Source organism: Anastrepha ludens, chromosome 2, assembly GCF_028408465.1.
Source record: "Anastrepha ludens isolate Willacy chromosome 2, idAnaLude1.1, whole genome shotgun sequence".
Lineage (NCBI taxonomy): Eukaryota > Metazoa > Arthropoda > Insecta > Diptera > Tephritidae > Anastrepha > Anastrepha ludens.
Genome location: NC_071498.1, coordinates 134,425,603 through 134,479,146, shown reverse-complemented (window position 1 = coordinate 134,479,146; position 53,544 = coordinate 134,425,603). Strand labels below are relative to the sequence as shown.

General features: G+C 35.9%; 2 protein-coding genes across 2 annotated transcripts; both read right to left on the bottom strand.

The window, feature by feature from the left end:
* Nucleotides 1-16,284: 16,284 nt before the first annotated feature.
* Nucleotides 16,285-16,705, bottom strand: LOC128855004 (pro-corazonin). The gene is made up of 2 exons (XM_054089548.1): nucleotides 16,530-16,705; nucleotides 16,285-16,459 (listed from the first exon to the last, which is right to left on the bottom strand). Exons 1-2 carry the CDS (start codon nucleotides 16,703-16,705, stop codon nucleotides 16,285-16,287), a joined length of 351 nt encoding a protein of 116 aa, XP_053945523.1.
* LOC128855383 (uncharacterized) lies at nucleotides 16,626-53,079 on the bottom strand. The gene is made up of 12 exons (XM_054090243.1): nucleotides 52,667-53,079; nucleotides 52,369-52,600; nucleotides 44,934-45,047; nucleotides 44,597-44,756; nucleotides 44,429-44,517; nucleotides 43,926-44,366; nucleotides 43,672-43,773; nucleotides 37,261-37,364; nucleotides 37,076-37,193; nucleotides 36,854-37,010; nucleotides 25,620-25,765; nucleotides 16,626-16,715 (listed from the first exon to the last, which is right to left on the bottom strand). Exons 1-11 carry the CDS (start codon nucleotides 52,841-52,843, stop codon nucleotides 25,651-25,653), a joined length of 1,809 nt encoding a protein of 602 aa, XP_053946218.1. The 5' UTR covers nucleotides 52,844-53,079; the 3' UTR covers nucleotides 16,626-16,715; nucleotides 25,620-25,650.
* Between the last annotated feature and the right edge of the window lie 465 nt (nucleotides 53,080-53,544).

Here is a 53,544-nt window from a genome sequence, read left to right as displayed (position 1 = left end):
AGTGCACCTTCCAAAATTTCAGCCATTACTGATGGGAAGGAACCTGAGACCATTAGGATCATTTTCTCGTTCTTAAAAAAAATAGAAAAATTGATTATAAAATTATAATTCTGCTACCCGTGAGAAATTACCAACGCCAACTCGAAAAAAATAGTTGCAAGAAAAACACGGTTAACGCGCTAATACCTGGGCGTCGTATTCCAAACCGGTCTCGTTTTAAAGGACTGTAACGTCTAAACTAGAACAAATTTCAATATAAAAATTCGCAAGTATATTTTTGAAAGTATAAACCATCATAACATGAAAAAAAATCGATTTTCTCGAAATTATAGACCCGGAAGGTGCCTTAAGCAAACAAACTGGGGTAAAAAAGGCAACTTCTCTTAGTATTTGGCTGATAGGTGGCTTCTTTTCTGTGTAATTATGTATGGCTCCTGCATTCAAGAAAAGTCCTTTGCACAGGATAGAATACTTTATTCTATGTTTTTTTATTAGAGTCAAACCACGTCAAGTGGGCCCTGAATTTTCCATCAAATTCCCGATTTTAAAAACAAATGCATTTTTGGATAGAGAATTTGTCACATAATAATTGCTGTGCATAGTTTTATTTTATTTCGCTTTATGTTTATGGTATTAACAATTGAATTTTTTTGCATGATATTCTTGTAAAATCAATATCTCAAAAACTACAATTGATAATTTGATGAAATTTATTTCGGTTCCCGAAAAATGTTTACTCTATCGATTTACATATTCTACACGATCCAAGTTTTTTTAAGTAAATTTTTTCCAAATTTTTTTAAGTAAAAGGTTTCATATCAACTTACGAAATGTATCGGGAGTTTTTGTTTTTAACTGCTTGAGAACTATCGATAACTATGTTTCGACAGCTAAAATGCCAAATTTCTGATCAGTAAGGTTTGACAAGTCATCATGATTTGTTTAACGCCAGAGCAAAGCTTCCAAATTGTGGAAATTTATGTTGAAAAAAATGAATCTATTCGCGAAGTTTATAGAGCACTGGTGGTATCATCGGTTCTTATTTCTTTCGAAATGAGGAAGGAGCTGCCAATGGTGAATGGCGAGCGCTATCATAACATGCTGACTGAATTTTTATTTCCAAAAATTAATCAGCTAAACAACAATGACAAAACGGAATAACTTGACACACAGCGCGCCAATTTATTGCAATATTCAAGCCACCATTGACGCCACACGGTCATATTTATTGAAAAAAGTAGTAAAAATTGAGCTGATCGAATGAACCATGTAACTCGTAGCCGCGGCGGAAATGCGTGCAGCGTAGTACACATAACAGAAATGGAATTTTCAAGGCAGACAAAGAAAGGTGAGAGATGGAAAGAGAGAGAGAGAGAGAGAGAGAGAGAGAGAGGGAGAGAGAGAAAGAATATATATCTAAATAAATTCACAACATTTGCAGAGAATACAAATAGACAAAATTTACAAAAAACGGAGAAGGGTCGACCGGTGTAGGTAAACGTCGGACACACACCATGGCAACAGCGCGCACTACTCCGAGTGTTTATCACCCGCACAAATACACGAATACCCGCAAGGCAATACCAATAAATCCGACGCCGGAATGGATAGCACTTTATAGTACGCACAAGCACCAGCCAGGAAACGGAAATAAGAGCCAAAAAGTAGGCACCAAAAAAATTGGGACCAAAACGCCCAAAACAGCAGACACCAATGAAATATAACGCCAAAACGTAGACACCAAAAATATATTTCCTACAAGTTTGCACCAACTAACCAGCGCCAAAAAGTAGGCAGTGTCATTTCTCACTAGAAATTAGCATCCACAAGGAAAACCTCAGGAAAAATAGCCTAAAGTGTACCTAAGATATAATATATATAAGGTATAGCTCTCTCTCTCCTTTTCCTCTAAATTATATCTTTTTTCTCTCTCGCGGAACGAAAATGCCCAAAACGTTGCATGGCCTTAAAATTTTACTCTTCATTCTCGCTCGTCCATCGACGCCGAATAAGGTTCACTTCAATAAATGCCTAGAAATTATCTGCTAAATTATAGTAAAAAAAGTAAAACAAATCAATTCAACAATATAACTGCAGCATTTTAAGATATCGGGCTCTTAAAAAAAAACCTGCTACTATAAAAGTGAACAAGGAAAAATAACGACAAATTCAAATATACATTACATCCTTTGACATGATGGAATGAATTTATGATTAATGATTTTCATAGCTTTGACTAATAGCAAATACTGCCGAAAAGTATCGAATTCAAATTCCGAGCTCTAAAAAAGCATCGTCTCAGGAAACTACTTCGGAGAAAAGATATGGAATATTTATTTGCGAGGAATCAGCAAACGTGCCTGCAAATAAATGGCAAATATTAAACACCAGGAAAATAAGGAATAGTCAAAAAAAAAAACAACAACAATTCATAAGAATTTCCTTTCACTACTTCAGTCTACAAAGGCATCCAATACGATGATGCGTAACATCTCAATTGCAATGGAATGCAATGCGTCGTTGGTGACATATCTGCTGTCAACAGCATATTGCATACAAGAGTGCGTCTGTATGTGTGTATGTACAAATGTGTGACAGTCGAAAAGTGACAAAACATGCAACAACGTCGATAAAATTTTGCTAAAATGAAGATCGAAACCACCTGAATGCAAAAGGTATGACAACGCAAATTTAATTTCCATAAAAGTCAGCTCGCAATTTTGAAGAGAGTGACGCTCATGCTTAACCACCAACCACCCTACAGCAGAGGACAAGAGAATGCACTTTACCTACATACATACACATAAAGGACTCAAACGAAGTACTTAGCTTGGGTGTGAGAACAGGTTGTGATGCATTGAATCATCACTGTAGGAAATTTTATGCCTCGGTAATGTAGTTGGCGGCCGTCGTAGGCGAATGAGTTGGTGCGTGACTACCATGCAGAAACACCTATTAATGGAATACGCTCATTCGGTCACGCCTCGTCTGGCTCCTCAGAACCTGAAAGCTCCTTATAAAAAACCATCTGCCGTTCGGAGACGACATAAAACTGTAGGACCATTTGTGGAAAAACATAAAGTCACACGCCACAAATAGGAGGAAAAGCATGACCAAATACCCAATAAAGTGTGTTAGCGCCAATTATTAGTATTATTCTTGTGAATATAGGTACATATTACAGGGTCCAGCACTCGAAGTGTAACCAATTAAAAAGGCTATAAATTTCGTTTGGAAAATTACTTTTGTTAATTTCAAAGCAAAAAATGTGTGAAAGTAATACAAAATTAAGAATCAATTTATTTTTGCTCCACCTTTTGCCTTGACTATAGCCCTGAGACGGTTCAGAAACGAATTGCAAGCTGCCCAAATGTAACTTGCAGGTATTTTGGCCCCCTCCCAAACAATGGCTTTTTTCAGCGCCTCGAGACTGGTGATTCTTCTAGTTTGGACTTTGCGCTCCAGAATGGTAAAAAGAGAATAATACATCGGATTCGCGTCCGGTGAATTTGAGACGACGTTATGAAGTTCGAAACGTTGGTTTTTAGCCATTCTTGATTCACTCGAGCTTTGTGAGAAGGTGCCGAGTTCTGTTGAAACGTCCATGGTCTGCCACCGAAATGTTTGTTTGCCCTCGGCTTGAAAGCAACCTCCAGAATACTTTCCTGATAATTTTTCGCATTTACCTTGACGCCAGGCTCGATCAAAACGATAGGTGAGCGCCCATCTGTGGTTACAGCGGCCTAAACTATTACCTGTGGCGGGTGCTGCCTGTCTCCTGGTGGCCAATCGATGACTCAAATTCTCGTATGAACGGTCAGTCAAATAAACCCTATCGTTTTGGAAGCTCACGAATTGCTCAATTTGAAAAATTGTCTCGTTAGAAAACACAATATTCGAATTTGACCTCTTTCGGCCAAGCGAAGCAACTCCTTCGCTCTCTGCTTTGGTGTGAGATCAAACGCCTTTTGGATAAGGCTTGACTTTGAGATCATTTTCCAGTATGCGGCGGATGCTACGGTCAGAGCTTTTGGCCATAAAAAATAGAATAAATCAGAAGTACCTGGAAGACTAGAAAAAGGACTGGCCTAAGCATTTTATAGCAAAGGGGATCACTTTAAAGAGCACAAAATAGATATTGATCGATAAATTGCAACAAAAAAAAAAAAAAAATAAAAACAAAAAACTCGTACGTTGCGTCGTCCGAGAATGAGGAGCGAAGCTTATGACAAGTTTTGAAATTGAAGGAATACAAGTGCGTGTTAGGGTGTCGGCCCAATGATGGCTTGTTTTACTGGGTTTGTTAAAATTGCTTTGCCTGGTTTTACTTTGAAAGCTTCTATGGCCATTTGGCTACTTTGAACGTTGCCAAAATAATAGTAAAAAAACGAAACGACGCATGAATTTTAAATATCAAAGGCCGAAAAAGCGTGGTCTAATAGAATATTTCGCTAATCGAAACTTTAAAGCGCTTCAAGCGAGTGGAGCGAAGCTGTCATTTGGGCTTCTTTCATAAAAAAATTACATTTCTATTCGTTTTCGATAGTTGTTGAAGCAAAGCGTGCATTGGACCAGCACCTGCATCATATTTTAGGTTTCAATTTACATTTCCTCGGACTGACTCTAAAGCAATAAGTAAGAAAATTTGAATAGTCGCCCAACAAGTAAGTTGATTACGAGGTCCAATTAGGACCTGGAAGAGAACATCGCAAACAGAAACAGCTAACCTGTGATTAGCCGGACCAAAATGTACTCAAAATAACAGAGTACAGGTAAAATTGCATTTTTTACTGGGGGTGTTAAATATTTGAAGCATACGCTAATAGCGGGTGTTTTGTTTGAAAGCATGAAATGATAACACACTGTTGGAATAAATTTTTTTTTAATATCTGGTGTAGTAGATAATTGCATAGCATTTATTTTTTGAATAAGATATCCGGCATATGTCCGCCGCGACTATGAGTTACATGGCCTAGTCGATCAGCCCAATTTTTGGCTACTTTTTTTATCTCAGTTAGCCCAATCAGCAAAAATACGATGCATGCGATGGTCTTTTGACTTCATTTCTTACACGATCTGTATTTTATAGGCACGTAAGCCAAGATTCTTGCGTAAAATTTTCCACGTCGTCAAAGAACAAAGGCCAACAAGTTATGAACGACAACGAGTCAACAGTCCGCTATCATATTCGAACCTTTGCTCTATGAACTTTGTGAAAATTTTTTTTATTAAAAAAAAAAAATTCCACAATTTGGAAGCGTTGTTCTGGCTTTAAGCAAATCATGATGGCTTGCCAAACCTTGCTGAACTGATATGTCAATACTGTTTGCCATTCTCAGCTGTCAAACCATAGTTATAGATATCGATAGTTGACATGAAGCTAAAACAAAAACACCCGATATAACCTTATATCCAAGCATCAGGTATCTGAGTATACTGAGTGTGCTCGCTGTGGCCATACCTTTCGCTACACTAGTTAAAACGCTGCAAAAACACGGTTGGGCATCACTGTGGCTAAACTCTAAAGAGTCGCAGATATTCTCTTCTCATTCTAAATATTTTCATTTCTTATACAATACAATCATAGATGACTATGTAGATGCGAAACTCTTTTTCTCGTGAGAGCGGTGTAAAATGTGCATTTTTTATAACATTCGTCAGTAATGCCACACCGGAAGAAACATTGAATGGGTATTTTTTAAACATAAATTGGGAATTTTGAGTTTCCACACCACCATTGAGGTGAGTATTTAGTGAGCGGTTGCCCAATAACTTTATATCAGTCGTATACATCTATATATACTTAAAATAAGCACAGTCCGTATGAAATATGTACATAAATAAGCAAACAATTTAAAAATTGATATGTAAATGAAATTATTTAAAACCGAAATACAAAAGTAATATAATAATAATAAAATAATGAGCACGAAAAACATAAGTTATAAATAAATACATAACATATTGCAATTTTTAGTATAACACAAAAAGTGCGTAACAAAAAAAAAACAGAATAAGTTAAAGCAGATTACCTTCAATCTTTGTAAAATGTCTCAAACTCAAATTCAACTCCCTTAACTACGCTTTTCAACCATAGAATATTTACGTATATATTGTACAAATTTACATGTATGTAAGAGTAAAACAGTAAAACGTATTCACAAGACTAGTTAAAAGTAGAAGTCGAAAAGGATATAAGAGTCTTTGGAAAACTCTAAAATTCCCTTCAATTTAAATGATTCCGTTTCAATTGAATTAATTTCAAGACACATACTTATAAATATTTAATCTCGTCATTTTTCCATTAAGCAAAAACGAACTGTTTTCGTTAGTTTTTTTCAGCGCCTTTTTCTGGCAGCCCGCCATTTCGCCTATCAACTGTTCAAAGTCTTATAATGTGTGAATGCTGCCAAGTTTTGAAACAAACTCATGGGCGCGCTCTCTCTCATGATGAAAGAGTTTCGCATCTTATTATCTATGTGTGCAATAACAACTTCGTAAAAATTCCTACAGGGCTTTTGAACAACAGTAGCCTGGGAATTTTTCAATACATATTAACTTTTTTTGGGGAAGGAAACAACAATTGTAATTGCATTTTAATGCAATTTACGCTTCCGTCTACAACTCTTCCACCCCTGTTCGACTTTTGGACAGCTCATAGCGATTTACGATGTATCTTTGTTCGCTCCCTCGCCCAACTATTCTACCAACCATAAACGGTATCAGTTAAAGCACCGACGTATACGCGTACACTGATGTATATGCAGCCTCATTCGTTGTGAAATATGTCCTATGTCCTTAATTTTACTTTTGCTTTTTTTGTCAGATTAAAAGATAAAAATTCATATTCCCCAATTCCCAAAGCATACGCTCACTGCCACTGCCAAGCATACATACAGACACAGCTACATACATATACGGCATGTGGCAACTTGTGCATCAGTCAACATTCAGCATCGGGCAGCAACAGCAGCAACAGCAGCAATACTTGTATACCGTTGAATGACTACTGCGAATGAAAAAATTAAACACGAATGACAGAGATATTCGGACTTTGTTGCAATCACCACTCCTCAACCTCTCAATCAATCCCTGAGGATCAATTACCTTGTTAGCTGGAAATTCAATTTGAGAACATATTTCGATTGCCACCGGGCTAACACCCCACTGCGCTAACACCCTCTCGACAGCATACAAATGCGCATTCATTTAGCACTTGAGTGTTGTATTTGTTTGTAGGGCGTCTACGTGTATGCACACCTATGTATGTGTGCGCTTACGTAGCCGACCTTATTTGTTTGATGTCGTTAGAATCAAAATTGTTTGCAAATATGTTTATTGTTGCGGGATTTCATACAAATTAGTCTGTATTACTATTTACAATATTTACTATTTAGTATAAACAAGTTAAGAAGTGCTGATTTCGATCCGGACCGTGAACGAAAAGATATGTGCGCACATTTTAGTAAAATTTAATTTGGGCTGGCTCTTCTTTTTCGGAATCAAAAAATCTCATGGACAATGGGAGTTATTGCTTGTAAGTCGTTATCGAGATATACATACGCATTTACACAGATATACGCCTTGTCAAAATTTTTCTTTCATCGTATTTTACTAAATTTGAATAATTTTGCTTCATTTATAACAGAGATATTTATTTATTATTTTTTAAAAACTACCGTTATTTACCGATTCAAATGTCCCTTTGCAAATTATATTCTTTCGTCAACAAGCTTCGATAAAAGGAGACTCTCGCTCTCAACTTGTTTTCAATTAGTCGACGATGAATTATTGTGGCACAGATCGACAAGTTTCTTCTTCTTCTCTTAATTGGCACGATAACCGCTTACGCGATTTTGGCCAAGTTTAACAAAGCGCGCCAGTCGTTTCTTTCTCGTGCTAACCGGCGCCAATTGGACACACCAAGTGCAGTCAAGTCCTTCTCCACCTGATCTTTCCAACGCAGAGGATACCTTCCTCTTCCTCTGCTACAACCAGAAGGTACCGCATCGAATACTTTCAAAGCCGGAGCGTTTGTATCCATTCGGACGACATGAGCCAGTCAACGAAGCCTCTGGATCTTTATTCGCTGCGTTATGTCTACGTCATCGTAAAGCTCATACAGCTCATCGTTCCACCGCCTGCGATATTCGCCGTTGGCAATGTGCAAAGGTCTAAAAATCTTGCGCAGAATCTTTCTCTCAAACACTCCAAGCGTCGCTTCATCGGATGTTCTCATTGTCCACGTTTCTGCGCTATACGTTAGGACGGGCAAGTTTAGGTATTTTTTAATAATTTTAGATTAATCGTTTAGATGTTGAGGGTTTGGCCCTTATATTTCCTATGCTATGTCCTCTAAGGATGAAGTTTTTCATTTTCCACCACGATTTTAGCATTATACTATATTTGCATAGAGGTGGCAGTGCGTCCGACCATTTTCTAATTTCATTTTAAGTCACGCTCTAATTCATAACTCAACTATCAACTCACGTTTCTCGATTGAATAATGCTTTCCGCTACCCACTAGGTAGGTGAAATGGTTGAAGTACCAGTCTGGCACTCCCCAGTGCTGCTTGGAACCCTTTTGATACCATTATGAGACCTCCAACAGAAAAATATCTGCAGCCAGCCAGAGCTGTTAATATAGAGGAGAAGATTGATGGGACTTAGAATAGCGTACTGCCAACTGCCACAGACTGTCGAAGAAAGGAGTACTCAGCGACCTTAATCGTCTAGCTGCCAAACCCGGACATTTACAGAAAAAGTGCTCAACAGTCTTCCTCTTTGAAAGGTGCCCGCAGCTTCGGCAATGGGGGCTAAGAGGTAATCCTAGTTTTTCGGCGTATATGCCGATCGTTCAATGACCGGTAAACACAGCTATGAGCTTAGAAATTGAATGGCGTGGAGTCTCTAGAACTTTCTGAGTCCTCCGTCTATTGAACTGCGGCCGAAGGGTTTTCGAAATAGCACACGAAGATATGGAGCTCCATATTTCCTGCGCTGAGATAAGTCGTGCAATTCTCCTTTAACAACAGTCAAGGGGATGGCGATGACCGGGTAGGAGATCTCTGAGAGCAATTCCGTCGAACCCTTTCTGGCAAGCTCATAAGCAATTCCATTTCCCTCTATGTGCTTATGTCCTGTAACCCAGATCAGGGAAATGTTACCTGCGCTCCTAAGATATTTGATCTCCTCCTTAGAAGAGTTGACTAATTTGCACCTGCCTTGATCCCGGCATCACTGTCGGAAAAAATGTGAATATCTCTGCACTGGCTTTCATTACCCGATTTCAATGTGTGGCTGACACCCACTAAAAAATAAAAAGTATCTCAATTGCAATAAATTTATATTAGGTGCGCAACTAAGTTCTCGCTGGTTTTCTGATGAAAATATAATTTTATATGGTTTCGCTTGGTTTTAAAAGTTCATAATAAATAACACCAACTTGGCCCCACCAAATACATAGTATAACCTTCGCAGCGTAAATATTCGGCCGAGAAGCATGACCGGGCAGTCCCAATGACTTTATTTTCTTTGGATAGCTGTAATGAATCCATTTTTCATCACCCGTCACGACGCGACGAAGAAACCCCTTCCTTTTTCGCCGCTAGAGCAGTTGTTTACAGGCGAAAAAATGACTTTCAACATCCCTTGGTTTTAACTCATAAGGAACCGAAGTCCCCTGTTTCTGAATCATTCCCAAAGAATGCAATCGCTTGGAAATGGATGGGCGGGTAACTCCTAATACTGAAGCAAGCTCTTCTTGCGTTTGACACGGATCCTCATAGAGCAATGCCTCCAATTCAGCGTCTTTGAAGGTTTTTGGCCTTCCTTCAGGCGGACGGTCGTCAATATTAAAATCACCGTCTTTGAAGCGTCGGAACCAATCTCGGTCCGTTGTTTCACTTGAATCAGCATCTCCATAAACTTTTTGTAGCTGAAGCACATCGATCATTCGCCGTTTTTTGCGAATGAAAGAGGAAAATCGACACTTCCCGCAAATGACGATTATTCGGCACGAAATCAGACATTTTCACAAAACCAAAAGTATATGATACCAAAACAAAATCTCTAATGTGTCGAAGTAGTTTGTTTACCATATGTTTAAGCTTGGTTAATGACGTTTGGGTTATGTTAGAATCGACTAGCACACACTGCTGGCGACATCTATTCATGATGCAAAGAATAATGAGATGGCGCCCATCGTGGTCCCGTTACTTTGCGCTCAGCGAATTTGACAACTAGTTACGTGATTTTAGCTCCAGTATGGCCAGATTACCATTTTCATAACTCGATTTATCATTTTTTTTTTGTTATTTTTATTATTTTGTGTCTCGGAGTTTTAGTTCTTTCTTCATGACATTTTTCTAGTTGTTCTAATTAAAATGTCATGTTTATAATTTTGTAAAATATACATTTTTTAATAATTATTTAAACAATTCACACAGTTTTATTTAGCTTTACTTTTTTTTAACATCTGGTGGCATTGCCCGCGAGTGCAGGTGTTGTTGGTGTTCTTCTGCTTTCGGCAGTCAAATCTCTCTCTCGCTACTGCAGTGTTGCCTAGCTTTGGATATAAAAACGCATTAAAATGCCTATTCAAAGAAAATAAACCAACAAATTTTTATTGAATCACTTAAAGAACTTTGTATGCGTGACAAATTGTCTTTAAAATGTGCGTTTTTTTAAATAAATGTGTCAAGCTTATGTACAAATTAATTTATGAGGTTTTTTTTAAGCGAGACTCTTTTGTTAAGGGAACGACTTTTTTGCTATATTTGAAGTTATGTAACTAGATAAGGTACTCTCTTTGTAAAAATGTCAGTATGGTTTCTTTAGTATTTTCTGGTATTTTGTTGTTTATTTTTACAATGAATATAACTCTTAATGCCCTATGTCTCACTAAGGATTGATGACCGGAAGAAACGATTACACCTCTATGGTTTTAATTCGCATTCAATAAATATTCAAAGGCTTTTTAAAATGTGTAAAAAGGCTTTCAATCTTAAGAAAAGTTGAGAGAGGGGCATTTAATATTTTTGCATAACCTTAAATGGAGCCAAAAATTAAATTTGCACTTTCAAATTATCAAATTTTATAAGAGTAAACAAATTTTCATTAGCACTAAAGTCTTCTCAGAGATCTGGTCACATTGCCAATGATTGCGGTTATTGTTGATGTTTATGAATATTCGTTTCTTCTTTGAAATGTGCGTTAATAAGAAGAAACGGTAACAAACGTTTTAGTGAATATTTACGCAAAAATAAGATAATTCGTGAAAGTGTACTCGTATAAGTGAAAAATAAGAAAACATGAAATGTGCAGTGAAAAATTGTGCTAGTAAGAACCTCAATAAAGCATACATACATATGTTTATAATATTTCATTAAATTAAAGTTAAATGTTTTAAAATATCTATAGGAATAGTAACTGAGCACCGATCCACGGACTGAGTACACTGCCTCCGCCATCCATCCAGTGGCACCATCCGTTCAAGGCACTTCTCCTGGCGCAACTCCATCAGCACTATTAAAATCCACATTCACACATTGTTCAATCTTATCAGCGGCTGTGCAACAATATTAGACACTATAAAATGTGCAGATCCACGACTTGGTTGAACAATTTAATATGATTTGCAAAATATTTAAGATTTTCCCCACCATTTTTTCAAAATACTAAATTTTATAAGAATCAACTAATTTTCATTAGCACTAAAACCTTCTCAGAGTGACCTTTTATAACATTCTTTCTTTAATAATACAGTTTTTTTTAACTTACAGTTTCGGTAGCTTTAAATTAAACGCAAAAAGAAACAAACACGAAACTTCAAAATTTTCGCATTTTCGGTATAAAAAAGCACTAAATTTATTGCGAAGAGCAAATGGTTGGCAATACTGCACAACTCAGCAAACGTGACGTCACGTACGCTCTGATGGGCGCAATCTTGTTTCTATCATTCTTGACATCTATTGACAAACAGCGGGAACTTAGTTGCGCACCTAATAACAGTTTTCTGTTTTTGACTTTTAATCATTCAACCACTTACGGTCAGCACTACTACTTGCATACATTTATTACATTTATTTATTATACTTTATTGTCTGAATTTTTATTTTATTATTTATTATAGTAAGTAAGTACGAGTATGTACGAAAAGATATTCTAAAAAGGACAATGCCAAGTTATACTGGAGGAATTTTTTACTATTTCGTCCTTTACAAAATATTCTATGAACTGTTCTGTTCTTATGAACTTCTACACTACTATTTTCATGAACACAGCTGTATGTTTGTTTTGGGATTGCATCTACTTACATATGTATAAATATATGTATGTATTGTATGTATTTACAGCCACTTACTTTAAACATTTACACATATTTACACACCTACAAAATAAATACATACATCACCCAGCGTGAGTTAAGAACGAAAAGCTGAGGAACACCAAATACACCCCTGATAATTTTTTGATGTAACCAAAGTTGGTGTTTATAAATATTTGATGAGGGCTGAAGCTTGTTATGGAATAGGCTATTTACATAACGACACTATTGGGAAGGGAAGTGGGCATAGCAAGGAAGGGAAAGCAAAGACTTCGGCTTTGACCGAATTAAAAAAGTGGAAAACTCCATTTAAGGTATTCATAGCAGTTAAAAAGAAATACATGCATACATATTTTTCCTAGTAAATAATATTGTTTGCAGTTTAAAGAAAACTTAATCATTACGCTTTGCTGGTTAGCAGCAAGGTTTGGATGGAAAAAATCAAAGCCTAACAGATCTTTTAACTACTAATTTCTGCATTGCGAACAGTTCCCACAAAAATTGATATTTGGTCTATGCAATTCGGCAAACGTTGTAGCCTTTTCCGACGGCGGCGTCAATCGGGATTACCGACGTCGTTAATTCTGATTAAAATTGTAGTGTGACAGACGTTTCTTACCAGAGTTAGTGAACAGCTGATTTGCTTATTGACGATTTTTTTCAGTAAAAGATGGATCACAGGCGCCAAATAAGGGTGATAGCTGCGCTGATACTAAGAATTAATAATTTAATTTAAATATAAAATAAATATAAATGAAAATGAAATATAAAATATAAAATAAATATAAATGAAAATAAAAAAAAATTCAATTTCTCAAACTGCTCCGAAATGTCAAAACAATTAATGTAATTTCGAACGAGTTAGTGCAAACTATCATTGCATTCAGTCTTTTTTGTTCTTCATACAAAGTTTTCGTCAAGTGCGCCGAGCAGAGATATGACGAATCATTTTATAGAATGAACTTGAAAGTTTTATTCACTCTCATTTTTGAATAAATCCTTCTAACTTCCTTTATGAAGTTTTGAGTGCTGAAATCAAATAAAGTCGATCAATTAATTTGTTTCGAAAGAAAGATTCTCAGAAAGATATATGGCGACTGTACGACTTGAAGATGATACTTACTGCATTCGGTACAGTGACGATTAGACACACTTGACAGAGGGGCAAATGTTATCAAATACGTTGAAGCACAAAGAATTCGATGGTACGGTCACATTCTGCTAATGAATAATGATAAAACTGTAAAAAGGATATTTGAAAAAAAAAAATCACAAGGCGTTAGAAGAAGAGGTCAGCCGAGAAAAATATGGAGCGATGACATAAAAGAAGACATATGAACGTGGAGGCGAATTGTAAGGGAAGTAATATATGATGATGATGAAATGAAGGAAACCATAAATAGAGGAATACAATAGGTCTTTCCATGAAGCAAATAATTTGTAAGAATTATTACAAACTCTCAAGTTTTGGTGTTCATGTATCGCAAAAACTTCCAAAGTAGCAGAAAAAGAGAGAGCAAAATGGCATTTATTTTTGAGGGAAAGTTGCAAGTTTGCGTTGGATAAATTTTTACTTGTTAGAATTTGCAATAGGGAAAAACAGTGATCGTGATTAAAATGGAGATTGTAAGTAAATATATTTTAGATAAAATTTATAGTTTATTTGTGCTGTGCTGGATAATTTTTACATGAACAGACCTATTTTCAATCAATGATTTCTACTTAAAGGATTAAAAGATTTTTTAGTTTGAAACATTTTTCAATCAAACCTCTATCAATGAACTCATAGTGTGCAGAACCTAATAAAATCAAAATTTTGTAAATTCTTCCTCACAAAACTTACGAAAAATATATCTAAGGGTAGGTAGGGTGGCTGTCGCAATGGCACACTTAGACCTTTCGTAGCTCCATTGTGATACCACTGAAACTTATCCTTACACTATGGGTTCCTTTTCAAAACATCCGGTAATTTTAATAAACGAGCAAAGCTTGTTGTGTTAGCGCATCTATGTCCGCTACATCAGTTAAAAATGCCATGTCAAAGGGCGGAGCCTCCTTGTCGCTAAGCTTTGTCTGACTGTTTCCTCTTCTTCTGCATTAAGACAGCTTCTGCAGAAATCGAAGCACGGGAGTCCTAACCTTCTAGCGTGGCTGCCTATTATACAATGACCAGTTAATACCCCTATCTATCATTTTTCTTATAGCTTCTCTGTTGAATCTTAACAAGCCTTTAGACCAACCGCTGTACCATTTCGGCCATATCTGTCTGCTTAGTTCGCATGTTGAGAGGTTTTGCCAACTTGGATTTACCTTAGTTTCCCTATCTATAAGTAGTTTGCAAGTGGCTATAGGTACGGGTATCAGCGTCTTCTCCACTTGGAGGTCGAGCGTTGTACCGGTTCGAGCAAGTTCATCTGCCTTGCAGTTCCCTGCTATATTCCTGTGGTCTGGCACCCAAATAAGGTGTACTTTATAGTATTTAGATACGTCATTTAGAAGTTTAAAACATTCTATGACTGTGTGACGAGTGTGTTTTAGATTCTAGCGCTTTTATTGCTGCTTGACTGTCCGAGTATATGAAGACTTCATTTGTGGATAATACTCTCACTTTTATTACCGTAAGTCCCTCTTTTATGGCAATGACTTCCGCCTGATATTCACTGCAATGATGGTAGGCGAAATGATTGGCTAACTCCGAGTTTATCGGAGTAAATCCCTCCACCTACTCTGTTGTCTAGTTTTGAGCCATCTGTATACATGTTTATATCATTTTCTCTAATAATAAGCCCGCTATCCCATCCCTCTTTGGATGGAAATACTGTGACGAAGGATTTATTTAAGTTGATATCCTTGGTCTTACAGAAATCTGTTGTACCAGGAATGCAGGGGACTTTTTCTAAAATTGAAGAGTGTCCTCTCTGGTTCGTTCTGAGTAGACCGATTTCTCTTAACCTGAGAGCTGCCTTGGCAGCTGTTTGCTTGCTGAATTGCTCTATTGCTAAGAGGTTAAGCCTAATGCTTAGTGCCTCTGTGGGTATGGTCCTTAGGGCCCCGCAGATGCAAAGATTGGCCATTCTTTGTACATGTACCATAGTCTTTTTAATATTGTATATATCTTATCTAGCCACCATACTAGTATACCGTATGTTAGGATTGGTATATGATAGATGGGGAAAGACCTGAACTTAATCCTGCTAGCTGTTTGCAAGAGTAGAGTGCTATTGTCGCTCTTCTTACTCTATCTTCGACATTTGATTTCCACCTTAGTTTTCTGTCTAGTATTAGACTTAAGTAGCGGACCTCATCACTAAATGACAGTGCCGTACCACCTAGAGTTAGAGTAGTAATTTTTGGAATGAATGTTTTTTCTCGAATTCGTTACTCCGAAATACTTAAGGAATTTATTTGCCACCTCATATGAGAGATTTGAAGCTTCAAGTAGGCTATAAGAATGGTTTTAGGATCGTAATAATTTAATTTAATTACAAAATTTGGAAAAGGCGTTTGCTTTTTTAATTCCAATACTACAATTTTTTCGAGTGTAGAAAGTTTTCAACCATTTCATTGCATGAACCATAACATTTCATATTCTTCCCATGAACGAAGCGGGGAATTGGCTAAAATATGAGTCTTCATCGACGTATAGTACTTTTTGTGTGTTTCCGTGTAAGTATATCATAGAAGAATTTTATTTTTTGGTAGCTGTTTGCTATATTTGCAAGGCTTTAAGTTATGATTTTATAAACATTCATACTTATTTTAGAAAATTTTCAAATTAAATTAGCTCTATAATTTTAATTAATATTATATTATATTTTTGTTGTTGACCTACATACATATATACAATAAATAACTGAGCAAGGTAAATGTAACATCTTATGTGGCGTTGAATGTACTGATAATTCTGAAGCGAGCCATTTATTTTATTTTATAAATAATTTGGCTATAATCACGATTTAATGCTTTCCATAATCATTCGTTTCAGCAGCGTTCAGCTCTTCGTACAGTTCGTTTGATTGATGATGACTTCCAAATGGGTTGTTGTTGCCGTTGTTTGTCGGAGTCAATGATTGGACAGCCGCACGAATTCGCAGAGGATTGCGAAGTAATTGTTGCAGCTGCATTAGACACCTAAATAATAGTATAACATAACAAAAATAAAGAATGTATTAAAGTAATTTAATTGAACAACTTGTTATACCTTTCCAACTTGCGATCACCATCTTGTTGAATGCCGAAAATTTCTGGAGTGTCGTCATCTCTGTGCGCATTAAATGCTCGCTTGCCATTGGTCCATCCGTGGGAGTATTGAAATGTCTGACCGAAGCATGCTGTCGCGAAGCAGAGGACGGCCAATGAAAGAAACAATTTGAACATCGTGTTTATGCTGCAAAAAATGTATTAGTTTAAAGATTTTATTATATTAAAAGAATTATTTTAATTTTTGTTTAAAAGTGGCACTGCAAGGTTTTGATAAACTGAATATCTTCGGTCAGAAAACCCACATTGGAGTTACTAAGCACGAAATGCTAGGGAATTAGGTAGGAAAGGGGAAACCCCCCCATTTATAGGATTTTTTGGCCTGGGGAAGGGTAACTTTTCCGCTCTTATTCAAGAAGTACAGGAAAGACAAAGAAGATTGCGCGCTCTACCTCGTTTATCGCAATCAAAATCAATAAGAGTAAACCGCTTTAAATATAGTAAGAAATTAAATAAGAATAATTACACTGTGCGACAGTGATTTTATACTTTTATGGAGACCTAGTACAACTTGTAGGTATAGTAAAACTAAGAAAAATGGTATAGGAGAAATTTCCAATACACCCCCAAAATCTCGTTTTATGGCCATAAAACCGTTTTTCAGTAGGTTGATGTGAAGAATCACTCCTAACTTCGCCAATTTCCATCCGATTTCAAATTTGTTTTTTTAGTTCGAAAGAACAAAAACAAGCCTTTTTGACAGTGTGTTGACAATTTTTCTGAAATGACAACTGACGAGACTGTAGGCGGAAGTATTTGGAATCTTTTTATTTTTTCTCTATTTTTTCAACTTTAACATAATTTTTACGATATTATCCGATATTGAGGATTTTTTTTAGTACCCTACTGTTGTAGTAAATTTAATTTTGCGTCAAATGAGCTATATTTGACTGTAATTGAATTAAAATTAATAGAGTTGTGTGGGTTTTAAGATTTTTTCTCTTTTTCTACTACAAGATTTGGTATGCGTTTCGAAGCATGAAAATGATAACAAGTGTCATTATAAACACATAATATTTATTGGAGTATTGTGCAGTGCAGCACTGTACGGTATGGTACGGTGCGGTACGGGGCAGTACACAACGGAACTGGTTCCAAACTTAAAAATGCATTGGAAACGGCCCTTTAGAGTTTAGTATGGCACGGTACATTTGTTATTCTCTTCATCAGTTTTGAATACTTCTCTGTAAGAAATTCGATCATCATCATTCATCTGAAGTCAGCATCAACTAAATTCCATTGTTTAAATCGAGAAGCGAGCGTTTCTGATTGTCTTCCCGTAAATCACGAGAAAGATCCTCAAAATCTGAATTTCATACAATGTGTCGTTCTGAAGACTTAGAACCAGACGGAAAGTACTCTTCATCATCAGGTTTATTGTTATCAGTTTGATCATCATCAGCAATGAGTTGAACTTCCTTCAGTTCATGACCTGCAGTTGAGTCAATCATATCGTCCAAGACTACGGGGTTCTTAACAGTTGCAACATCAGCATACTTTATGGGCTTTCGAGCTTTATAATGATGACCGTTTATGTCCGTTTTATAAAAATAACAATCTGGTTTATGATAAGTCTGATGATGCCACATCATCGGAGAATATTGAGAAATTCGACTTTTCTGGCAACGTTTTGATTTATATCTCTTGAATATCAATGAAACAAACAATAAAACTTTAACGTTTTAATAAGATTAAATTATACTAACAAACTTCTTTTGTTAATGAATGTACAGTGTGAACTTTGGTACACTTGGGAGCTTTTTTATATTTCCATTGAAAAAAAAATGTGCTATAATATGTCAGATATTTTCGTAAGTTCTAACCAGTTCTGTTATATGCAGTACAGTGTACTCTTATGTATACATATATACTCCAATAAATATTACGTATCTATAATAACGCATCAAAACACGTCCTTATTCCCATTTAGCGTAAGCTATACCTACATACCAAATTAGTCAAAAAAAAAAAAAAAAAAATCTTAAAACTCACACAACTCTATTAATTTTAATTCAATTACAGTCAAATATAGCTCATTCAACGCAAAATTAAATTTACTATAACAGTAGTGTACTAAAAAAATCCTCAATATCGGATAATATCGTAAAAATTATGTCAAAGTTGAAAAAATTGAGAAAAAATAAAAAAATTCCAAATACTTCCGCCTACAGTCTCGTCAGTTGTCATTTCAGAAAAATTGTCAACACACTGTCAAAAAGGCTTGTTTTTGTTCTTTCGAACTAAAAAAACAAATTTGAAATCGGATGGAAATTGGCGAAGTTAGGAGTGATTCTTCACATCAACCTACTGAAAAACGGTTTTATGGCCATAAAATGTGATTTTGGGGGTGTATTGGAAATTTCTCCTATACCATTTTGTTTAGTTTTTCTATAGCCACAAGTTGTGCTGGGTCTCCATAAAAGTATATTTAATTTTTTTTTTTTTGTCACACAGTGTTATAGAATCAGCAATTAGATGAATTATTTATTTAAAGTGGATATTTTGCTTCATTTAAGTCATTGCGTGAGAGATAAAAAACAACTACAATTTTGTTGAATTTACTAGAAAAGAAATTAAATGTTAAAAGTAAATTAAATGTTGACAAAGCGTTAGCTTTCAAGAACGAAACATGTCATGGTGGAGACAAAAATAGCAAATTGCGAGTTACATGGATGAAAAAATAAAACAAAAAATAAATAATTGGCGCGTACACTTCAGTTAATGCCCTATGTTTCATCTAGGAACTATGGGAAAATAAATATATGTATGTACACTTTAGTTAGGTGTTTTGGCCGGGCTCCTCTTATTTGTGGTGTGCGTCTTGATGTTGTTCCACAAATAGCAGGACCTACAGATTTAAGCCGACTCCGAACGGCAGATATTATTTATGAGGATCTTTTTCATAGCAGAAATGCCCTCGGATATTTGCCATTGCCTGCCACTATTTAGGTGGTAGTAGTAGTAGTAGTAGGTAATTCTTTATTTATAAAAAATTATGGTTAACAATTGATTTGATTCATACATTAATACATTTAATATCTTAAAGTAAATAAAGAAATAAATAAAAATGTTTGTGACAATAACGATGTTGTCTGTCACAGCTCTTAAATTAATTAATAATTGAAGTCTGCTATAAGAAAATCTCTATAGTGTCAGGCTGAGTATATGAAACCAGTTAGTGTTCTCCAATTTTAGCCATTTAAATAAATATTGTTGATATGTCAGCTAACCGCATATCTTCTCTAAAATATGATTCTACTTCTGAGTGATCTAAGTGTTTATATATTCGTGTGATGCTTGATAGTGCTTTTTGTTTTGCCGTGTTTAAATTTTGTAGTTTAATGTTTGATAAACCACTAATAGAAACAACTTTTTGATTGTAGTATTTCGCGCACGGAGAATTGAACCTATGGTAGTCACGCACCAACCGATTCGGCTACGGCGGTCGAGTTACATGAATGGTGGCGACAAATATGGACCGCTCAAAAGGCTTAAAATTCTTTTGATTGGAAGAAGTAACAAACATCAAAGCTTTCGTGGTATTAAGCTGATTAAAAAGCGAATTCCATAGCATGGTAACTTTTCGAAGAATGCATTTTGAAACTGGATAAGCATTTTCAACATGAAAAACGAAAGGTATTAATGTTCGTCAGGTGTTCGTTTGTCCGGCACACCCAAAAACCGTAAAAAATAAACTGAAATCCATTGAATTGGTTTTCTTTCCACCGAATATGACCTTCGAATTGCAACCACTTGACAAAGTTGTCATTCAAAATGTGAAGTGTCACTATCGTAGCAAGATCGTAAAAGAGGCCCAGCTTTCCACTGGCGATGTCAGAGATCGCTTCAGAACTTTATATGTATATATATAAATTTATTATTTCTTATTATTTAGAAATTTGAATTTATAATATATTTGCAATCAAAGAAACCACCACTGACGTTCACTATAAGGTTTAACCAAGTTAAAATATCTTTTTACTGAAAACTCCAAAAGAAAAGGCACTAATTTCTGATTACTTTAATTCATTCAAACCGAAGCTTATGTACTTCGAATTAAAAAAAATTTTATTATTTAAGATGTATCTTACATAATTGTAGTTTCTTGAAAAAATAGGAATATTCAATAACTCGATATCCCCATAAGTCGAACATTTTCATTGGATATTGCTGATTCGAGTGATAGAAGTTTGACTGTGTATTAATTTTTGCTGAGGTTATCGCGCTAAAACGGCTTCTCCTTATTCTGACCATTTTGGTATACGTACATATTTACATATGCGAACAAAATTGTAATACCATTGGGCATAAGTGTGTGTGTGTGGGTATCACAATTGTTTATAAAAATGACACTGCTTAATCGACTCGACTGGAAATGAATCAAATGCTATAAGCATAGTGTGCAGCGCGCCATCTATGTGTGAATTATGTGTCGTAGCGTAAATTTTATGGTTCTCACACTCAGCAACGTAAACATACGCCCTTATAAGCTGACGTGATGAAACTAATAGAGCCCCATGTAAATGGATTCTCACCACCGTTCATCGCTGAGGTTATCGCGCTAAAACGGCTTCTCCTTATTCTGACCATTTTGGTATACGTACATATTTACATATGCGAACAAAATTGTAATACCATTGGGCATAAGTGTGTGTGTGTGGGTATCACAATTGTTTATAAAAATGGCACTGCTTAATCGACTCGACTGGAAATGAATCAAATGCTATAAGCATAGTGTGCAGCGCGCCATCTATGTGTGAATTATGTGTCGTAGCGTAAATTTTATGGTTCTCACACTCAGCAACGTAAACATACGCCCTTATAAGCTGACGTGATGAAACTAATGAGTGCCCCATGTAAATGGATTCTCACCACCGTTCATCGTGTCAGCTGAAACGGACGTACGCCCGTTTACGTTGGTGAGTGTGAGCAACATTGCTGTTAATATTTTTAACACAATGGAGTTTTGAAAGGTTTGCTATTGATTTGAATTTTAGAACATCGACGATATACGCCTTTTTCCGAGAATAAGACATCCTCCGAAAATAAGCCCTATCGTGATTTTCGGAACTTTTTGTAAAATAAGACATTCCCGAGGAGCTCAAACAACAGTTCACCACAAGGCTTCTTCGTCAATTTACGTTCCTTCTACCGGTTACGATAGTGCACGTGTTACCTGTGTTTTGGCGGTTCGTCCAGATGGCAAGAAAGTACGCCATTTTTAATCACTAAAGGTAAAAAATACCAGATTTAACGTGTTTCCAGAATTTATGTCATTGAAAGTAAAAAAGCCTGGGTGCACCCAACAGTTATAAAAAAGTGGGTTGATTTTATGCTGCCACCACTGTTGAGGAGTCCAGAATAGAGGTTTACTAGTTTGGGATTCAGCCAGTACTCACCGCGCTACAGATGTGAAAAACTTTCTTGACTTCTTGACTGGACATTTGACATTTCAATAAACATGCCATTCAGGGATTATTTGCCGATGGAAATCAATTACTATATTTAAAACAGAATGGTGACAAATCATCCAGGTAATTTTGTAAAACCAGGCTTACAAGGAGTTGTGAATTGTGTAAAAAATGCATGGGACAAAATGCACTACGAACAGGCTACTTAGACAAGAAGTATTCATTTAACGGTAACTAAATCGCAAGGCACAAGAAATTCGGACCATTGATTCAACATGAAATGAATTCGGAAGAAAATCAGAATATAGTTCAGAATTTTATTTATGACGATGAATTTAAATTTCTGTATTCTGTGTAAAATAAATACTAAATAAAAATATATAATATAAATATACTTTTATTTTTGCCTTCCCCCGAAAATAAGCCCTGGCGGGTATTTTAGACCGAAAAGGAAAGTAAGACAGTGTCTAATTTTAGGAAAATGACGGTAGACACCACACTGAGTTTTGCACCACATAAAAACTGAAAACAGTACACAGCTTCGTAAGTATCCCGTTGCATAATTATAAAAGCAAGTCCACTTTACAAGCAATAAAAACAAAATCATTTGTAATAGGCAGGAAGAGAGTAGACAAATATAACTACAATATGATTTTGATTTTATAATTTTATAAAAGCGTTGTACGGTTATTAAAAATGTAGAAAGTTGAAAGTGTTTTACCATCTTATATCAAAATGCCCCGTAGTACACAACTTGCAGAAATGGAAAAGGGCCAGATTTTAGTTTGCCTTTCGAAAAAAGTCATTCATGAGACGGAAAACCTTCGCTAGTTAAAATAAGGAACGTTTCGGAATCTGGTACATAGTTTAATTAGAAAAAAAAAAAAAAAACCAACAGGTTTTTATAAGTTTTCTAAATTGTACCTTTTTTTTAAGATTAACTTTTCCAATGAAAACAAATTTAATTTAAATGAACCTGTTGGATTTAGTAAGTATTGGAGTAATTTGCGTTCAGAGTCAACATATTTTACAAAAATAATTTTTGGCGATGGATCTCTTATGGTGTGGAGAGCTGTGAGTATACTTGGAAAGCTCAATATCTACTTCCCATCAACAAGCGTGAATTCCGAAGCATACGCAAACTTACTTTCGTATAAATTACTGCCATTTTTCAATGTGAATTCTGGCGAACATCTCGTTTTCCAGCAAGATAATGCAGCCTGTCATTCATCTCATGGCACTTTGAATTGGTCTCCCCTCTCTAGAATGACCAATTTCTCCACATCTCAACATTAAGGAGAACGTTCACCGCACACGTTGGTTTGAGCAGTTTCTGGAGGGAGTAAGCAATACTGTACAGAAGAAGTGTTGAAAGAAAGCATTCTTCATTCATGGGACTTCCTTTGCATGCACCTGTGCAAAAGTTATTTGATTTAATGCCGAACAGGATGTTTGAAGTCATTGAGAAGAATGGAAATATCACACATTACTGGGGACTATTAATTCAATTGAAAAAAAGAAATAGAATTAGTTAAAATTTGTCAGCATGTGGTGTACACTTTCTTTTGACGCTGCTGGATATACCTGTTCTAAGTTAAAGTGGAAATTTAAAAGGATTAACATTGCTACCAAAATTTAATCGCAATTGCTTGACATTTGTAAAAGTTAAGCCGTTTTGAGTAAATCCACCTCAGCACGTGTTTTCGGCTTTTTAAAGTTTTAAAAATTGATTTGAATTTGCAACAACAAGTTTGTATTAAATTTGGCGCTAAAAATGGATTCAATGGTGCGAAACCGTGAGCATCGCTTTTGCACACCACAAATGTTTGCCTGAAAGTCAGACAGTTAATTAGGATTATTATTTAGGCGTTATGTGACGTTTACATGAAGCAATTCGCCAAAAATAAAGGATTTGTGAGAAAAGAACTAGTGGATTTTGCACCATGATAACGCACCGTCGCACAGTGTCTTTATTATCCGTGAATTTTTGACCAATAACGCAACGAATATCATCCAACAGCCAACGAATTCATCTGATATTTTGATTTGATTTACTTTCGCTAAACCTCCAGATTTTTTCAGCCATCTTATAGTATTGCTAATACTCGTACTTTACTTGAATCTGTTCATGAATTCAAAGATTTAGATGTGATCTTTGACTCCCATTTCCCATTTAGTTTGAGTTTATCGCTTTTTAATACCTTTGAATGCGCGACCGGAAATGAGTGAGGCTAAATAACTGGCATTAATGGCGCAGTAATCTTCATTCCATTTGCATTGTTCACACACTTGAAAGCATATGTTTTTCATTCACTTAGGATTTCTATTTGCTTTTTTGGTTGTAACGACAAAGAATAGTTTAATGTCATTAAACAGCAGCATAAGATAATTTCCTTGGCAACACTGAAGGAACTTTAAAAGATATTTCGGCACAAAGGGATGACGGTACTCTTCTTTTCTCAACAGCGCCTCTCTTATAAACATCCGGCTTTCATAAATTCAGAAATTTAGCTGTACTAGTATATACATATGTTTATATGTATCTATATGTGCACATGTACATGTGACTACTGAGTGCGTTTATATTAGATACAAATATATATTAGTAAATCGTGTAGTAAGTTTAACCTGTTGGAATGTACTTTTAAACTTAGTTTATGTGGAAAACAGGATTCAACTTGCACTGAAAAAATATCCACAGACGGCTTACAAATAATCACATTCTAAATGAATTTCACTACAATTCCTGGAAAAGCTGCGTTCTTCCGTTCTTCAAAAACATAGTCAAATATCAAAAATGTGTACTACTATCTTACTTTGATTTGAATCCGTTCGCTTCTACCAACTTTTTACTCAACTGGAGTAATGCACTGATTGAACTGCGTCTGCTGTTATTAGAACATCGGTTTTTATACCCAAACGGTTTGCTATCTGCTGGCAGCTTGCCGATTAACAATATTGGCCTACAGTCTCAATCTGTCGAACACACACACATGAACGCCCTCATGAATGGCAATCCTTTGCTTCAACAAAGATTAACAACGATTATTTAAGCAACTATTGTTTCACGAGAAAGTTGCCCCAAAAGTAGTATTTAAATGGGAGTTGCGCGCGAAACCCACGCAAACGTATAACGGTACACATATGTCTACGCAGGTTTACGCATACATAAAGCAGCAAATGATCCAGGTTTATGGGCGAAGGAATAAATTGAATGAATTTGCTGATTAAAATTACCACTTACGGGTTTTATGTGTGAGCAACAAGTGTTAAAGGATGCTGCAGGCCTAATTAAAGGGGTTAAGGCTGCATGGCATAAAAACATACATACATACACAGTTAAATACATGCAACGTATGTATGTATATGCACTTACATAAGTATTCAACTGAGCAGTAATCATGATTTCATACGCACAAAAGTCCTCAAGTGAAGTATTCACCGAACAGAAGGAAATTTTGTCTTTTATGCTTAAATATAAAAAATAGTTGCAAGCAAATAAAATGAAAGTAAAAATTGAGTGTAGCAAAAAATGAAAACGTCGAATATATATACATATAATACATGCACAAATGCACACACATATGTAAATGTATTTTTCAATGAAAATACTCACTCACCTTTCGTTCGCCTTGCTCAGTACATTTTCATTTATAGACTAGTTATCTCACAATCGGGATTGGTGTAATCAGTACTCCCATTCGTAGTGCCTGCAGGCGCCTGCTTAGTTTTATTTTTGTTACGTCGCAAAATTATGTAGCAAAGCCTGAAAAAAGACATCAAAGATTAGTTCAAACATTTTATTGTAGATTTGTGTTTAAGAAAATGGCATTTGTATGGATAAGTACGTAAATATTTTTTAGAAGATTCATGAGGCCTTCTATCTGATCGCATTTGGTAAAATTTACGACGGTTTATTTTGGACTAAGTAGGCCAATTGAGTAGTAAAGTCCTCTCTCGACGAACAAACAAACCATCCACAAGGCCCTCATCACGCCCGTCCTAACGTATGGCGCAGAAGCGTGGACGATGACAATATCCGATAAAGCGGCAGTTGGAGTGTTTGAAAGAAAGATTCTGCGTAAGATTTTTGGACTTTTGCACGTTTGCAACACAGGCGATGGAACGATGAGCTGTATGAGCTTTACGACGACAGACATAGCGCAGCGAATAAAGATCCAGCGGCTACGTTGGCTGGGTCATGCCGTCCGAATGGATACAAAATATTCGGCTCTGAAAGTATTCGGTGCGATACCAGCTGGTTGTAGCAGAGGAAGAGGAAGGCCTCCTCTGCGTTGGAAAGATCAGGTGGAGGAGGACTTGGCTTCATTTGGTGTATCCAACTGGCACCGGTTAGCAAGAGAAAGAAACAACTGGCGCGCTTTGTAACTCGGCCAGAATCGCGTAAGCGGTTATCGCGCCAATTAATAAGAAGAAGAAGATCGCCCTGAATACTAGCTCCATTCCGATTCCTCATATTTGTACTTATTATATGTATAGGCAACAGAGAGCTTGAAAAATCTAAGAGGTTTTCTCCGGGTAATATTTAATATAATAATAATAATGATTCGGCCATCCGTAAGCACCAATTTTGAATGACTCGCTGGAGGACTTCGATCAGTATCTCGTGAATAACTTTATTAATGTTAGTTCCCACTGTCTCAAACGAAGTTGGTTTATCCACATATCATCATCATTTTTCCTCTAACTTCTGGGAGGACATAGGACCGAGGTGAAACATCTGAACCGAGTTCGATTTTTTGCTAACTCCTATATCTCCAGCCATGATTTTCCAGCATTCTCTGCCTCCTTCGAAACAGTGGAGTATCCCCTTCCCTGGGGATACCAGTCAAGTGTTTTGGGACAGATGTTCCCGGGAGGTTTCTGTGTTCCCGATCCAATTTACGCCTTTTTATTATTGTAGCGACTGGCTCGATGTTACAGCGTTGGTATAATGGCGAGTTGAGAATGCGACGCAGTCCTCTATTTATAAAGACTTGTAACTTGCTTGTAAGTTTGTCGCTGACTAGCCATGTCTCACAACCATATAAAAGAACTGTGAGGTCATTGGATTAGTATAAGTTCAATTTTGTCTTCAGAGATAAACTGGTTGAGGTCCAGATTTTTTGTAAGCAAGCGAAAGCTCCTGCGTTTTTTGCTAATCTGGATTCTATGTCTACTTCCAAGGGATTAAAAGGAGTCAAGAAGTTCAATTTTCTCTCTTTCAATAACAAAATTTGAGAATGTACGAGTATTTTTTATTGCCTTTGTCTTTTGAATATTTATTTTCAACCCATATAGGCCGGCTTCGCTTGCTAGGTCACATATCCGGCATCAAAAAGTTGTTTATCATGGTGCGACAGCATTCATTGAGGCATAAGTCTTTCCATGATGAAATGTCAATGAATAATGTAAAAAATTATTATATGATTAGTTTGACTGTAATGCCCCGTGATCTGTCAAAAAACCCCTATTGGAAAAAGTACCTCCAATCTGATCACCTTTTATATATTTTCGTTTATTTCTAGTCTAAAGTAGAATTATAGTTTTTACAGACCGCTTAGATCTAATATGACCTTATATTACTATAATACAGATAATTGAATAAATAAATTAAAGAAAAGAGTTTAGAAATGTAAAAAATGCATTCTTTGACACCGAAAAGTCATGCGGAATAGAACTCGCGATGTCATTGAATTCTTTTTGAGCGCTGGCAATAGGAGCATTTCGCTCATAATTCGTGTTAATTTAAGATGAAAGGGGTAAGTTTGGGGTTGAGTTCCAGTAGGGATATGAAAATGAATGATCCGTAATAGCGATGAACAATCAATTTTTCCTTTAATTATACTAAAAACAAAAGACGGTGAGGGTATAGACTTTCTACTCTCTAAAGCCTTTAAGTTAACTAAAATCAAACAAGAATTACGGGAAGGATGGATTTGAGAATTTTAACGACCTGAGAATTATCTTCATTGTAAATTGGTGACAACACCTCCAGATAAATGTTGCATACTCCAATCTAGAGCGAACAAAGGAAGTAAAAACTTATTTGAGAGTGTAAGGATCCGAGAACTTCGAGCTATTACGTCGTATAAAACCTAAGATTGAGTAAGAAGTGGATACAACAACGTTAATGTGACTTTTAAATGGTAAATGGGAGTCAAAGATCACATCTAAATCATTAAAATCATGACCAGATTCAAGTAAAGCATTCGCAATACTATAAGATGACTGAAAACATTTGGAAGTTTAGCGAAAATAACACGAAAACATTTCTTGATCTTTAGAAAGATGCCAGAATTACTGTACTGGGTATATTATATAGTATATAGTACCTCGATCAAAAATTTCCCGGAATATATTCAGAAAATTCAAAAACCGAGTTTATTCCGCAAAACTGATATTATCGCATTATCGCCTTCAAAGTACGCCCCATTTGCGGAACTCTATTTTCGGTATCAGAATCGTCTACGATTTTTCTTTTACTTCCTTTCGGTTTTTTGACTCGATCAAACAGAAAAAAATCTCAGGGAGCCATATCAAGTGGATTCGATGGCCATTGGATGATATTTGTTTCGTTCTTGGCCAAAAATTCACGTACAATGATGGCACTGTGCGACGATGCATTATCATGGTGCAAAATCCACGAGTTCTTTTCCCACAAATTCTTTCTTTTTCGGTGAATCGCTTTACCTAAACGTTACGTAACGTCCAAATAATAATCCTTATTAACTGTCTGAGTTCTTGCAAAAATAAAAAATTCATAAAAACTTTGAGCATCGCTTTTTTTTGGCTGAAAACGCGCGAGGTTTTTTTCTTATTCTTGGTTTATTCGGAGCTCTCCACTCACTCGCCTGAAGTCTGGATTGCGTGTCGTACTTAAAAGCCCACGCTTGATGATCGTTAGGTCGGATTCAGGTTTGGAAATCGTGCCTCTGGGGATATCTACGCGGTCCTTTTTTACATGAAATTCAGTTTCTTTGGCATGCACTTTGCAGCAACACGGCGCAAACACAATTAATTAACTACAATAGGGCGTTGTACGGATCCATAAGCAATGTTCAAGTCCTCTGCCGAAAATCACGAATTTTGCGATATGTTTTTTTTTTAAGATTGACTATTTTCAAATAATAAGTTTCAATCATTTTGACGCGTCGTTCTATCGTGTAAAATTGTACATCTGGACAAATGTCAAAGATGACATAGAAAAAGGTACCGTCTAGGATTTTTTCACTACTGACATACAAAAGTCCCTTTTGAAAAACCCTTATTTATATTCGGCAGCGTATCTTTTCGAACAATTCAATAATTTTAAATTTTTTTTTTTTTGGCTTTTCCTCGGACTTCATATTGGCAATTATTTTACTACTATAATCTTTTGCAAAAATTGAACTCCATCTGAACTTCCTCGATTTCTCTTTCAAAGTCATTACCACAAAAAATATTTTTTTTTAATTTACCATAGCATTATCGTCAAGTTATTATCGGGGAAAAGTACATATTTAAATATATTCTAAAAGTCTATATTTGAACGCCAACCCCTTCTCACCCTTGACCACGCGCATGTTTTTAAGTTGCCCATTAAAACTAGATATTTTTGTCAGAATTGCGGTGAGTTTTTTCATTGCATAAAGCCAGTCACACATGTTTGTAAATATGTATGCATATTATTGCATCATAAAATACTCTCCGAAAAACCTTTCGAGAAATGCTGCTGGAGTAATTGTGGTTATTCGGATACACTCAGAAATCTCACTCGTTGCGGTAGCACCGACCGTCGTGGGAAAATAATATCGCATTATATTTTAATTTCGCATGCAACATTTCGACAACGATCTTAGAGCTAAGATAAATACGTCAAATGAAAAACATGTAATTAAAGGCTTCATGAATACCCCAACCGTATTATTAGTATTATTATGAGCGGATTTAAAATTCTGAGCCCAATTAACCCCATAAATTTTAGTACAGGGTGACTGATGAAAGCCGCTACCAAAAAAAAATTGAATAACTTTTTTTCTTTTTAAGTTATCTGTTCCATTTTTGTTTTCATTTGCAGATTGATCTTTAAAATTTATTAAAATGGATAACTGGGACACGCAAACAAGAATTTGGATAGTCCGCCGCTATCACGCACTGGAGTCCGTAGTTTTGGTACAGAGAGAGTACAGGCGGATGTTTGGCGGCGATCCCCCGAGCAGATGGACCATAATGAGACTGGTGAATAATTTTGCTGAGCAAGGAACAGTCGCAAGAAGGCCTTATCATCGAAACCCACCAGTTCGGACGGAGGAAACGATCGCTGCTGTAGCTGCAGCTATACAAAGCAATCCAAGGGTTTCAACAAGAAGCTTATCTGCTCAACTTGGTGTCACCCGACAGTCTTTGCAAACAATAATGCACAAAGATTTAGACTTATTTCCCTACAAAATTCAAATGGTTAACAAACTGAATGCAGCAGACTTGCAGATTCGCTTGGAATTTTGCCAAAAGATCCTGCAAATGGTGGAAGAAGACCAAAACATGTTAAACTGCCTTTTCATGTCTGATGAGGCCCATTTCGATTTAAACGGCAATGTGAACAAACAAAATTGTCAAATATGGAGTACTTCTAACCCACAGATACTCCACGAGACGGAATTGTATCCTCTTCGCGTGACAGTGTGGTGTGCGGTTTCTTCACGCTGTATTGTCGGGCCTTATTTTTTTTGAAGAAAATGGTCACACCGTTACGGTTACTGGAGACCGTTATTTGAAAATGCTGAAAGAATTTTTCTATCCAAAACTACGCCGAAAGAGAATTCCTTTCAACTCTGTGTGGTTTCAACAAGATGGGGCAACGTCTCACATAGCCCAGACTGTTATGACAGAGTTGCGACGAAAATTTCCCAATAAACTGATTTCAAGAAACTCCGAATTTCGTTGGCCCCCCAGGTCGCCTGACCTTACTGCACCTGACTTTTTCTTGTGGGGCTTATGTAAACAAGAAGTTTATAAAACAAAGCCAACAAATTTGGATGAACTAAAACAATCCATTCGGGCAACAATTGCGGCTATTCCTGTCGCAACTCTCAAAGCAGCAATGAACAACTTTTTACTAAGATGCCGCACTTGTGTAAGGAGCATGGGGGGCATTTAAATTCAATTATTTTTAAAACTAGTTAAGCTACATTTAATAAAATTTAATGACCTTCAACTTGAAAAAATAAATAAATGAATTCCATACACTAAAAAAAAAGTTATTTGAGTTTCTTAATGTAGCAAAATTCATCAGCCACCCTGTATTTGTTCAATTTTATTGAGATTTATTTCCCCCTTTAGGAAAATATGTTTATCCAGTTATTTGTGTCGCTCATACATTAATGGCAGTTGGCACAATACCAGCACATTTTTATGTTCCCCCCTTACACACCCTGCAAATTCCCTTGGAGTGTGTTCCCAGATTTGTAAGATAAGAATTCAATCCACAAAGCCCTGTGATAATTCTAAAACTTTTCTAATTCCATACGATAGACGATTGCCCGAATAGCTGGTACGATTACATTAGATTAAAGGGTCCCAGTGGTCTAGAATTAAAACAAAAATCGATTTCTTTTTGTTTGTTATTTCGAAAGTATAGGCTTTTAAGAATATACTGTAAAATTTTGGAAGGATATTTCTGTATTCTACAGCCATTTTAGCAGGTAAAGTCAGATTCGTCACACGCTGGTATCAATGGTCGCATTTAAATGGTTAAAACTTTAAACTCAATTACCTCAAAATCACTTTTTTCGGCCTGGCGTTGGCAAAAAAACTATTCAACGGAATCGTCTGAAATTTTAATATGTTGGCTATCGCCTGTACTAGAATCATATTATTAATTCAATTATTTCGTATTTTTTTTATTAAAAAACTGGAAAAACGTTTTTAGAGTTTCAAATTCAAAACCGCTCCATTTTGACAATTTTTTTTTATTCTAGCATGGGGCATAGCTACAGTCATACTGATTAATATTTTTTTTTTTGGTTTTTGTGTTTTAGATAAATAGAAGAGCCAAAATGGACAACACCGTCCAGGTCCAATTTTTCCGGAGGGTCAACTTCAGCGCCATTTTTTTAATTATTAAAATTTTTTTTCTCATTTTGGTATGTAAGAGAAGTTAAATAAAAAGCCTAAACAATTTATATATCGGATTTCATCGTTTTTATTGTTAAAAAAATTCCCCTTAATCTATAATTTTCAAAGACTACTGGCTGTTCGCAGACCAAAAACAAATGCTTGCAGGTAAGAAATGTCTCTCGAATGGAGAGATTATCGCTGAAACTGAGGCCTATTTTGAGGCAAAAGAAGACTGTTCTACAAAAGTGGTATTGAAATGTTAGAGCTGCGCTGGAATGATTGCATTGTTCTTGATGGAAATTACGTTGATGAATAAAGCTAATTTTGAACAAAAACAAAAATGTATTTTCTTTGTTAGGCCCGGGACTTTTATGATATGTACATATTTAGGTGTATAAATGGTATACACAGAAGTTAGTAGCGGGAATCGCCAAGTGTGACATAAAAAAAACATGGTTTTACTTCATTCAATAATTAAATTTTGTGAATTAATTTTTTTATTTAAAACCGATCACAAAGTTGCGAACTGTCGCCAATATGAAGCTGATAGGTAAAAAATTAATATTGGGTTGGCAACTAGGTAATTGCGGATTCCACTCATAGATGGCTTCAGTTGAATTTTTAGGTTTGCAAATGTAAAACACATTTTTTATTTAATAGTTGGCAATTCAGCTGTCAATCAGTAAAAAAAAAGTTTTTTGATCGGTTTCGTAGTTTTCCTTTGGCGTTCGATGAAAGATGGAAAATCAAAAGGAACATTTTCGTCATATTTTACTTTTTTATTTCCACAAAGGGAAAACCGCATCGCAAGCTCATACAAAATTTTGTGCTGTTTATGGTGACGAAGCTTTAAAAGAACGGTAGTGCCAAAATTGGTTTGCCAAATTTCGTTTTGGTGATTTTTCACTCAAAGATGAAAAACACTCTGGTCGTCCAGTTGTAGTTGATGACGCCCTAATCAAAGCAATAATCGATTCGGATCGTCACAGTACAACACGTGATTTTGCAGAGAAGCTTCATGTATCACATACGTACATTGAAAATCACATAAAACAACTTGGCTATTTTCAAAATCTCGATACATGGGTTCCTCTCGAACTGAAAATGATCCATTTTTGAAACGATTGATAACTGGCGATGGAAAAACGGTTACTTACAACAATATCAAGCGGAAAAGATCGTGGAGCAGGTCAGGTGAACCAACACAAACAACATCAAAAGCTGATATTCATCAAAAGAAAGTTTTGTTATCAGTTTGGTGGGATTACAAAGAAATTGTCTACTTCGACCTCTTTACCCCCCAAGCCAACGATCAATTCTGATGTCTACATTGAACAACTAACGAAATTAAACCATGCAGTTGAAGAAAAGCGGCCCGAATTGACAAATCGAAAAAGTATTGTATTCCATCGTGACAATGCAAGGCCAAGTTGGGATGTTTTGCCACATCCATCATCTGATTACTTTTTGCGTCGATCTTTACAAAACTCCTTCAATGGTAAAAATTTCAATAATGATGATGATGTCAAATCGTACCTGATTCAGTTTTTTGCTAATAAAAGCCATAAACATGGGATTATGATGCTGCCTGAAAGATGGCAAGAGGTCATTGATCAAAATGGGCAATACATTACAGAATAAAGTTATTTAGTTCCATGAAAAATTGTCTTTGATTTTCTAAAAAAATCCGCATTTATTTAGTTGCCAACACCGTTAGGTGCTCGGCCGACATCCTCCTCCTATTTGTGGCGTGCGTCTTGATGTTGTTCCACAAATGGAGAGACCTACAATTTCACGCAGAAATACACTCGAAGGCTTATTGCTTGCCGGGGGGCGACCGATACTAGAAAAAAACTTTTTTTTATACTATTGCTGTTTCATGCGCGGAGATTCGAACCTACGCACTCCCGAATGATAGTCACGCACCATACATTCGGCTATGGCGGCCAAGCTAATAAGTCAAAAAAAAAAAATAAATAAATAATTGGCGCGTACACTTCTTGTTAGGTGTTTGGCCGAGCTCCTCCTCCGATTTGTTGTGTGCGTCTTGATGTTGTTCCACAAATGGAGGGACCTACAGTTTCAAGCCGACTCCGAACGGCAGATATATATTTTTATGAGGAGCTTTTTCGGGGTAGAAATACACTCGGAGGCTTGCCATTGCCTGCCGAGGGGCGACCGCTATTAGAAAAATGTTTTTATTACTTTTGCTTTCACCGAGATTCGAACCAACGACCTCTCTGTGAATTCCGAATGGTAATCACGCACCAACCCATTCGGTTACGGCGGCCGCGATAAGTCACCTAATCAAAAAATGAATTATTTCATAATTAACTAAGAAAAAACTTTGAACATAGTTACACCTTACATCACTATGCTTTTCCTATGAAAGCTTGGAGTTTTAACTTTACTACTAATGATTATTCTTACATTACTAACTACTTGGCAAACTGTACTTATTTAAATTATTTACTTTTACATTTAGAGGTTGGGTTAAATGGCTGCCCTTGCGAGGTGCTCACTTGGACAAAAATTTAAAATTTGTCCGTTGTGATATGCAATACATTTAGACGTTTTTTTTTATATTATTTATTTTAATTTTTAATTTATATGTGCAAATTTTTAAATATCCATACATCCAGCGCAAAAAGGACTCGAGGTAATTCCAAGTCTCACAGCATGCATTCCTCGCACATAGTGACCTGTGAGAAAACCCACGAGAAAACCCTTCGTCAGAAGCTCGCCCGAGCGCCCCCGGTGCACACGTGGCCAGAAGGATTTCGCTACCTTAAAAGTTTGTGTATCATACTTGCCCAACGCTCGCTAAGTTGGCGCGATGCCCATCTTTCCAGGAGCAGACCGCAGGTCGTCAGGGGGATCCCAATTCTCTCCCTTCGTGGGGAAATCACCTCACATGTCCCTTGTCTGGTCAGCTCATCCGCCTCACAGTTTCCCGCAATGTCGCTGTGACCAGGAACCCAGATGAGGCTTATGCCAAAGTGAGGTCAGGCATTCCCTGACCAGTTTCGAATGCACCGTCACTAACCCGAGAGCCCTTATTGCCGCTTGGCTGTCGGCGTAAATATTTACTTCCTTGACTGTTAGCACGCATGTGAGCAGCCAGTCAGTTCTGCCTCCTTGATTGCGGCTACCTCTGCCTGGAACACACTGCAGTAGTCCGGTAACTTGAATTTAAGTCTTATGGGAAGCTCCTTGCAAAAAAGTCCTCCGTCAACCTTTCCTTCCAACTTCGATCCATCCGTGAACAAGTTCACCAGGCCCTGTCCCCAAGTGTAGCCCGCCGTCCACTCTTCCACTCCACAGCTTCTTCATAAATGTAGTTCTCTCTAGTGAGTTCCACCAGACTATGACTCCATATAACAAGATAGGCTTTACAATAGTATGATAGTATATAGCCAAAAAAAAAAACTTCAGGCGAAAAGCCCCATCTTTTGCCAATTGCGCCCTTGCACCCTTGGCGATTGTTTCTTCTTCTTCTTAATTGGCCCTATAACCGCTTACGCGATTTTAGCGGAGTTTAACAAAGCGCGCCAGTCGTTTCTTTCTCGTGCTAACCGGCGCCATTTGGACACACCAAGTGAAGCCAAGTCCTTCGCCACCTGATCTTTCCAACGCAGAGGAGGCCTTCCTCTTCCTCTGCTACCACCAGCTGGTATCGCATCGAATACTTTCAGAGCCGGAGCGTTTGTATCCATTCGGACAACATGACCCAACCAGCGTAGCCGCTGGATCTTTATTCGCTGCGCTATGTCTATGTCGTCGTAAAGCTCATACAGCTCATCGTTCCATCGCCTGCGATATTCGCCGTTGCCAACGTGCAAAGGTTCAAAAATCTTACGCAGAATCTTTCTCTCAAACACTCCAAGCGTCGTTTCATCGGATGTTGTCATCGTCCACGCTTCTGCGCCATACGTTAGAACGGGCATGATGAGCGCCTCATAAAGTGTAAGTTTTGTTCGTCGAGAGAGGACTTTACTGCTCAGTTGCCTTCTTAGCCCAAAGTAGCACTTGTTGGCAAGAGAGATTCTGCGATGGATTTCAAGCCGATTGTTTAGCTATTTGTTAAATTAGAGCTCATTGTAAAACGAGAACTCCTTCAAAATTACCTCATCATCGGAAGAAAAGGTCACTTGGTTTCATCGGTTTGCACGTTTGCACCACGGACAGCACAATTTGCGATGTTGCGGGCTGTGATTAATTACTTTTTGCCAATATTACTATTGTTGATAATTTTTGTATTTTTAAAGAAACCTTTCCCAGTAAGTACTTCCGCAACCAAATTTTATTGAGTTTTATTTCCCCCTCTAGGAAAATATGTTTATCCAGGTATTTGTGTCGCTCATGCATCAGTGGCAATTGGCGCGATACTAGCACATGTTGCGGCAGTTTCATGCTTCTCCCTACACAGTACCTACCTAAGTACTTCCGCAACCTATATTATCTAAAAAATCTACCTTTCGCACCCCAAAATAATGTTCTATGATGTCCTGATTTAATTGGTATATCAGGAAACATTCCATGTCATACTGACTATGGGCATACCGATGCAAACCCCTGAATGAATGGTTGGTTGCTCAGGAACAAACCATTTTGAAAAAGAAATACTTTATCTACAAATTTTACTTTTACTTATTAGTTCATAATGAAAACCAAGTACATCAATCTCAGACAACTTTGCCAAGCACAAATAAATATGGGAATTTACTATACCAGATATATAAATATACATACTTACACAAACACGAGCACATTTGGTATGTAAAACACTTCGCCAAAGAGGAAAATAGCACCAGGAAAAGTCTCTACGGTATCCTGATAGATGGCACTAAATATTGGTGGGAATATGAATTGTCCTATGGGCTCGCTAATGCCAAATATTGAGTACATTTTACCTGCAAAAACAGATTTTATTTAATAAACAAAAATATTAACGCTGCTGTTGAGATTTAACACTAACTTAATTCTTCTCCATCAACAATGCTAGAGCCGATGGCTTTAATGGCGATTACACGCAAACTCACAAACATATCAACAACGCCAGCGACATAGAAGGACTTTGTATCTCTGGCAAAAGCCTGCAAAATATAAAAATTCAAATTAAATATCTAACTTCAAATGTTAAAACAAACTAATTAGGCTTACAAATAGAACTCGGGAAATTACAATGGCAATGGCCGATAGAATGCCAATTGTGGAGTCCGCGAATTTTAGCAATTTACTAAGTATAGCCGTACCAATGAAAGTACCTGCAAAAAATCAAATAAGAAAAGTGTACTAAGAATTCTTTAATATATACAGTGAACGTCAAAAGAAAGTTTACACCATATATTGACAAGTTTTTACTATTTATTTACTTTGTAATTTCAGTTATTATTTTATAAAAACACATTCATGCTGCAACAAAAACTAAATATAGGTATAAAGTAGAGTTTCAGACTTTGTACAAAAATTTGTAAGAATTCGGCGAATTTTCATCAAAATTTTAAACTTTTTACTCAGAATTTGTGGAAAAATGTTAGTTATGCAATTTTATAGCTAAAGTACAAGTCTCGGGTAAGTCAAAAATCACATTTATTTTTAAGAATTTTTTTTTGCATGCGCTCTTATGCATTTTTTCCATTTAATATTTACTCCACATTTCTTCTATATGGAAGAAAACACCCAACACCGTCAGAAGAAAAAATTGTCAAAAAGCAATGCGATTTTTGAACTACTTGAAACTTTCCCTTTATTGTGCCAAAATTCAATGATCTATAAAACCGCGTACTCGAAATTTTTCTAAAAATTCTGAGTAAAAAGTTCGAAATTTTCATGAAAATTTGCCGGTTTTTTTAATTTTATACGAAATTTGAAACTTTGCTTTATTTGGTTTTTGTTGTAGTAAGAACTATATTTTTACAAAAAATAATTGCATCAAAACTTATCAATATGTATATTAAAGAATGCAGGAGGTCGCTCTCGCTTATCCAACAACACAACACCACACTTTGTTGGGTCCCCGGCCACTCTGGAGTGGAGGAAAATAAAAGAGCGGATGAGTGAGCAAGGAAAGGCTCTGAGCTTAACTTTTCAGCGAATGGTAGAGGACATTAGCATTATTCTTAACGAACTGTAGACTGCGATTGACTTGAGCGTAATCGCCTTGATCTCTGACTACTAACTGTGGGGTCTCCAACGTGTTTTGTCAAAAACTGAGCCTTAAAATGTCTCCTGGGATAAGATCAATTACCAGCGTCCTCACAGGTGTTATAACGGGGCACTGCACTATTGGTACCCTAGTCAGTAATTGAGGCGATATGCAACACCTCCTCTGTGAATATGCAGCACAGAAGCGGTGCCAAATATCCGATTATTTCTTTGAAGAGCTGGAAAATTTGCAAAATTTCTCACTAAAGGAACTAGTTACCTTCTTAAAAAGATCCAAGCGGTTTAAGCAACTTAGTTAGGGGATGGAAATCAAATACAGGTATCACGATGGGCCTTAGAGTCACCGAGTGTATTGTGTTTGACAAGTAACCTGGCTAACCTTACATAACCTAACAATATGTGGTGTACATTTCCTTTTGACGTTGATTGTATATTTGCATTTTGTGATGTGAGCTAATTTCAGAAAATAAATCAATTATTAATATTATATTTCATTAACCGTGATTGTGATGCTGTGAGAGCTTTCGATCTTCAATCAAATAAATATTTATGAAAACACAATCCGCACTAGCAAATAAAACAAAAAAGTAGCATGCTTTTACTTAATGTCCGGCGTATGTACATATGTATAAATATATTTGAAAATTTTTTTAAAATATTTAAAAAATTTTTTTAAATATTTTAAATTCTCTGAAACTTTACAATTTAAACAATTTTCACTAATATTTTATTATCTCGGTGCAGAGGCTAAGTGAAACAGTACAGAAACAAATCAAATGTGCAGTAAAGGGAAAAAATCAGTATCCAAACAGAACACCGGACCATTTTATGCTAATAGCCTTTTACCCTACTGACTTTTTTCTCTCAAACCCATCTACCACTAAGCTAATACTAAATGGGTTTGATTCACAAATTTGTTACTTATTTTGCATACAAAGGAAAATGCGCGGATTACTCCTAAATTGAAGGCCATTTCCTAACTTGTCGTTAGATCATCATGTAAGCACTGGCCAAAATCACCAAACTGATAAAGCTAGAGAAGTTGCTACCAAACTAAAGCGGGAAGAATCAAATCTAAAGCTCATAAATGGCACGCTTTTCTATTAAAAAAACTTTTCCTTAACACATAGGCCACTTGAGGCATCATTGGCTTCAGAGCACACAAATTATGCTTGTTCCACTACCCGCTATGGGATATTATTTTTTGCACTAAGTCCAAGAAGATTCGAGTATTATTTAGATAATTTTACGGCAAAAAATAGATTACCCAAAACCAGACTTTAACAAGTTGTGTTAACCTCATATGAGGGTTGTCTCTTATATTTTGCGCCTTTGCAACACTTCGTAGGATGAGCTGTAATTCGATATTTTTGTAGAGAAGTTGGTTTTTTAACATAAACTTACATATAGCGTTTTCACTTACGAGCTTTATTTGGTATTTTTTCAGTGAGTTCAAAAATTCGTATCTCCCAAAAGATGGAATTAACCCATAAACATTTTCATGATTTATTATAATTTTCGACTAACCTACTTCGTCTTTTGACGTTGAAGCACAACACTTCGCCACTGTGAAACGCTGGTACATTGAGTTCCGCGAGGTCGTTGATCCTTTCAGAAAGAGTTTCGAGAAGGCCATCCAAAAATGGTTGTTGTGCCAGAAACAATCGTCAATTCAGAACGCAAGATCGTCATGTGACATATCGCAAGGTAAAACTAATGCCCATTAGTGGGTGGGCAAGAACTTTATTCTTTTTGGATATCACAGAATTTGACAATTGGTATAAAGAAATGTTGAAGAAATTCAGCCGCGGTGGTTCAAAGCACGTCTATGGTCGTAAAAGGTGACGAACCTTGGATCTATGTCTATGAGCCAGAAACACAACAGTTTTCGACAGTATGGGTGTTCCAAGACGAGCTTAGCACAACAAAAATTTTTCGCGGAAGAAGCACATAAAAAGCAAATGAGCGCTTGATTTTTTTCAGAAAACCTGGTAATATTGCAACTGTTCCACTAGATAAACTTAAAACAGTGAATTCTGAGTGACACAAAACCATTTGTTTGCCAGAACTTTTCGGATAATTAAAGAAAACCAAGCGCCGAAGACAAATCATTCTTCACGTTTTGGCTCACACAAGAACGTTTTTGAACACTCGAAAGATCAAATTAATGGGTCGTACGCCTAACAGCCCTAATTCGGCACTTCATGATTTCTTTTTGTTCCCGACCAACAAAAATAAAGTGCGAGGTCAACGTTTTTTAACGCCTGAAGAAGCTGAAGCCTTTAAACAGCTTGCTGTGGAGACATCCACTTCTAAGTGGCAAAAGGGCTTTGAAAATTGTTTCAAGTGTATGCGAAGTGTATTGACTTTCAAGGAAAAAATCCATTTCCATTATTATTATTACAGTGGTTTCATTATTAGGCGCAAAATCTATATATATAAAAATGAAATGATGTTCGTTTGTACGCATTTTTTTGGGCCGATACGAGGCCAATTTTATTCGTTCTTTTTTCATATTATAGGCATCCACTAGGGGAAGGTTTTTAGCAAAAAAAAATTTCTTTTAAATATTTTCTTCATATAAAAAAAAGAAAAAATCAAAATATTGTACAAAACAAAACTTGCTCGATTCTTAGATTAAAGTAAGTTTCGAATCGACATTCATTTTATGTGTACAACTTTTTTTGAATTTTTCGTTATTGTATACAGAAATTTCAAATGATTCGAATGAAAATTTTTTTTTTTTTTTTTATTTCTTCCATAAAATATTACACCTGTCGTTAGACAATAAGTAATTTGATTTACAAAAAGATGGAATGAGAGTGATATTGAAGGGCCAATGCCCACAAGCTCATTTAGAAGAAATATATACATATTATTTAAAAACAAGTGGTTAACAAACAATGACATATACGATTAGTTGACAATTGATTACAAGGATTTTGCAAGATCTGTTGGTGTTTGACGGTTAAGCCGACTTTGGGTAGATTTTTCTTTATTTGGTAGTCTTCTCATCATAGGATTTGTATGCGTTAATAGTCTATTTATGTGTCTTCTGCTAGCGCTTTGTATTGTTTCATCAATAGTATCGATGTCAAGGTCGCGATGAATATCTGCGTTAGGTATGTACCAAGGTGCATTAGTTAAGGTCCTAAGTATTTATGAAAATAATGTTTCAATTCAATTGAGCAATGCTTTCTTTGACCAATTCTATATGGAAATGAATGCGTTTGCAAACGATGTTTTCGGCTATGAACGAATGTTGGAATCGAATGAAAAAGGAAAGAAACGCGAAATGATAAAAAAAATTCTTGGAAAATTTAAAATGAATGGTGCTTCATTGGAAAAATTCAAAGGTAATAAGAACAAACACAAGATAAAGTTAGAATTCGAATTTTTAGATTTATTTTGTTTATTTCTCATTTTTTCAGAAGTACACCACACAACAACTCATTCCAACTATGATTTTGAAATCCTGTTGGAATTGATGATCGATAATTTTGTCACTATAATGGTCAATGGAAATTTGCGTGTATCAGACCCTGCATATTATTTACCATATCAACTTTTTATGGAACATATGGACCAAATGAACACAAAAAAATAATTTAGTTTTGTTTTAATTTTTTGCAACATTTTGGTTTTCAGTTAATACAATAAAAACAATACTGTTTTCTCGTGAACACAAAATTCTAAATACGTTGTTTGTTTAGAATTTTTTTAGAAAAAAAGTAAATTTTTTGGTTTTGAGGAAATTTGTTTATTGTTGCTATTTGTGAAAGCGTAGATATTTGTAAGTATTTGACTATAATCCTAAAAGTTAATGGAATACCACTATGACACATAGAAAACATTTTTTCAAAGGGGTGTTTTTCGAAAATTATAAAAAAATTGTTTTCAAAAATTTTGAAGAAATAAAGTAAAATAAAAAAATTTCGAAAGCATGAAATTTTTTCAAAACCAAATTTTCCTCAAAAAGATAAAAGAAATTTCTTCGAAGAGGTGTTTTTCTAAAATTACAAAAAAAAAAAATTTCAAAAATTTTAAACAAATAAAATAAAATAAAACTTTCTCAAGGGTATGAAATTTTTTCAAAACAAAATTTTCTGAAAACCAAACAAAATTTAAAAAAAAAAGGTGTTTTCAAAGCATTTCATATTCCACTATTAATAGAGAATACATTTTTTCGAGGGGGTGTTTTTCAAAGCGGAAAAAAATCTTTTTTAACAAATCAATTTAAACTTTTACAAAAGTATGAAATTTTTTCAAGAACAAAATTTTCTCAAAAACGTTAAATTAAAAAAAAAAAATATTTTTTTCACAATATTTAATTTTCAGCAATTAACTGAGAAGAAATTTGTTAGAGCGAAGTGTTTTTCAAAACTTCAAAAAACACTTTTTAACCAAAAAAAATAAACCTTTTTTCAAAACAACAGGAATGATAACATTGCCTAACAATTTCTGCACTTTTGCACAGTCTAAAGAGGCATTGATACAGAGTGTATTTCCAAACATAGTTCAACATTACAAAAACCATGATTGACTCAGCGAAAGAGCAATTTTAGCTGGGAAAAATACGGACGTCAATGATATAAATTCAGCTATTTTAGATCAAATACCTGGTGACATAGTTGCGTATAAGTCAATGGACACTATTACTGATCAAGATGAGGTCGTAAATTATCCAACTGAATTCTTAAACTCACTCGATTTGCCAGGTTTACCACCTCATAATTTACGATAAAAAATTGGAGCACCGATTATTATGCTGCGCAATAGTAATGTGCCCCGACTTTGCAACGGTACCAGACTCGCTGTGAAGAAGCTAATGGGTAACGTTATCGAAGCAACAATTTTGAAAGGGAAGTACAAAGGAGAAGACATTTTGATACCCTGAATTCCACTGATACCGGCGGATTTACCATTCGATTTCAAACGTTTGCAGTTCCCTATTCGCCTTGCCTTCGCTATGAGAATTAATAAGGCGCAAGGACAGTCTCTACAAATCTGCGGTATTAATTTAGAATACCCAATTTTTTCTCATGGACAATTGTATGTAGCTTGCTCACGAGTTGGCAAACCATCGTCATTATTCACGCGAAAGATGAAAAAACCAAAAACGTTGTCTACCAAAGAGTGTTACAATAAAGTTCGAATGAAATTGTATCAAAGAATTTGCTTTGTTTCGTATTAATTTTATTCTCTTTCAGCAAATCATTGAATTTATCGTCTAGCGAAGCGGGCGAGGGTACGCTAGTATAATATAAAAGGCTACCCTCATACCTATAAGTAATACTGGTGATTGAAAATTTTTGATAATAAAAACTGTCATATAAAAAGTCCGCTAAAAAATGAAATATGTAGGCATATATACATATATAAGTACAAATGTGCCAATCAAATTACCAATTAATGCAGCTGCAGAGGAAAATGTGAAGAAAAAGCTGAAATCATTGCCATTCCAATTGAGTTTGATTAGCGTGTAACGGTACCAATAGTCATTTTCTCCTGCAATAGAGTTTGAAAAAAATTTTAATTTTAAGAAAATGTGTTATTATACTGTTATTACATTATAATATAGTATATTTTAAAATTATACAATATATTATATACATCCATATTTCAAACGATTTATTGAAATTTCAAACTCCTATACCCACCTGATACTGGTCCAAGCGTTAGAAAATAGGCAATGATCAATAAAATCAAAAGCATTCTTCCGTGGTTGGGGCGTTTTATCAACGGGAATTTGACACAGTCTATCACCAAAGTTGGATCAAAGAATTCACGTAGAAATGAACGTCTGACAGGCTCAGATCCAATATTCGGCAACGTTGTCGGCTTATCCGCGACCTGCAATTGCGAGTTTAATTCAAAACTAACGTTTTTCACTTTGTCCACTTCGTCAATGCTTGTTTGTTCATAAGCCAAATTTTCACTGCCAGCAACAGGCAGCGGCGGTGGTCCATTCACAGGCAAGGGTGGGCGACCATCTTCAGCAGTCTTTGTATCCAATTTGGGTGCAGGTTTGACCTCTTTAATAAAAAATACTATATACAGTATTGCGATGATTTGAAACGATGCGGCCATTCCGAAGGAAACTGAAACCAACAAAGCTGTAAGAGGAAAAATATGAAAGTAAAATTCAGTATTCAGGACTTACAAATATAACCCAGCTGCTGGAATAGAAAACCACTTATCGGTTGGCCAATGAAAGGTACCGCTGTTATGAACATCGCAAAAATACCAAATCTGAAATGTAGATATGTAAAATGTAAATTTCATCTCCTCCTCATCGCATTCAAAGGCAATGGAAAATCAACTAAACCACCTGAATATACGATCCTCTTCCGGTGTGGCTATGGTTATGTAACTGTAGACAGCCATCAAGCAAAATGTAAGTCCACCGAATATAGCCGGCACGATCGCCTCACAGTAAGCGCCGAATTCCATGGGCAGTGAGTCGAAAAATATTGCCGAAATTAGTAAACCTGCGTAAATGTATTTTTTGGTAGAGCGAAAGAGAATTTTTTACACAGACACGCTTCAATTAAAAAATAATTAGTCGCGATGGATTTGAATTATTTTTTTTTTATTATAAAAACAATGTTCCGTATTAGGTACTTGAGCAAATCGCTTAAATAAAAGGAATCAAGAAGCAAACTTACAAGTGAATGAGAGAAATTCGCCTACAATTGGCATGATCATACATGGCTTCCGTTTGTTGTAACGATCGGACCAACCACCGGCAAATAGGAGTACAATCAAAGGAAAGATGGCAGCTGAAAAGAGTTATTAAAGAAAAACAAAAATATATTATTTAAAAAAATTGTTTGCTACCAAAATATTGTATATTAAAAATAAGTTTTTTTTACAATACAAATATGCCAAATTAATCACCTGTCGGAAGGTTTATAGCTATAATTATAGTTTTATTTTAGTATAAATATTGTATATTTTATTAAAAAAAATTGGATAATTAATTTTGCTCCATCTTATGTGTATAGCATAACTTCTGATAACTTCGAGTTTATTTATTCAAAATAGTCCCCTCTGGCCTCGACACACTGTTTTGCGCGATCTAAAAGCTTTTCGAAAGAGTGTTTCAGGTCATTGACCGGAATCTGGAATGTTCTTCAGGATGTCGGTTCAAGCCTTTTGGATGGCCTTTACAGACGCGAAACGTTTCCCCTTCATGGCCAAATGAAATTTTCCTAGTAGGTAGAAGTACAGGGAGCCATATGAGGCGAATATGGTGAGAGATTGATGATGAAAATGCGATTTCCAGTCAAAAAATTAGTCACAAGAGTGGATCGATGAGATGGTGCATTATCATGCAACAAGCGCCAGCTTCTTCCTTCGCGGTATTCAACAAACGGTTCAAAATGCCAAGATAGAAAATTGCATTGACGGTTTGGCCCGTTGGCACGAACTCCTTGTAGACAATTCCTTTGAAATCGTAAAAACAAATGAGCATCGACTTGATTTTTGACTTCTCCAAACGCAATTTTTTGGGTGATGGCTCGTCTGCGGCTTCCATTCGGCACTTTCACGCTTGGTTTCAGGTTTATGTGGGGAACACCACGATTCATCACACATGACAATGTTGTAAAGGAAAATCTTGTCTTTTCTCGCCTCTTTAATGAGGTCTTTTGAATGTTGAATTCTGAGCAATTTTTGGTTCTCAGTTAACTTGTGTGGAATGAAACGTGCACAGACCTTTCGTAAGGCCAAATGATCAGTTAAAATGCGATACATCGATGTTTTGGAGATATTCAACTCCGACTGAACGGAATGTCACCAAGCTGTCATTGGAAGTCAGTTAGAGATGTAACTTCCAACGCACTAACTCATTAAAAAGATGGCGTCATCAAAAACATTTTTATGAAGCCAGTATTGTTTATTTTGGAACCTTGTATATATGTATATAACTGGCGCTTACACCCTTTTTGGGTTATTGACCAAGCTCGCCCTCCTATTTGTGGCGTAGGATTTGATGTTGTTCCTCAAATGAAGGGACCCACAGTTTCAAGCCGACTCCGAACGGCTTTTGACGTGATAACGTCTTATAATTATTCGATTTAGCCGGCTGCACGCACGAAAAATTGTGTCGTTACCTTGCCCATTAGTGTTACCTTGCTCATTTGTCGTTACCTTGCTCATTTGTCGTTACCTTGCTCATTGCCGTTACCTTGAATGAACTGCAAGCGAAAGCGCGGAACGAACAAAGCAAACGAACGGCAACGTTCGACATCTTGCTCTCTCCTACTTAAGTGAGCGTATATATGTATGTATATGCGCATATGTACATATATAAATTCACGTATTTGTACTTGCATATGCCTTCTTATTGATTATTATTAATTTGATTTACTTGAAGAATTTAAAATAAAACCAAGTTTGTTAATAATACCTGTTGTTTTAATGTTATTATTATTAATTTTTTTATTATATATGAAGGAAAAAATTTATGGTAATATAATATTTACCATATACCTTATAAGATATGTTGTATACTAATATATGTAATATATATAAACATGCATATACATATACAATTTCGCGCAATTTTCGAAAAGAATAAGTCTATATGTAAAGATGCATACAAATCATATGGACATATCAAATATACGAATCTATTCCGTAAGCAAGCAAATGTAAGCTAATGTGCTTGAACTGCAAGCGAGAGCGTGGAACGAACGACAAAGAGCACAATCGGCCCCCGCGTTCGGCAACGTTCGACATCTGGCTCTGTCCTACTTGAGTGAGCATATATATGTATGTATATGTATGTATATGCGCATTTGTATATAAATTCACATATTTGTATTTGCATATGCCTTCTTCCTGTGTGCATGGTAATGAACCATTTCTCTGTTGAGAATAAACGATGATAGGAAAAATAGGAAATGAAAGGGAGTGTTTCAAGTGTAATGTGTCTTGAGAAAGTCAAATCGATGATGATGCCTCCAAGTGTTGTTGACTTATTAACGTCTGATGCACACTCGAAATTGAACATATCTTTCATGAATTTGATAAATGTTTCGTCATTTTTCACGTTTGTGTAAATGTAACTTGCAATTCCATTTACCTCCTCCTCTATATCCATACAAAATATCTACCAAACAAATAAAATTAAAATTTGGTTTTGAAAATTGCAACCATTCCATCAATATTTTCTTATGACGTTGTCACGTTAAACTATCGTCAGTAAACCGACTTTACAGACAACCTCTTTTTTTGAGAAGCTTTTTCATTGCAGAAATACACTCGGAGGTTTGCCTGCCGAGGGGCGACCGCTATTAGAAAAAACTTTTTCTTTACTTTGGTGTTTCACGGAGATTCGAACCTACGTACTCCGAATGGTAGTCACACACCAATCCATTCGGCTACGGCGGCCGTCCTTGGTGTGACCCAAAATTAAACAATGTTTTTCTTTCTAGTAAGCACTTTAATGTATGCAATCAGATTAAAAACAAGCACTAACGTAAAAAGGCTAATTCAAACTAGCGAAACGTTAGATGATTTTTATAAAAAGGTGGGAGAGAAGCCTCTAATAAAAGTCTCAATTCAGTTCAATAAAGTGATTATTTTATAGTGCATTTGAATCCATTAAACAGAAGAGTCAACACGTAATAGTAAATTTTTTATTGAGCATCTTCAACCAGAAAATACTCATTCATCGACCGACTAATTGATATTGTTTACATGTTGGCTTAAAGCAGATACATATGTACATACATGCATTCATACATACATATATACAAATGCTATAAAGAAAGGTCGATCAGAATGAATGCTGATTAATCCATGTGAATGATTAGAAAAAGAATAAGCAAATAAGACTCAAACTGCGAAAAAAAACGTGTTTAATACTCAAAATGTAGACAAAATAGAGAAGGAACCAGTTTTGAAATATGATTTGAAGATTTCAAGTTCTGAAGATGAATTAGCAAATATTACATGCATGTAAAATGGAAAAACGGCAATTAGTATTGGATAATAAACAAACGTATAAACAATTAAAACCATTATTGGAGATTTAGTAAGTGGATTTTTTTTTATCGTAGATCAACGATTTAAGCGCATGGCTAGAAATTATTATGGCCATAGACAATTCCGATGATCTCAAATACCTATGGGCATCGTTAATTGAAAAATATATTTTTATAAATTTTGCAAGTTAGTCCATAATTATATAAATGTACGTATATACCTATAGACACCGCACGAAAAAATTATAAGACCAAAATAATTATGATGATATCTACTAAAGCAATAATAAAAAAATATCCCAATATCGGTTCATTGATTGTCTGTTTCAAATGGCACAGTGGATTATGCCGCATTTAGTGCTGGTGTTTTATTAGCGCGCAAATTCTTGTTCTGTACAAAACGAAATAATTATAAGACCAAAAGCGTTTGCTTTTAACCCTTTGGGGGCGGAGCTGCTCGAGGGGCGAGGGAAGAAAATAAATACGTTGAACGTTATAAAAACTAAGGCTTTATTTAACACAAGAAAATTTTTTCATAAAATCAAAAAATAATTATAAACAAACTGCTAATGTTGAAATGCCTGAGTGGATTCCTTATTGCACGGATTGCACTTCCACTTGACGAAGTAATGCCATGGTCTATCGTCCAATCAGATTCAAAGTAATATTCGTCAGAAGTGTCACTATCTAACGTATCATCTCTAGATCGCTTAGTCAGCGTGCGTAGGATAAAATATAAAATATATAAAAAGATTGCTGGTTCCTCTCGCAGTGACACTGAGCGACTAAATCGAATAATTGAAATTCGTTCAGACTCTACCGCCGTCTCACCTCGTAAGTTTACATTATACGGAAGATAAGACTTCATCGCTAATAGCCCCTAATGTCTTTGAATGAAAACATGACACTTTTACTATACCTATGCGTATCTTATCGCTCAGAACGATAGATGTCGCAAGCCTTGTAGCTACGAACTAATTTGGGCGGCTATATGCCGATACTCGTCCCCAAAGGGTTAAGTGTAGAATGTATGTTACTCGTATTATGTTGAAATTATTATATCATAGTATACATAAGTGATTTCGACCGCTTTATCTAATTCTCATATTTATTTGGTTGCTTTGGTTAAGAAACAAAAAATATTAAAGATCATCTAACAAAAAATATGAAAAGCTTTGTCTGAATTTGGGTAGGGACAAATTTTAGCATGCAGAGAGAGAAGCCTTACAGTGCGAGAGGTAGCTTCAAATTTAAAAAGAAGCAAAACTGCGGTTTACACTACTTTTCTTCGAAAGAAAAGTCGCACCAAGGGAAGTGGTAGAAAACCAAAACTCGAGAAATCACACGTTTAGCTCTATAAGTAAATCAAATAGTCCTGCTGAAACACAACACACCCTTAATTTTGAAAATACTACCCGACGTGTGAAATACATTTTGCAAGCTTAGTCTAGAATTTATATGTATGTATACAAAACGAGTACCAAAACCTAAGTTAACGAGACAACACAAACAGGTCAGATTGCAATTTGCAGGAAAGTACAAATTTTGGGAAGATGGATGGGAAATGAAAAAAAATCAATCGGGTTGCTTTCTAAATATATTGGCATAATAAACGGAAGGAAAAGGAGTAGAGAATGGCCTGTAATTTCAAAGGGGGTACTGTCATGGTTTGGGCAGCAATTAGTGTCAAAGGCAAAACGCCTAAATGATTCATATTCAAATGTTTCGATCCAAAAATTAATAGTGTAAAGTATATAGAACTTCTAGACGAAGTACACACTATATTTTTTTATGATAATTTCGATGAGGACTGGATTTTCTATCATAACTAGCAGACGTTCCCCCTTACGAAGCAACAAAAAAGTTTTTGGCAGCGAAAAAATACCAATTTTCGAACGGCCTGTCTGGAGCCCTGATCTTAACCCAATTAAAAATGTATGGGCTATACTTTCTCAATCGGTTTTCAAAAATGAAAGAGAATTTGATAGCACTAAAAGCCTTGAAATTGAAATTTGAAAAGGTCGAGCGAAGGAGCACCAGGAGATTTGGCGGCTCCTAAAACACTCAGGCTAAAAAGCCCATTGTATTTAAAACTCTGGAAAGAGGGTAGATAGTAAAGGAGGGAAGGAGAAAAGTATCAGAGAAAGAGATAGGAAAGAATAGAGACAGAGATAGAGATAGTTAGTCCTGTGAGAATTATCCAGATTCTTTGGCAAATCTGTAAATATCCTCCAGTTTTAGAGAACGAATATTACCCATTCTCATGACATCGGAACCCAAAACTCGTAGTCTTACTCTAGCAAAGGCAGGGCACTCAGTGCTATCTACCTCCTCCAAGCACGGCAGGCACATTGGATCCTCAATGATTCCAATGGTGGTCATATGCTGACCTCATGTGTTATGTCCTGTAATGATACCGACCATCAACCGAACGTCTTTCCTTCCAAGTTTTAGTAGAAAGTTTCACAGTTTTCTGTTCGGACTTGTTACAAAACACGTTTGAGTTCTGCAGCGTTCTAGAACGGACCATCGCTCTTTATGTAAATTGCATACATAGTCGCTGATACAATTCATGATTCCTGCGGAACTGATTCCGATTATTGGCCCTGGCCCTTGTGGGGGAACCGCTGATTCACGATTGGGCAATTCATCGGCAATTTCGTTTCCTTGAACACCGGCTTATTCTGGAACCCATATAAGTACAAGCCTGTTTTTTCTTGCGACAGACTTAAGCTTCTTCTTACATTCTTGAACAATCTTTAAGGTTTGCTTCGCGTTCTCCAGGGCCTTCGGTGGAGCCTGATTGTCACTGAAAACTCCAATCTGTTTCCCGCTCCCCTCGATTATCCATTCGGCTACTTTCAGGATGGCAAAAACTGGAAAACAGTTGCCATTTCCCCCATAGCATAGTGATACTTATTGCTATTGTTTAAGTACCATCCGGCTCCAGACACTATTTCATTCTTGGACCCATCGGTAAAGAAAATATCCATCAAACCTCCCTGCATGCATTCTGGATTGCCTTAGAAGTGCTATTACTGGCGGATGATCAAAAAATTGCTCAAAATATTAGCTTGCGGAAAATGAAATCCATTATTTTTACGTAAAATTTTGGCGCAAATGGTTTAAAACTGTTAGCTCCTTGGCGATGCTACGACTACCAACATGTCGATCAATTTCGATTATTTCTGTGATTTTATCGACATTTTCGGCATTATCGATATTTTTTTTAACATCAGAAATGCCTGAACGGAATCGACGAAACCAAAATTGCACGTAATTGGTTGTTCCCCTATCGGTGAGTTAAACCCCATTCACAATTTCAGCAATCCGGCTTTATCACATAAAAAATGTAAAATATACCGAATTTTCTGTTGGTTGACTTCCATTATAACTCCCACCCTGTAATTCACAACTCAATGGAACAAACAAAACACAGCAACATCCATTTTTTCGTTTGAAATAAATTTTAATGGTTTGATCGCCACTTTACGAGATATCGATCACTAGAGCCATCTGCCGAGAAAATAATGGATTTCTTATTCCGCAAACTTATATTTATTATAAAAAAATCGGCATTTCTTAAACATTAATTAAATTGCGTGAAATTTGTACTTTTCCCCCGATATTTGAAAAACAATTATCAAATAAAAGTTTAAATATTAAAAACCAAAATTGTTTTTTCCCCAAGTTGATAATAAAAATATAAGAAATTTAGTTGGTCTTACAAATTTTCGTGCGGTGTATGAACACATCATTTAATTACACCTTGGGGATACAAATGGGAGGAATTTTTTATATTTCATTTATATTTATTTTTCACGCACACACACGCATAACAACTGGTATTTCCAGCAATTAGTACATTGGAATTTATTCTTTATTTCTAAACTTCGAATATCATTTTTAGGATTTGCGAAATTTGTTAAACAAGAAATGCAAATTCAAATCCCCTCAACAGGTTTTCAATATTAAACTCGTTAAGTGGAATTCTAATTTGAAGCAGCAGCTGAAGTAACAACAGATTTATAATGAAGAGATGGCATCATGTGCAATTATATAAATATTTTCAAAATCAAACACTTAATTTAAATACAAACATACACACCGATAGGCGCTCGTTTCCCGGATACATCCGCGGCCAATTTTTGCGCCTCGACTTCAGCTTTACAGACAGTATAATTGAAGCCGACTGAATTGATGGTGAGCGCAGCATCTTGCATTGTTGCGCCCAGCGTAGTGTTATCGAAATTGAATTCCTCACACTCAATGCCCAACTCTGATTTGTCCAAAGTTGTATCGCAGATAAGCTTATTATAGCCTAAATTGACACGACAGGCCTAAAAAGTCAAAAGCATTGAATTTACCGCAATCTACTATAGAATATTCGTGCGTGATGGTGTTACCTTGTCGAGTGGAAAATTTTGCATAGCAACGGCATTGAAAACACTGGCCATTAGGTAGAAAAAGAAAAATGGCTCTATAACTAAATATTTTCGATAGATCCACAATTTTTTTAAGTAGACAAGCGCCCCTTTTGGCTCTGTCTCCGCTTCCGGTGCGTTGCCATTTTGCTGCGACATTTCACTTTCGTTTCGCGATCACTTCTCTTTTCTAGCACAAGTTATTTTTTTTAATAATTGGTATTTCTATACTTGTGAGCGCATCTCTAGGTAAGCGACTATTTTTACTAATCCACTTACACTAAATTGATTTCGAAATCACGCTAATGATAAGTGATGAGCAAGAATATCAAGTTTAAGTCTAGAATTGTTTCGGGTTGGTGTCTATTGCCGTTCGCGCTCGGTTTAAAACTAAACAGAATACAACGATTTGCATTTCCAATACCTTATTGCTTCGCAATTTTAACAATCTTGTTGGTTTGTTGAGATTTATCCAACATGTGTTGAGTGATCTTCGCTTGAGTGAAGATGCTTTGGCTCTGTGCCTGCGGCAAATCATTAATATCATTCTCTGTTGCTTAATTGATCATTCGTATTATTAATTTAAAGTTTAAATGCAAACTAAACTAAAGTAAACAAAGCTGGTATAGAAGTGTTTATGTTCAGGTGGAACAGAACTTTAGGGCCATATATCTTCTGTGCAAAAAGTACCCGAAACATTTATTTATTTATTCATTCTATTCTATTCAATTAAAGTACAATTAAAGTACAACTCTATTCAGTTAAAGTACAACTCAAATAGATTACTAATTCTAAAGCTTAAATATAAAATATGGTAAACAATACTGTGAGATACATTAGTCACAATTCAAAAAGTGTAT

Excerpts from the sequence above, each read along its gene's own strand:
- LOC128855383 (XM_054090243.1), bottom strand. The coding sequence starts at position 52,843 with ATGTCGCAGCAAAATGGCAACGCACCGGAAGCGGAGACAGAGCCAAAA. Across the intron at positions 44,518-44,596 it reads GAAGAGGATCGTATATTCAG|ATTTGGTATTTTTGCGATGT; the intron begins GTGGTTTAGTTG and ends TCTACATTTCAG. Across the intron at positions 37,011-37,075 it reads TGTTGATGGAGAAGAATTAA|GTAAAATGTACTCAATATTT; the intron begins GTTAGTGTTAAA and ends CTGTTTTTGCAG.
- LOC128855004 (XM_054089548.1), bottom strand. The coding sequence starts at position 16,705 with ATGTTCAAATTGTTTCTTTCATTGGCCGTCCTCTGCTTCGCGACAGCA. Across the intron at positions 16,460-16,529 it reads GGTGATCGCAAGTTGGAAAG|GTGTCTAATGCAGCTGCAAC; the intron begins GTATAACAAGTT and ends ACTATTATTTAG.